This window comes from Pristiophorus japonicus, chromosome 1 (genome assembly GCF_044704955.1).
Source record: "Pristiophorus japonicus isolate sPriJap1 chromosome 1, sPriJap1.hap1, whole genome shotgun sequence".
Lineage (NCBI taxonomy): Eukaryota > Metazoa > Chordata > Chondrichthyes > Pristiophoridae > Pristiophorus > Pristiophorus japonicus.
Genome location: NC_091977.1, coordinates 490,279,091 through 490,351,179, shown reverse-complemented (window position 1 = coordinate 490,351,179; position 72,089 = coordinate 490,279,091).

The window sequence follows — 72,089 nt, the reverse complement described above, 5'->3', positions numbered from 1 at the left end:
TGGTACCACGAAATGAAGTTGACCAAAGTGGTTTTGGCCTTTTTTGGTGAATAGCGTGCTCCGATCATAGTGCTGAAGTGACATCAAGATATCTGCAGAGAACAATGAATTGCCATCACTGCAGATTTATCTGGGATATGAGTCTAAATCCAATGTGGATTGGAGTGTAAGAGTGAAATAAGTTTGGGTTTTATGTGAAAGGAAAGTGTTGGGTGAGTAATGCAGATTTGCATTCCCACACCGAGCTTCAAAAACTGGAACACAAATAGGGAATTTGTGCAAGGAGATCAGTGTGCCCTGCACAATTTAAAATGAATGGACAGCAATTCATGGGAACTGCCGGTTTGAATTCTTGATATGCACTTACAGCAGCCAAAATTTTAATTGTTCAATATTACCTCTGAACTTTTCTCTCTTTTTGCTCTTAGCCTCCAGCTACTCTGCCCTACATTACAGGAAAGATGTGATTGCACTAGAGAGTGTGCAGAGGAGATTTACGAAGATGTTGCCAGGACTGGAACATTTTTGCTATTAGGAAAGATTGGATCGGCTGGGGTTATTTTCTTTAGTACAGAGGAGGCTGAGGGGAGATTTAAATGAGGTGTATAAATTTATGAGGTGCCTAGATAGAGTGGACAGGAAGGATCTATTTCCCTGAGCTGAGGGGTCAATAACCAGGAGGCATAGATTTAAAGTAGTTGGTAGAAGGATTAGAGGGGGGATAAGGAAAGCAAATTTCACCCAGAGGGTGGTGGGGATCTGGAACTCATTGCCTGAAAGGGTGGTAGAGACAGAAACCATCACATTTAAAAAGTACTTGGTTGTGCACTTGAAGAGCCGTAACGTACAGGGCTACGGACCAAGAGCTGAAAAGTGGGATTAGCTGGATAGCTCTTTGTCAGCTGGCATGAACACTGTTATGTATGTTAATGTGTGTACTGTAACACTAGACCACTGAATGTACCTTCACATTGTGTACACCATACCTGTACCACCAGAGGGTGCTACTGGTGGAGAACTAAGGGTCATCTGCACACTGCAGGTAACCAAGTATAAAAGGGAGCTCACCTCTTGGTGTCCTCACTCAAGGAACTGCAATAAATTGACTAAGGTCACTACAGTTCAAGTACTATACCCTTACCTCGTGGAGTCATTATTAGAGTGCTTATATATACTACAGACACGATGGACCGAATGACCTCCTTCTGTGTCGTAATTTTTCTATGATTCTATGATTCTAATTTTCTTCCTTCCTGTATCCTCCAGAATTGAAATCAGGACTCATTGTGTTATGTCTGTAATGCACTTATGAATGACTCCATGAGACAATGTGTTGTACTCAAACTGTAGTGATCTTGGTCCTTTATTCATAACTCCAGAGTGAGGCACAAGCATGGTGAGCAGTCTTTTATACTGGGCCCTGCACACCTATGCAGGTGACCCTCAGGTCTCCCACCGCAGTGCCCTCTGGTGGACAGCTCTGCCACAGGGGCAGAAGACCCCGGTCTCCACCAGTTGCACCCTCTAGTGGTGCCAGCGTCATATATACATAGTGTAAACCTTATTCACAGTACATCAGGTAACAAGTCTCCATCTTATGCAACTATATAGTGACTACACAGAGAGTATATCTGTAGTCTGCATATATAACATCACTCTCCCCCAAGTCCTTTGTGCCAATTACATTTGCACTATGTGCTCTGGCTTAGCTCTCCCCAGGCTTAAGTGCCAATAGCCCTTGCACCTTGGCTGTGCTTTGGCTTGGCTCTCTCTCTGTTAACCCCCAAGTCCTTTTGTCACAACGTTGGGTAGTGGTTACTAGTTTTGATGGTTCGATGATGCAGTGGAGGTTCCAGTGGGTTCTGGGTATAATCCATGTGTGTGTCCATTGCTACAGACATCCATTTCCACCTGCCCCCCACCCCCCCTTCCACCCCACAGCGAGATCATGCAGCAGGCCTCTTACATTAACATACAGAATCAGACATAGTGCAATTACAAAGAAAGGAAGTTATAGTTTGTATCATGCCACCTTGGTTCAGTGACTTACATTTGTTACATTTTTCGGTTGTGCGCCAGGATTGGGTAGATTGCATTCATGGTTCAGTCATGGTCAGTACTGAGGTAGCAATACAGGCATGCGAGGACGCAGGTTCCAGAGCAACCAGACGGGGTCCTAGTCATCTGATAGTGGCGCTGCTCCCCCTGCTAGCGGGGTGGGCTTGGTTCACTCACCTAGCCAGGACTCAGGGCCTTTGCTATTGCCTAGTGGTGGGCAGAGCCACAGATGTGTGTGGCCTCCCTGTCCTCCTTTGAGGGCTGCAGAATCTTCTGCCTGCTCTCTAACGGTGTTGGGAACCTGGCTGTTCCTGGTCCCATTTGGAGAACTCGTTGGTTCTGACCTTTCGCTCCCGGACATGGCCGAGGTAGTGACTGGGTCTGGGGGCTGTGCCATCTCCACCTTGGTGGTGGGCAACGGCGGCCGACTGTGTGTATTGGCGCCGTTTTCATTTCCAGATCCGTGGCGAATAGTGCCATCGGGTGCCTGCAGTGTGGGATAAACCTGGGGTAGGGTATCAGAATCAGTGCCTTCACCCTCCTGAGGTCGCTGGCCTATAACTTGTGGGGACACCTAGGGCAGGGCATCAGGATCAGTGCCTTTACCCTCCCGAATTCACTCGCTTGCTACTTTTGGGTACACTCTATTACCGACATCTTGCAACAACATTTTGTTCTTTACATTAGGAATAGTACCGACATCTTGCAACAACATTTTGTTCTCAATCTTAATCGGTTCGTTACATTGATTGCCATGCATACAATGTCTCTTTAAGTTCAGTTGGTTGCAGGTCTCCTTTAAGAGGACCCTGCTGGCTTTACCCTAATCAAATCCTTTGTTAGACACCACGTGTTGGTCCCTCAGCGTTGCATCTCATGATATGACCGCGGCCATCTTTTTTTTCAGCCACGCTGCATCTCGCTGCAGCAGGGACACCATCTTGCCTCTGTCCTCGAGGTCGACTGCCTTGATCCTTCTCTCCCGTAATTCTGCCATAAAAGCTGGAAGAGTGTCTGTGAATTCGATCTTCCTCCCCAGGAGTCCTGCCACTGGAGCCAGGAAGGTACTTTTAGGTCATTCCGGTCGGATCATTGCCACGCAGTCGTGATGGATGGTCTGTGCCTCAGGTGCTGCGCTGGTCTGTTCTCTGGTGCCTGGCCCAAGCGAGGGTGGGATTTTGCTCTGCCTCTGAGCACGGGTTCATCGATTGCTGGAGTGAAGAGGTCTTCCCATTTCTACTGGATCTTCTCCATCCACCTTCTTCCAAGTAGCGTTGGACCATCACCTGCAACAATCCACAGCGGTAACTTGTGCACCACGCCATTATGGATTACGCTTACATCCGCACTACCAAGGACTGGGATCAGCTCCTTGGTGTAGGTGCGCAACTTTTCCTCGGGTCGCTTTTTGTTCCATAGCCTCTCAAAGGCATCCTGGCTCATCACTGACTGGCTCGCTCCCGTGTCCATTTCCATGAAGACTAGAACGCCATTTATCTCGAATTCCACCTTCACTGGAGGACAATCGGTGGTGGAGGTATACACTCCATACACTTCTTCTTGGGGCTAAGCTGCCTCTCTGGCCAAATCATCATACTCCCCGCTGGATTCAAAGTCATCTACCGACTCCTCTGCTAGGCAGTGAGTCGTATTTCTTTTACACATTCACTGGTGGTGGCCCTTCATGTTACATGCTTTGCAGATGTACTCAACAAACTGACACTGGTGAGCCCTATGGTTTCCTCCACAATGCCAGCATGGTGCTACTTGATTAGCACCCCAAGGCAGACTCTGTGTTCTGGAACCCTGAGGTCTGTGCTCTCTGCCCTGGGTAGAACCATTGCCTGTGAAAGACAGATTCTGTGTACAGTACTTGTCGGGTTTGCGTTCACAGGATGAATAATTTGCTTGGTGCTACAGGTTGAGGTCATGAACGCCTGACTGATGCTGATGGCTTTCTGCAGGTTGACTGTGGTGTCAGCAGATAATAGCTTGTGAAAGAGGCCCTCGTGGCCAATTGCCATAACGAAGATGTCTTGCAATGCTTCGTTGAGGTGCATTCCGAAATCACACAGTTCCGCATGTCTCCTGAGATCAGCAGCATATTTTGCAATCTCTTGGCCCTCAGGTCTGCGGTGAGTGTAGAATCTGTGCCTGGCCATGAGGATGCTCTGTTTTGGTTTTAGTTGGTCGCGAATTAGTTCAGTCAGCTCATCGTGTGTCTTATCCTTGGCCTTCGTGGGTGCCAGCAAGTCCCTGATGAGGCGGTAGACCTCGGGCCCACAATTGGTCAGCAGTATAGCCTTGTGCTTCTCTACCAATGTGTCTGTCTCCCCTGCCAGGTCGTTTGCCACAAAATATTGCTCGAGCCTTTCCGTGACGGCATACCAATCATCATCCTCTGTGAAGTCTTTTAGTGTGCCAAAGGTAGCCATAATCGCGTTGAAGTTTGTATTCTCATCGCCAGTTGTTATGTCTGTAATGCAGTTATGAATGACTCCACAAGGCAATGTGTTGTACTCAAACTGTAGTGATCTTGGTCCTTTATTCGTAATGCCAAAATGAGGCACAAGCATGGTGAGTAGCCTTTTATACTGGGCCCTGCACACCTATGCAGGTGACCCTCAGGTCTCCCACTGCAGTGCCCTCTGGTGGACAGCCGGTGCCACAGAGGCAGGAAACCCTAGTTTCCATCAGTTGCACCCTCCAGTGATGCCATCATAGTATATACGGAGTGTAAACCTTAGTAACACATCTCTATCTTATGCAACTATACAGTGACTACACAGAGTGTATATCTATAGTATGCATATATAAAACATTGCATTTCTCTGACTTGGAACTCCTTATCTTCCTCAGCCTTGCTTACCTCCTACAATGTTTTGGTTTTTAAAACCAAAGTTTAGAGTCCATAAGCCCACTGCTAACAAAAAAATCGCACATGTTCCACCCTCAAGCCATTTAGCTTTCCATTAATCTCTTATTACTCTGTTAATCAGCACAGTGGGCTGTATTAATGATTTTTCAACAGGGTGGGTTCAGTACATAGCTAGAAAAACAAGCATGGAAAATAAGCATGCATTTATGCAATTTTAAGCTGTCGCTCGCCCTTGTACACACACTGGGCTCTCATTCAGTCTCAAGCAAACACAGCATGCTTGCATTGAAGTCAACGGAAATAAAAATGGGGAGAGTTGTAAAATGGGCTGCTGACTCGCTAGCACCCATTTTATATTATTGCACAAAGTCAAGATCTACCCCATCATGTTCTCTCACACAGCTCTCTCGCATAGGCAGAATCTACTCTGCATGGTGCTCCCTCTTATACATGGCCCAAAACGGGAGATGGCGAATTGGCAGCCCTTTTTACACTTCCATTGACCTCAATGGAAAAGAAAATCAAGCAGTTTGCAAAGCGGGCTTCGACTCGCTGTCTGTCGGCTGTTCTGAGCTGGTGCCCAAGCCAAATGTTTCCAGAAGCAACATGCTGTACCATTCCAGCTATTGTACTTTATTTAGAATCTTACCTCAACCTACCACCAGTTGATACCATAACATACTTTTTTTCACTTTATCCAACAAACTAGTCCCATCTGCCGTGCTTTCCTTTGCCGGCCCTGTGCTCCTCTAACTGCCTGGTCTACTACTAAGACTAAGAGCTCCGAGTGGAAGGAGCAAATGTGGTGTCAGGCAGCTGGTGCTTCAATGCATGGAGGTGGCATGGTACGTCTGGGCCATGATATGGTCCTGCTGCAGCAGGAACCATGTCTGAGAAGGCAGTAATTGTCCTCACCTCTCCATCAACTGGCACTTCTTCAATCCTTTAAGGATCTAGGCTTTGGTTTCGATAAATGTGTCGTCACTTTGAGAGGACTCTGCCTCATCTGACCTGTAAGATGCACACAGCACACAGCTTATCAGCAAATCGCATGTCTATAGCCCATATTTTCCAACCCTGAATTTCAATGGATGGAAAGTCACGGGCAACGTATGTACTATTTTGCAGCAAGCCGTATGCTGGGTGCAAGGCGATGTCAGTGGCACAGGGTTTATGACATATACTCCACTGTTTCTGGGAAGGGAGCCCTCTGTCCTCATTCTTCTGCAGATGCCCATGAAGTTGTCATGTGCTCCATGGCACTCTGATATTATGTTAATCACGCACACATTGCTGCTGCCTCAGAGGTCAGAAGTGCACATTCTCCGTCAACTCTTGGAGACTGTTCAGCTCTGTCACAAAAGATATACCTAATTAAGATCTTTGACTCACCAACCACCTTCCTTCTGATGTGTTCCACTGGGGTACCAATCACTTGCCCATTCAGTAGAGGACTGCCTCAGGCTGTGGCACTGGGCAGCTGCTCTTCAGGTGTCACCTTCATTTGGTCCTTCTCACTTGTTTATTTGTGCTACGCTTGATGTTCCTTCCTCAAACTTGTTATCTAATGCCTCAGATCCTTGAAATTGTGACAGTACTTGTGCCAGGTGACAGGTGCAACAGGGCAAGCAGTGAAATGCTTGCATTCTGGCTCCAACCGGACAATGCGGGTTCATCTTGAGGAGATGCTAGAGAAAGAGGAAAAGGAGGCGCCTTTCGATGGCTTCAGGATTGATTGGCTTCTAATGTATTATAGACAGCACTGCAGCTCACACTGCAAACTCTGTGCCAAAAATGCCAAGGGCTATCTACTCAAATCTGGATAGCACCTTCAAACTAGGAGGACCCATGCCAGTGTGCATGCATCAGCAATCATTATCAGCAGCCATCTCCTGGGCATACACACACACACACACACAAACACACACACAAGACATCCAGATGTTAAAAATTGGCAGAGCGCCCAGATAGCCATTGTTTGGCCAGGCTAAATCCCAACAGTGCAGCATGCATGTAGATTCTAGTAGCACTGCTGGTCCAAACCCCACTCCCCTGCTCTTACCCCATAGCCTTGCAAATGATCCCTTTTCAAGTAAATATCCAATTCCCTTGGCTTAGTGGTAACACTCTGGCCTCTAAGTCAGAAGGTTGTGAGTTCAAGATCCAGTGATTTGAGCACACAATTACAATTCAGTGCAGTACCGAGGCAATGCTGCACTGTCAGAGGTGCCATTTTTCAGATGAGACGTTAAACCGAGGCCCTCTCAGGTGGACCTAGGATCCCGTGGAACTACTTGAAGGAAAGCAGGGAGGTTCTCACTGGTTTTGTAGCCAATATTTATCCCTCAACTAACATCACTAAAAAAGGAACATTGTCTGCTCATTTATCTCATTGCTGTTTATGAGACCTCGCTGTGCACAAATTGGCTGCCGTGTTTTCTACAATACCACAGTTATGTCTTAGATAAGGAGTCAGACTAGATACTGCAAGGTCAAAGTAAGTGTGACCATAGTCCTTTATTACAGATCTCAGAGTGCCTCTACAGCCTGTGAGGCCTCCTTATATACAGATGCTCCCAAGGGATTGTGGGATCCCTTGGGACTCCAGGGGATAAGCCCTCTGGTGGTTAGACATGGTCATTATAAGTTTACATACATAACAACACTCCCCCCCAAAGCCAATAGTGTAACTATTTACAATGTGAGTCGATCTGGGGCCTTCCTTTCCCTGGTTGATCGTCTTGGTGCAAATGCTGGTGTTGGTGTGTCGTTTGCTGGGCCTTCGCTAGGCTGCTGCACAGCTGGCCTTGCTGGACTGCTGGGGGTGGTGAGCCTTGTTGGGCTGCTGCGGGTGATGGGTTCTGCTTCATGGTCAACTGTTGGGTCGGTTGCCACTTGTTGGAGGATCGATAAAGGTAGAGTCGATTATGGGTTGTTTTGGATAGTCCGTAAATCTGAGTTTGGTTTGGTCCAAGTGTTTTCTGCAGGTGAGTCCATTTGGGAGTTTGACCACAAACACTCTACTCCCCTCTTGGCCAAAACAGTGCCAGCAATCCACTTGGGACCTTGTCCATAGTTCAACACAAATACAGAATCATTTACTTCAATTTCGCGTGACACATTTGCGCAATCATGATATGTATTCTGTTGAAGCTGCCTGCTCTCTACCAGTTCGTGTAGATCAGGGTGGACTAACGAGAGCCTTGTCTTAAACATAGAAACATAGAAACATAGAAACATAGAAACATAGAAAATAGGTGCAGGAGTAGGCCATTCGGCCCTTCTAGCCTGCACCGCCATTCAATGAGTTCATGGCTGAACATTCAACTTCAGTACCCCATTCCTGCTTTCTCGCCATACCCCTTGATCCCCCTAGTAGTAAGGACCTCATCTAACTCCTTTTTGAATATATTTAGTGAATTGGCCTCAACAACTTTCTGTGGTAGAGAATTCCACAGGTTCACCATTCTCTGGGTGAAGAAATTCCTCCTCATCTCGGTCCTAAATGGCTTCCCCCTTATCCTTAGACTGTGACCTCTGGTTCTGGACTTCCCCAACATTGGGAACATTCTTCCTGCATCTAACCTGTCTAACCCCGTCAGAATTTTAAATGTTTCTATGAGGTCCCCTCTCATTCTTCTGAACTCCAGTGAATACAAGCCCAGTTGATCCAGTCTTTCTTGATAGGTCAGTCCCGCCATCCCGGGAATCAGTCTGGTGAACCTTCGCTGCACTCCCTCAATAGCAAGAATGTCCTTCCTCAGGTTAGGAGACCAAAACTGTACACAATACTCCAGGTGTGGCCTCACCAATGCCCTGTACAACTGCAGCAACACCTCCCTGCCCCTGTACTCAAATCCCCTTGCTATGAAGGCCAACATGCCATTTGCTTTCTTAACCGCCTGCTGCACCTGCATGCCAACCTTCAATGACTGATGTACCATGACACCCAGGTCTCGTTGCACCTCCCCTTTTCCTAATCTGTCACCATTCAGATAATAGTCTGTCTCTCTGTTTTTACCACCAAAGTGGATAACCTCACATTTATCCACATTATACTTCATCTGCCATGCATTTGCCCACTCACCTAACCTATCCAAGTCGCTCTGCAGCCTCACAGCATCCTCCTCGCAGCTCACACTGCCACCCAACTTAGTGTCATCCGCAAATTTGGAGATACTACATTTAATCCCCTCATCTAAATCATTAATGTACAGTGTAAACAGCTGGGGCCCCAGCACAGAACCTTGCGGTATCCCACTAGTCACTGCCTGCCATTCTGAAAAGTACCCATTTACTCCTACTCTTTGCTTCCTGTCTGACAACCAGTTCTCAATCCATGTCAGTACACTACCCCCAATCCCATGTGCTTTAACTTTGCACATCAATCTCTTGTGTGGGACCTTGTCGAACGCCTTCTGAAAGTCCAAATATACCACATCAACTGGTTCTCCCTTGTCCACTCTACTGGAAACATCCTCAAAAAATTCCAGAAGATTTGTCAAGCATGATTTCCCTTTCACAAATCCATGCTGACTTGGACCTATCATGTCACCTCTTTCCAAATGCACTGCTATGACATCCTTAATAATTGATTCCATCATTTTACCCACTACCGATGTCAGGCTGACCGGTCTATAATTCCCTGTTTTCTCTCTCCCTCCTTTTTTAAAAAGTGGGGTTACATTGGCTACCCTCCACTCTATAGGAACTGATCCAGAGTCAATGGAATGTTGGAAAATGACTGTCAACGCATCCACTATTTCCAAGGCCACCTCCTTAAGTACTCTGGGATGCAGTCCATCAGGCCCTGGGGATTTATCGGCCTTCAATCCCATCAATTTCCCCAACACAATATCCCGGCTAATAAGGATTTCCCTCAGTTCCTCCTCCTTACTAGACCCCCCGACCCGTTTTATAACCGGAAGGTTGTTTGTGTCCTCCTTCGTGAATACCGAACCAAAGTACTTGTTCAATTGGTCCGCCATTTCTTTGTTCCCCGTTATGACTTCCCCTGATTCTGACTGCAGGGGACCTACGTTTGTCTTTACTAACCTTTTTCTCTTTACATATCTATAGAAACTTTTGCAATCCGTCTTAATGTTCCATGCAAGCTTCTTCTCATACTCCATTTTCCCTGCCCTAATCAAACCCTTTGTCCTCCTCTGCTGAGTTCTAAATTTCCCCCAGTCCCCAGGTTCGCTGCTATTTCTGGCCAATTTGTATGCCACTTCCTTGGCTTTAATACTATCCCTGATTTCTCTTGATAGCCACGGTTGAGCCACCTTCCCTTTTTTATTTTTATGCCAGACAGGAATGTACAATTGTTGTAGTTCATCCATGCGGTCTCTAAATGTCTGCCATTGCCCATCCACAGTCAACCCCTTAAGTATCATTCGCCAATCCATCCCAGCCAATTCACGCCTCATACCTTCAAAGTTAGCCTTCTTTAAGTTCTGGACCATGGTCTCTGAATTAACTGTTTCATTCTCCATCCCAATGCAGAATTCCACCATATTATGGTCACTCTTCCCCAAGGGGCCTCGCACAACGAGATTGCTAATTAATCCTCTCTCATTACATAACATCCAGTCTAAGATGGCCTCCCCCCTAGTTGGTTCCTCGACATATTGGTCGAGAAAACCATCCCTTATGCACTCCAGGAAATCCTCCTCCACCGTATTGCTTCCAGTTTGGTTAGCCCAATCTATGTGCATATTAAAGTCACCCATTATAACTGCTGCACCTTTATTGCACGCACCCCTAATTTCATGTTTGATGCCCTCCCCAACATCACTACTACTGTTTGGAGGTCTGTACACAACTCCCACTAACGTTTTTTGCCCTTTGGTGTTCTGCAGCTCTACCCATATAGATTCCACATCATCCAAGCTAATGTCCTTCCTAACTATTGCCTTAATCTCCTCCTTCACCAGCAATGCTACCCCACCTCCTTTTCCTTTTATTCTATCCTTCCTGAATGTTGAATACCCCTGAATGTTGAGTTGCCAGCCCTGATCATCCTGGAGCCACGTCTCCATAATCCCAATCACATCATATTTGTTAACATCTATTTGCACAGTTAATTCATCCACCTTATTGCGGATACTCCTTGCATTAAGACACAAAGCCTTTAGGCTTGTTTTTTTAACACCCTCTGTCCTTTTAGAATTTTGCTGTACAATGGCCCTTTTTGTTCTTTGCCTTGGGTTTCTCTGCCCTCCACTTTTCCTCATCTCTTTTCTGTCTTTTGCTTTTGCCTCCTTTTTGTTTCCTTCTATCTCCCTGCATTGGTTCCCATCCCCCTGCCATATTAGTTTAACTCCTCCCCAACAGCACTAGCAAACACTCCCCCGAGGACATTGGTTCCGATTCTGCCCAGGTGCAGACCGTCCGGATTGTACTGGTCCCACCTCCCCCAGAACCGGTTCCAATGCCCCAGGAATTTGAATCCCTCCCTGCTGCACCACTGCTCAAGCCACGTATTCATCTGAGCTATCCTGCGATTCCTACTCTGACTAGCAAGTGCCCTTTTCATGAGCAGTTCAGCGGGAGGGACCCCAGTGAACGAGTGGGATCTTGAGCGGTAACTAAGCAGGACTCAGGATAAGCGAATCTGCAGTGAACCTTCAGTTACCCACTTCAAGCTCTGCTTGATTGTTTGAACTGCTCGTTCTGCCTGACCGTTGGACGCTGGCTTAAACGGGGCAGACGTGACATGTTTGACCCCATTGCGGGTCATGAATTTCTTGAATTCGGCACTGGCAAAGCACGGCCCATTGTCACTTACAAGTACATCAGGCAGGCCGTGCGTGGCAAACATGGCCCGTAGGCTTTCAATGGTGGCAGCGGACATGTTTGCCGACATTATCGCACATTCAATCCACTTGGAGTATGCATCTACAACCACTAAACACATTTTTCCAAGGAATGGGCCTGCATAGTCGACATGAACCCTAGACCATGGTTTGGAGTGCCAAGACCATAAACAGTGGCGCCTCCCTGGATGTATTGCTTAACTGGGAACATGTATTACATTTGTGCACACAGGACTCTAAGTCTGCATCGATACCGGGTCACCACACGTGGGATCTGGCTATCGCTTTCATCATTACAATACCTGGGTGGGTACTGTGGAGATCACTACCCGATTACCCCATAGGAGGCAGTCTGCCTGTATAAACATTTCATCTTTGCGCTGCTGGTACGGCTTTATTTCTTCCTGCATCTCTAACGGGACACTAGATCAACTCCCGTGCAGCACACAGTTTTTTTACTAAGAACAGTAACGGATCCTGGCTCATCCAGGTTCTAATCTGTCGGGCGAAAGCAGGTGATTGCTCACTTTCGAATGCTTCCATTACCATGACGAAATCTGCAGGCTCTGCCATCTCCACTCTGGTAGTGGACAATGGTAGCCTACTGAGAGCATCGGCACAGTTTTCTGTGCCTGGCCTGTGGCGGATGGCGTAGTTGTATGCGGACAACGTGAGTGCGCATCTCTGGATGCGGGCCGATGCATTCGTATTTATCCCCTTATTTTCAGAAAAGAGGGATATAAGCGGATTATGGTCGGTTTCCAATTCAAATTTGAGCCCAAACAGATATTGATGCTTTTTCTTTACCCCGTAAACACACGCTAGCACTTCTTTTTCGATCATACTGTAGGCCCTCTCGGCCTTCGACAGACTTCTGGATGCATAAACAACTGGTTGCAATTTCCCAAATTCATTAGCTTATTGCAATACACACCCGATCCCATATGACGACGCATCACATGCTAGTACCAAACATTTACATGGATCGTACAACACAAGCAATTTGTTTGAACATAACAGCTTTCTAGCTTTCTCAAAGGCACTTTCTTGGCTTTTACCCCATACCCATTTCACTGATTTACGCAGTAAAGAGTGCAGGGATTCTAACAATGTGCAAAGACCCGGTAAGAAGTTACCAAAATAGTTCAGGAGTCCTAGAAACGACTGCACCTCCGTCACGTTCTGTGGTCTTGGTACGTTTTTATTGCCTCCGTCTCCGTCCTCCGTGTGTACAGGTGCACCAAGGGATTGTGGGATCCCTTGGGACTCCAGGGGATAAGTGGTTAGACATGGTAATTACAGGTTTACATACATAACAACAGTGACTACATCTGAACAGTACTTAATTGGCTCTAAAGCACTTTAACACACCCTAATGTCATGAAAAGCACTCTACAAGTGCAAATTATTTCTGAACAATGCTACCGCGCCAATTCCCCGACGCGCTGTCCTTTCAAGACCAGCTACCCTCTGGGAGCACAGGATTGGTGAATTTACCCTAGTACACACAAACAATTTGAAATGCCAAACAGGGTGCAAATGGAACCAAGTTAGCAGCAGTGTGCGAGTTGTGTCATTCCAGAAAGAAAAATGAGTGAGAGCCTGCTATCTCTTTAGTGAATACAAACATTTATTTGAGCAGTTCATCAGCACGGTAACAACATGTGCAAATGTTTCCTTTCTCCTCGACAGGCTGAAGAGGATGAAGTTTATTTTTCAAAACAAAACAAAGAAGGAAGGCCAACAGCTGTTGATGCTCAGTCACTAGTTCTTGCTGGGACTCTTTACCATTTAGGTTTCGAGCAGATGTTGTCTGAAACAAGCCAAATGCACCGTCGGGGCAGTCAGTAAGGGAACAAACACAGAGTTCTTTAAAAAAATTATTTTTTAAATACCGAAGGCCACAGATGCTTTGAGATATCAAGGTGAGGACACACTGCTCTGGAAAACTAGACTACATGCCCATACACATCCTCCATTCCTCGAACACTGGGCTGCACCTTGTCTCTTGGTTCTTCTGGTCTACCATTGGTAACCAATTGTTCTGCCAATATGCACCTCTGGAACGACCTGCCTGGCTCTGCCAGCCTTGCCATTTCATTCTCTGCTTTTCAAATAAATCTCCGCAAAAGCCTTCTTTTTCAAAACGTACATTTGTTCCCCCATCCATCCACTGTTTTTCCCTCCCCATTGTGAAGAGCTTTGAGGCAACTTCCTATGTGTAAGGAGTGCTGTTGAGATGCAAGTTGTTATCCTTTTTGCCATTCTGCTTTGTACTCCGTGATCAGACATGATACTAGCAATGCTGTTGTATCTCTGGAAATTCTTGCACTGTATGGAAAGAGGAGAGAAGCAATAAATCCATTCAATTCTGTGTGATTTCAAAATGGATGCCATTTACAATTTCAATTATTTCCAAATATTATGGGCTCAATCAAGGTTTGGTCAATAATTTAATGGTTTTAATTTCTTTAATACTTAACAGAATATGACTTCATTTTAATTGTTTTCCCATTTTCTTCACTGATAGGAGTAGAAATAAGCTTAGAAAGGCATCATTGGTGTTAAGTGGCTAAATGAACTAGATAGGCCGGAATCGTACCAGCCCTTTGAGTGCGGGTTTGGAGGCGGGCCCACTGTCAAAATGGCCCTAATTGACAGCGGGTCGGAAGTCCGTTCTGAACCCACCTCTTTGTCAGTTTCTCAAGTGTCGGGTCTGCCTGCAGATCGCAGACCCGACACCAAGAGGCAGGCCAGCCAATTAAGATTGTTGAGAAGCACTTTAAAGGTAATTTAAATTAATTTTACAAGGCACTTACCTTTTTCACCAAGTTTTTCACGCCAGGTAAGTTTGTCGAGTGCTCAGTGACTCTCCATTGCTTTGACTAGTTGACAGCTGTAGAAGTGGTATAAAAGCTACTATTTCACAGCTGTTCACTTTCCAATCTCAGAAGCTGAACCTTCAGGATTTGGAAGACACTTTTGAGCTGTATGCAGTTTGGAAGAGTTTGCAGTGAAATCACTATCCACTGTCACATCCTGGGAGCAACCTCTCTCACCATTGAGATATCACTTCTGTCATCTCAACTTCAGCTGCCATCTATTCAAGCAGCATCGGTGTCCTTGAAAAAATCTACCTCGGTCCTCACAATCTCATCACGATCAGCCCTAACACCAACATTACTAAACACACCAGCATCACCAATAACAACACCAACCGTAGCCACAATCACCTGACACAGGGCATCAGCACCCGACCACATTGCTGCCCGGGACGCCAGGGATGGCCTCACCATGGCCACATTTACTTCACTTGACGTTGTGCACCTGGCTGCCACATGGTGCACCAATTGGCACCAATCCACACCATCACCATAAAGCATCCCTGCAATGCCCAAACCATTCCTTTCACATTCATCACCATTGCGCAGGGTACCCTTATGTCTGACCATTCACTACAACTCACTAAGCCACTTACAAAGGTGCACACAAATCTGCCCAAGAACACAAAGGGGCGGAAATTGCCCCTTTTCTGTGTCCTGTTAGCGCTGCCGGTAGGCGTTAACTGGGTGCTCAAATTTTGGGGGAGATTGGCACTTAGTGCCATGCCCCACATCTTGCACTCCGAGGGGAAAATTGCCCCGCGGGATGCTAGGCTGGCACAGGCCGATGTCCGCGCCCACTTTGCGGGGTGCTGACATCTGCCTGGGGCGCCCCTTAAAGGGGAGTGCGTGTGCGCCCGGGGCTGCCATGTTTTATTGTTGGCCAACGTTCTTGTCAGCCTGACAATGCGGCTCTCCTTTCAGCCGGGCCTTCATCATGCAGTCCGTTACTCCCTTTTGTTGGCCCAGTTGAAAATGCCCCTGGTGGCTCAGTGGTGCCCACCAAAGGGATTGCAGAGTCTGCAACAGCCCTCCCCTTTAAATGACCTCAGCGCCATGCTACTGCTCCGAGTGCGCCCCCGAAATGTATCAGAGCGCTCGAAACAGCGTTTCTGGCGCTCCCACTCATTTCCAGGTCACAAAGGGGGAATTTCACGCCATGGGCGGGACTTCTGCTCTGGTCGTTAACTGACCTGGGCTGGAAATTATAGCGCCCCCAGAGGGGCCGCGGGGCAATTTTGCCACCAACGTGTTCAAAATAAAGATTTCAATGTTTGACAACACATTAGCAGAAACTCGACATGAACATTGGCGATAACACCCAAGTGGCTACCTAGAAATTGGACTCAGATGAGGGGGAGTGTGAGGGGTGGCTAGTGAGAGTGGGAAGTAATAATGTAGATAGAGAGAGGGGAATGGGTGAAGGTGCAAGTTAAGGATGTGCAGGAGTAGGTTAGGGAAGGCAGATTGATGGGGATCTGATGAGTGGCACAGAAGGATGAGGATTAGTGTGGCTTTGCAGTAACGTTTCGTGATCTACTGAGATCATTGAAAAGTTTGTACCACTGCAGCCAGATCCTTCTGACAATATCCCTGCTTGTGCCCTCCGGTGTAATGTACAACCAGGCTGCGGAGGTCTCCTAGGGAGGTCTCTTCCATCCATTGGAAGAGAAGAGAACCTTCCTGTGTTCTATGACTCCTGAGAGCCTGTGTGCAGCTGTGCACCTTTGTGCAGCGCTTGTCAGTGTTTGCAGCACCTCAATGCTGTAGAACACTGACAGCACAACTGTCAACATCTGCTGATGATGCAGCATCAAATGACGTCATCAAATCCACTCCCTTTTAATTGGCCGGCAAATGCGCTGGGTGGGCTTAACAAACCCAATCGACATAAAATCACTTCTACAGAGCGATATGGAGCCAGCAGCGGGTTCGGACCCCGCTACCGAACCCAGCCACAGCAAGCCCACCTCGGTAGGCAAAATCGTGGCCTCTGTGTGTACAACAGGTCCCCTGACCTCATGGCATGGCAATTCAGTATGGCCGTGGAGATTTGAAGTCGGTCTTAATGTATTTCCATCGCAGCTTCTCTGGTGCCTTCCTATATCATCTAATCACTCTTTTAAATGTTCCTCTCCTGTTCTTCTGAAGTGTGGAACATGTCATCCTTGATTATGTATCCTTAATGCTTTGAATTAAAGGCTGATTTTTAAAAATTCATTCTCGGGTTGATTAATGCTATTTTTAGTTGCCCTGAGAAGGTAGTTCTTTCACTAGGTCATTTCAGAGGGCACTAAGAGTCAACCACGCTGGTGTGGGACTGAGGTCACATATAGTCCACACTGAGTAAGGATGGCAGGTTTCCTTCTCTAAAGGACATTAGTGAACCTGCTGACTTTATGGTTACTTTTTACTGATACTATCTTTTTATTTCTAGATTTTCTTTTAAACTCAAATTCTCACTCTGCCATGGTGGGATTTGAATTAACGTTCTCTGGATTTATAGTCCAGGCATTTAGATTGCTAGTCCAGTAATGTAACCATGACCATACCCATGCACCTTTTATTCTAACTAGGGCCAAATGCATAAATATATCAACGAGCTGGACTTAAGAATTGAGACAGCAACATCAACATTTGATAAGGGCACCAAATTGGTGATTGTTGCAAATTAAAATGAGGATCGTGAAAGTCTCCAGCAGGATATAGATGAGCTAGCAGGATGGGAAAATAGGTGGCAGGTGCAGTTTAATGTCAAAAAATGTTAAGTGATGGAACTAACAATAGGGAAATAAATACAATATAAATGGAAAGATTTTATATGAAGTATGGAGCAGAGGAACCATCTACTTTGAACCTAATAAAGATAGAGCAGAGTACTTTCTAAATGGTAAGAAGCTATGAATTGTGGATGAGCAGAGAGATTTAGAGGTCCATGTACTGAAATCACTAAAAACTAGTGGACAGGTACAAAAAATAATTTAAAAGCCGAATGGAATGTTAGCCTTCATCTCCAGAAGCTGGAATACCAAAATGTGTGGAAGTTATGCTACAGTTGTATAAAGCCTTAGTTAGACAACATCAGGAGTACTGCATTCTGTTCTGGGCAGTGCACCTCAGGAAAGTTATATTGGCCTTCGATAGGGTACAGCGCAGATTCATAAGAATGATACCGGGGCTAAAAAGGTTAAATTATGATGATAAGATGCATAAACTCAGCTTGTACTCTCTTGACTATAAAAGAATAAGGGGTGATCTAATTGAAGTGTTTAAGATGGTTAAAGGATTTAATCGGGTAGATAAAGAGAAACTATTTCTTCTGGTGGGAGAGTCCAGAACAAGGGGCATAACCTCAAAATTAGAGCAGGGACGTTCAGGAGTGATGTCAAGAATCACTTCTTCACACAAAGGGCGATGGAAATTTGTAACTCCTGCTCCCAAAAAGCTGTTGAGGCTCGGTCAATTCAAAATTTAAAAACTGAGATTTTTGTTGGACAAGGATAAAGCAGTAGACATATATTTAGATTTCCAAAAGGCCTTCGATAAGATACCGGATAGTAGACTCATGACTAAGCAAGCTAGCTGCAAAACAGAAAACAGAGAGTAGGGGGTTAAAGGTAGTTACTCAGACTGGCAAAAGGTGATAAGTGGTCCAGGTTCACCATTTACAAAACCGATTGGGCTTGGGAATTTGAAGTACAACTTCAAAATTTGCTGACGACACCAAATTGGGATGGGGGTTGGGGGGTATAGTTAATACATGGGAAAACTGCAACAAAATACAGGAAGACATTAGTAAACTTGCAGAATGGACGTGGAATTGGCTAATGAACTTCACTATAGATAAGTGTGAGGTGGCACATTTTAGTAGGAAAAATAAGGAGGCCACATACAAATTGGAAAATAAGTATCTCTATATGGTGCAGAGGAGCAGAGGGATCGGGGCGGGACGAGGGGGGGTGGTGGGGGGACGAGGGGGAGGTTACAGATACACAAATCACTAAAAATAGGTTAATAAGGACCAAGCTCATGGTCTACAGAGCTGTGGTAATACCCGCCCTCCTGTATAGATCAGAGGAATGGACGATGTACAGAAGACACCTCAAGTCGCTGGAGATATATCATCAATGATGTTTCCGCAAGATCCTGCAAATCCCCTGGGAGGACAGGCGCACCAACATCAGTGTCCTCATCCAGGCCAACATCCCCAGTATTGAAGCACTGACCACACTCGATCAGCTTCGCTGGGCCGGCCACATAGTTCGCATGCCAGACACAAGACTCCCTAAGCAAACGCTCTATGCGGAACTCCTTCATGGCAAACGAGCCAAAGGTGGGCAGCGGAAACGTTACAAGGATAGCCTGAAAGCCTCCTTGATAAAGTGCGACATCCCCACAGACACATAGAAACATAGAAACATAGAAAATAGGTGCAGGAGTAGGCCATTCGGCCCTTCTAGCCTGCACCGCCATTCAATGAGTTCATGGCTGAACATTCAACTTCAGTACCCCATTCCTGCTTTCTCGCCATACCCCTTGATCCCCCTAGCAGTAAGGACCTCATCTAACTCCTTTTTGAATATATTTAGTGAATTGGCCTCAACAACTTTCTGTGGTAGAGAATTCCACAGGTTCACCACTCTCTGGGTGAAGAAGTTCCTCCGCATCTCGGTCCTAAATGGCTTACCCCTTATCCTTAGACTGTGACCCCTGGTTCTGGACTTCCCCAACATTGGGAACATTCTTACTGCATCTAACCTGTCTAACCCCGTCAGAATTTTATATGTTTCTATGAGGTCCCCTCTCATTCTTCTGAACTCCAGTGAATACAAGCCCAGTTGATCCAGTCTTTCTTGACAGGTCAGTCCCGCCATCCCGGGAATCAGTCTGGTGAACCTTCGCTGCACTCCCTCAATAGCAAGAATGTCCTTCCTCAGGTTAGGAGACCAAAACTGTACACAATACTCCAGGTGTGGCCTCACCAATGCCCTGTACAACTGTAGCAACACCTCCCTGCCCCTGTACTCAAATCCCCTTGCTATGAAGGCCAACATGCCATTTGCTTTCTTAACCGCCTGCTGCACCTGCATGCCAACCTTCAATGACTGATGTACCATGACACCCAGGTCTCTTTGCACCTCCCCTTTTCCTAATCTGTCACCATTCAGATAATAGTCTGTCTCTCTGTTTTTACCACCAAAGTGGATAACCTCACATTTATCCACATTATACTTCATCTGCCATGCATTTGCCCACTCACCTAACCTATCCAAGTCGCTCTGCAGCCTCACAGCATCCTCCTCGCAGCTCACACTGCCACCCAACTTAGTGTCATCCGCAAATTTGGAGATACTACATTTAATCCCCTCATCTAAATCATTAATGTACAGTGTAAACAGCTGGGGCCCCAGCACAGAACCTTGCGGTACCCCACTAGTCACTGCCTGCCATTCTGAAAAGTACCCATTTACTCCTACTCTTTGCTTCCTGTCTGACAACCAGTTCTCAATCCATGTCAGTACACTACCCCCAATCCCATGTGCTCTAACTTTGCACATCAATCTCTTGTGTGGGACCTTGTCGAACGCCTTCTGAAAGTCCAAATATACCACATCAACTGGTTCTCCCTTACACACCTGGGAGACCCTGGCCGAAGACCACTCTAGGTGGAGAAAGTGCATCCGGGAGGGTGTTGAGCTCTTCGAATCTCAACGTCGAGAGCGTGAAGAGGTCAAGCGCAGGCAGCGGAAGGAGCGTGCGGCAAACCAGTCCCACCCAACCCTTCCCTCGGCGAATGTCTATCCCACCTATGACAGAGTCTGTGGCTCTCGTACTGGACTGTTCAGCCACCAAAGAACTCACTTCAGGAGTGGAAGGAAGTCTTCCTCGATTCCAAGGGACTGCCTATGATGATAATGAAAATAAGCAAGCACTACACCAGGGTTAATTTCTAGAGGTATAGCATTGAAAAGCGGAGAAGTTATGTTAAACTTATATAGAACCTTGGTTAGACCAGGGGTTGTCAAACTTTTTGTTACCAGGCTACCCAACCCACCCCACCATCCGCACCCCCCTGCCCCACCCACTCCGATGTTATAAAAATTCTGTGATCCCCCTGTAACACAAGTATTTTTTCTGTACAAAAATTAATTTGTTATTAATAGCTCTATTACACCTTACGTAAAGAAGAATTTAAGTCCTAGATTTACATCAGCAAAATACTGCGGATACTGGAAATCTGAAATAAAAACTGAAAATGCTGGAAATACTCAGCATCTGTGGAGAGAGAAACAGAGTTAACGTTTCAGGTGCAATGAAAGGTCATTCAGCATTTTCAGTTTTTATCCTAAACTTACATTATGAGGGAGAAATTCCGTATCATCCTGTTTGGGGCTATAACTTTTGGAATTGTGACTTTTTAGCACCAGATGCTAATGATTGTGAACGTCTACTAAATTGGGTGTTAGCACCCCTGGAAGGAAAGGGAGCGCTAAATCAAGTGTTAATGACCTCAGTAGGATGCTACAGGGGCACTACCATCAGAGTGATAATGAATTTCAGGAGCAATGCATTCAGCAATGATCCTTCCATCCTTCACACAGGCCCATTCCAGCTCTTAAAGGGGAGGTTGTATCATTGCGCAGCTGCTCATTTTCAGCATTGCTGGATTTGAAGGCAACCTGTGAGGAAGTGAAATCTCCTGATGGCAATGGCTGATCCCAATCCCAGGGAGAGAGCTCGTCGATTCACAGACATGGCATTGGAGGCATTGGTGGCTAGAGTGGAGTGAAGCACTGTTCCCGACACTAGTAGGAGGCCATTGCCCCAGGTCTTCAGGGCAATGTGGAAGGAAGTAGTAAAGGAGGTTGCAACCAGTAGTGTAGTGCAAAGCAGCCAGATACAGTGCTGGAAAAAATTCAACGACCTCACTTGGATGGTCAAGGTGAGTACATAAGAACATAAGAAAGAGGAGCAGGAGTAGGCCATTTGGTCCCTCGTGCCTGCTCCACCATTTAATAAGATCATGGCTGATCTGATCACTAGCTCAGCTTCACTTCCCTGCCCGCTCCCTATAAACCTTCACCCACTTATTGGTCAAAAATCTGTCTTTCTCCATCTTAAATATATTCAATGACCCAGCCTCCACAGCTCTCTGGGGCAGAGAATTCGAAAGATTTATAACCTTCTGAGAGAAGAAATTCCTCCTCATCTTAGTTCTAAATGGGTGATCTCTTATTCTTAAACTATGCCCCCTAGTTCTAGATTCCCCCATGAGTGGAAACATCCTCTCTGCATCTACCTTGTCGAGCCCCTTCAATATCTTATATGTTTCAATAAGATCACCTCTCATTCTTCTAAACTCCAATGAGTATAGGCCCAAGCTGCTCAACCTTTCTTCATAAGTCAACCCGTTCATCTCAGGAATCAACCGAGTGAACCTTCTCTGAACTGCCTCCAATGCAAGTATATCCCTCCTTAACTAAGGAGACCAAAACTGTCACAGTACACCAGGAGTGATCTCACCAAGTACAGTTGTAGCAGGACTTCCCTGTTTTTATATTCTAGCCCCCTTGCAATAAATGTTAGGCTAACTGATATAGTTTCCTGCTTTCTGCCTGCCTCCTTTTTTAAATAGGAGTGTTTACATTTGCGGTTTTCCCATCCACTGACACCTCTCCAAGAATCCATGGAATTTTGGTAGATTGCAACCAGTGCATCCACTATCTCTGCAGCCACTTCTTTTAAGCCCTTCAGATGCAGGCCATCAGGTCCAGGGGACTTGTCCTACTTTAGTCACATTATTTTATCAAGTATTTTTTCTTTAGTGAAAGTGATTGTTTTAAGTTCCCCCCTCCCGATATCTCCTTATCTATTATTGGGATATTTTTAGTGTCTTCTACCATAAAGACCGATACAAAATATTTGTTCAAAATCTCTGCAATTTCCATGTTCCACGTTATTAATTCCCCAGTCTCATCCGCGAAGGGACCAATGTTTACATTAGCTAATCTCTTCCTTTTTATATACGTACAGAAGCTCTTACTATTTGTTTTTATATTTCTTGCTAGTTTACTCTCATAATCCATCTTCTCTTTCTTTATTTTTTTTTAAGTCATCCTTTGAAACAAAGAAACATAGAAAATAGGTGCAGGAGTAGGCCATTCGGCCCTTCGAACTGCACAACCATTCATAGAAACATAGAAACATAGAAAATAGGTGCGGGAGTAGGCCATTCGGCCCTTGGAGCCTGCACCACCATGCGATAAGATCATGGCTGATCATTCAGCTCAGTACCCATTTCCTGCTTTCTCTCCCTACCCCTTGATCCCTTAAGCCGTAAGGGCCATATCCAACTCCCTCTTGAATATATCTAATGAACTGGCATCAACAACTCTCTGCGGTAGGGAATTCCACACCTTAACAACTCTCTGAGTGAAGAAGTTTCCACTCATCTCGGTCCTAAATGGCTTACCCCTTATCCTTAGACTGTGACCCCTTGTTCTGGCCTCCCCCAACATCGGGAACATTCATCCTGCATCTAACCTGTCCAGTCCCGTCAGAATTTTATATGTTTCTATGAGATCCCCTCTCATTCTTCTAAACTCCAGTGAATGCAAGCCCAGTCGATCCTCATATGTCAGTCCTGCCATCCCGGGAATCAGCCTGGTGAACTTTCGCTGCACTCCCTCAATAGCAAGAATGTCCTTCCTCAGATTAGGAAACAAAAACTGAACACAATATTCAAGGTGAGGCCTCACTAAGGCCCTGTACAGCTGCAGCAAAACCTCCCTGCTCCTACACTCAAAACCCCTAGCGATGAAGGCCAACATGCCATTTGCCCTCTTCACCGCCTGCTGTACCTGCATGCCAAACTTCAATGACTGATGTACCATGACACCCAGGTCTCGTTGCACCTCCCCTTTTCCTAATTTGCCACCATTCACATAATATTCTGCCTTTGTGTTTTTGCCACCAAAATAAACAACCTCACATTTATCCACATTATACTGCATCTGCCATGCATTTGCCCACTCACCTAACCTGTCCAAGTCACCCTACAACCTCTTAGCATCCTCCTCACAGCTCACACCGCCACACAGCTCAGTATCATCTGAAAACTTAGATATATTACTCTCAATTCCTTCATCTAAATCATTGATGTAAATTGTAAATAGCTGGGTTCCCAGCACTGACCCTGCGGCATTACGTAAGTCACTGCCTGCCATTCTGAAAAGGACCCGTTTATCCCGACTCTCTGCCTCCTGTCTGCAAACCAGTTCTCTATCCATGTCAATACATTACCCCAATAGCATGTGCTTTAATTTTGCACACCAATCTCTGTGTAAGACCTTGTCAAAAGCCATTTGAAAGTCCAAATGCACCACATCCACTGGTTCTCCCTTATCCACTCTACTAGTTACATCCACAAAATATTCTCGAAGATTTGTCAAGCATGATTTCCATTTCATAAATCCATGCTGACTTGTACTGATCTTGTTACTGCTTTCCAAATGCGCTGCTATTTCATCTTTAATAATTGATTCCAGCATTTTCCCCACTATTGATGTCTGGCTAACAAGTTTATAATTCCGTGTTTTCTCTCTCCCTCATTTTTTAAAAAGTGGTGTTAGATTCGCTACCCTCCAGTCCATAGGAACTGATCCAGAGTCGACAGATTGTTGGAAAATGATCACCAACGCATCCACTATTTCTTGCGCCACTTCCTTAAGTATTCTGGGTTACAGACTAGCAGGCCCTGGGGATTTATCAGCCTTCAATCCCATCAATTTCCCTAACACAATTTCCTGACTAATAAGGATTTCCTTCCGTTCCTCCTTCTCGCTAGACCCTCGGTCCCCTAGTATTTCTGGAAGGTTATTTGTGTCTTCCATTTCTTTGCTCCCCATTATAAATTCACCTGCTTCTGACTGCAAGAGACCTATGTTTGGCTTCACTAATCTTTTTCTCTTCATATATCGATAGAAGCTTTTGCAGTCAGTTTTTATGTTCCCAGCAAGCTTCCTCTCATACTCTATTTTCCCCCTCCCAATTAAACCCTTTGTCCTCCACTGCTGAATTCTAAATTTCTCCCAGTCCTCATGTTTGCTGCTTTTTCTGGCCAATTTATATCCCTCTTCCTTGGATTTAACACTACCCCTAATTTCCCTTGTTAGCCACGGTTGAGCCACCTTCCTGTTTTATTTTTACTCCAGACAGGGATGTACAATTATTGAAGTTCATCCATGTGCTCTTTAAATGTTTGCCATTGCCTATTCACCATCAACACTTTAAGTATCATTCGCCAATCTATTCTAGCCAATTCACGTCTCATACCATGGAAGTTACCTTTCCTTAAGTTCAGAACCCTAGTCTCTGAATTAACTTTGTCACTCTCCATCTTAATAAAGAATTCTACCATATTATGGTCACTCTTCCTCAAGGGGCCTCGCACAACAAGATTGCAAATTAGTCCTTTCTCGTTACACATCACCCAGTCTAGGATGGCCAGCCCTCTAGTTGGTTCCTCAACATATTGGTCTAGAAAACCATCCCTAATACACTCCAGGAAATCCTCCTCCACCGTATTGCTGCCAGGTTGTTTAGCCCAATCTATATGCAGATTAAAGTCGCCCATGATAACTGCTGTACCTTTATTGCACGTATCCCTAATTTCTTGTTTGATGCTGTCCCCAACCTCACTACTACTGTTTGGTGGTCTGTACACAACTCCCACTAGCGTTTTCTGCCCTTTGGTATTCTGCAGTTCTACCCATACAGTTTCCATTTCATCCAAGCTAATGTCCTTCCTTACTACTGCGTTAATTTCTTCTCTAACCAGCGATGCTACCCCACCTCCTTTTCCTTTCTGTCTATCCTTCCTGAATGTTGAATACCCCTGGATGTTGAGTTCCCAGCCTTGGTCACCCTGGAGCCATGTCTCCGTAATCCCAATTATATCATATTCGTTAATAGCTGCCTGCGCAGTTAATTCGTCCACCTTATTATGAATATGCCTCGCATTGAGGCACAGAGCCTTCAGGCTTGTCTTGTTAACACACTTTGTCCCTTTAGACTTTAGCTGTAATGTGGCCCTTTTTGATTTTTGCCTTGCATTTCTCTGCCTTCCACTTTTACTTTTCTTCTTTCTATCCTTTGCTTCTGCCCCCATTTTACTTCCCTCTGTCTCCCTGCATAGGTTCCCATCACCCTGCCATATTAGTTTAACCCCTCCCCAACAGCACTAGCAAACACTACCCCAAGGACATCGGTTCCGGTCTTGCCCAGGTGTGGCCCATCTGGTTTGTACTGGTCCCACCTCCCCCACAACCGGTTCCAATGTCCCAGGAATTTGAATCCCTCCCTCCTGCTCGACTCCTCAAGCCATGTATTCATCTTAGCTATCCTACAATTCCTATTCTCACGAGCACGTGGCACTCGTAGCAATCCTGAGATTACTACCTTTGAGGTCCTACTTGTTAATTGAACTCCTAGCTCTCTAAATTCAGCTTGTAGGACCTCATCCCGTTTTTTACCTATATCGTTGGTATATGCACCACGACAACTGGCTGTTCACCCTCCCCCTCCAAAATATCCTTCAGTCACTCCGAGACATCCTTGACCCTTGCACCAGGGAGGCAACATTCCATCCTGGAGTCTCGATTGCGGCTGCAGAAACGCCTATCTATTCCCCTTACAATAGAATCCCCTGCCACTATAGCTCTCAATAAGATCATGGCTGATCATTCCCCTTTGTACCTTTTTCCTGCTTTCTCTCCATACCCCTTGATCCCTTTAGCCGTAAGGGCCATATCTAACTCACTCTTGAATATATCCAATGAACTGACATCAACAACTCTCTGCGGTAGGGAATTCCACAGGTTAACAATTCTCTGAGTGAAGAAGTTTCTCCTCATCCCAGTCCTAAATGGCCTACCCCTTATTCTTAGACTGTGTCCCCTGGTTCTGGACTTCCCCAACATCAGGAACATTCTTCCTGCATCTAACCTGTCCAGTCCCGTCAGAATGTTATATGTTCCTTTGAGATCCCCTCTAATTATTCTAAACTCCAGTGAATACAGGCCCAGTCGATCCAGTCTCTCCTCATATGTCCGTCCTGCCATCCCGGCAATCAGTCTGGTGAACCTTCGCTGCACTCCCTCAATAGCAAGAATGTCCTTCCTCAGATTAGGAGATCAAAACCAAACACAATATTCCAGGTGAGGCCTCACTAAGGCTCTGTACAACTGCAGTAAGACCTCCCTGCTCCTATACTCAAATCCCCTGGCTATGATGGCCAACATGCCATTTGCCTTCTTCACCACCTGCTGTACCTGCATGCCAAACTTCAATAACTGATGTACCATGACACCCAGGTCTCGTTGCACCTCCCCTTTTCCTAATCTGTCGCCATTCAGATAATATTCTGCCTTTCTGTTTTTTCCACCAAAGTGCATAACCTCACATTTATCCACATTATGCTGCACCTGCCATGCATTTTCTTACCTTACCTCACCTAACCTGTCCAAGTCACTCAGCAACCTCTTAGCATCCTCTGCACATCTCACACCACCACCCAGTTTAGTGTCATCTGAAAACTTGGAGATATTACACTCAATTCCTTCATCTAAATCATTGATGTATATTGTAAAGAGCTGGGGTCCCAGCACTGAGCCCTGCGGCACCCCACTAGTCACTGCCAGCCATTCTGAAAAAGATCCGTTTATCCTGACTCTCTGCTTCCTCTCTGTCAACTAGTTCTCTATCCACATCAATATATTACCCCCAATGCAATGTGCTTTAATTTTGCACACCAATCTCTTGTGTGGGACCTTGTCAAAAGCCTTTTGAAAGTCCAAATACACCACATCCACTGGTTCTCCCTTGTCCACTCTACCAAGTACATCCTCAAAAATTTTTAGAAGATTTGTCAAGCATGATTTCCCTTTCACAAATCCATGCTGACTTGGACCGATCCTGTCACTGCTTTCCAAATGTGCTGCTATTTCATCTTTAATAATTAATTCCAACATTTTCCCCACTACCGATGTCAGGCTAACTGGTCTATAATTCCCCATTTTCTCTCTCCCTCCTTTTTTAAAAAGTATTGTAAAATTAGCTATCCTCCAGTCCATAGGAACTGATCCAGTGTCGATAGACTGTTGGAAAATGATCACCAATGCATCCACTATTTCTAGGGCTACTTCCTTAAGTACTCTATTTTATTAAACATTTCCAAATCCTCTGGCCTCCCACTAATCTTGGCAACATTGTATGCCATTGTTTTCAATTTGTTACCACCCTTTACTTCCTTAGTTAGCCATGGATGGTTCTCGCTTCTCTTAAAGTCTTTCCTTCTCACTGGAATATATTTTTGTTGAGAGTTATGAAATATCTCCTTAAATATCTGCCACTGCTTATCAACTGTCTTACACTTTAACCTATTATCCCTGTCCACTTTAGCCAACTTTGCCTTCACACCTTTGTAATCGCCTTTACTTAAGATTAGGACACTGGTTTGAGACTCAACTTTCTCACCCTCCAACTGAATTTGAAATTGAACCATGCTATGATCACTCTTTCCTAGAAGATCCTTTACAATGTGATAATTTATAATGCCTCATTACACAGTACTAGATTACCCACCAAATATCTGCACCTACTCAAACTCACATCTCACGCCTTGCATTGGTTCCACAATGTACTGTTGAAGGAAACCATCCCGGATACACTCTATGAACTCTTCCTTAAGGCTACCTCACCCAATTTGATTTGTCCAATCAATATGAAGATTAAATTCGCCCATGATTATTGCCGTACCTTTCTTACAAGCCTCCATTATTTCCTGATTTATTCTCTGTCCAACAGTGTAGCTACTGTTCGGGGGCCTATAGACTACGTCAAGCAGTGACTTCTTCCCCTTATTATTTATCTCCACCCAAATTGATTCTACATCTTGATCTTCTGAGCCAATATCATTTCTCACTACTGCACTGATCTCATCCTTTATTAACAGAGCTACCCCACCTCCTTTTCCTTTCTATCTATCCTTCCGAATTGTCAAATACCCCTGAATATTCAGTTCCCAGCCTTGGTCACCTTGCAACCACGTCTATGTAATGGCTATCCGATCATACCCATTTATATCTGTTTGTGCCGCTAACTCATCTATCTTGTTATGAATGCTGCATGCATTCAGATAACGAGCTTTTAATTTTGTCTTTTCTGATACACTTTTATTTTTATACATTCTGTCCCTTCTTGTCACTCTCTGGTTATCACTTCTCCCATTGTTACTCTGCTCTATTGCCTTCTCCTTTCTCTTTGACTTTTTACATTTCTGCTCAACTGAACTCTCCCCCCACTATTTAGTTTAAAGCCCTCTCTACAGCCCAATTATTCGATTCACCAGGACACTAGTACCAGCACGGTTCAAGTGAAGCTTGTCCCAATTGAACAGCTCCCTCTTACCCCAGTACTAGTGCCAGTGCACCAGGAATCGAAACCTATTTCTTCCACACCAGTTTTCAAGCCACGCGTTCATCTCTCTGATCTTATTTACCCTATGCAAATTTGCTTGTGGCTCAAGTTGTAATCCAAAGATAATTACCTTTCTGGTTCTGCTTTTTAATTTAGCCCCTAGCTGCTCATACTCCCTCAGCAGAACCTCTTTCTTTGTTCTACCTGTATTTCATTGGTACCTGCGTGGATCACAACAACTGGTTCTTCCCACTCCAAGTTCCTCTCCAGCCCAGAGGAGATGTCCTTAACCCTGGCAAGCAACACAGCCTTTGGGACTCATGCTCTCGGCTGCAGAGAACAGTGTCTATCCCCCTAACTATACTGTCCCCTACCACTACAACATTTATTTTTACTTGCCCCCACTTGAATATCCCCCTGTACAATGGTGCCGTGGTCAGTTTGCTCATCCTCCCTGCAGTCCCCGCTCTCGTCCACACAGAGAGTAAGAGCCTTCTACATGTTGGACAAAAGTATGCGTTGAGGCTCCTCTGGCACTACCTCCTGGGTCCCCATTCCTACCTCACTTGTAGTCACACCCTCCTGCCCCTGGCCACGAAACAAATTAGAATTTTTTAACCTAAGGGGTCTGACTGTCTCCTGGTACACAGCGTCCAGGTAACTCTCCCCGTTCCTGATGTATCGCAGTGTCTGAAGCTCGGTCTCAAGCTCGTCAACTCTAAGCCTTAGTTCTTCAAGCAGCTAACACTTGGTGCAGGTGTGGTCACCACGGACATCTAATGGTGTCCACCAGCTCCCTCATGCTACAGTGATAGAGAATTCAAACAGGCTGCATTTAGACAGGTTGAGAAAACACAGACTCCCATGTCGATGTGCAATTCAGCATGTTGCATTAAGTCATCAATCAACTTGACATTTTAGGACCTTGGGTAGCGAGCCAATTAAAAGATTAAAAGACTATTAATTGAGCCAATAAGGTCAAAGAAGGCGAGTTCTTTTCTGTAAAATAATCCAGGTATAAGTACAGACATTTTGGCCATGTGATATCAGAAGGACAAAGATCTGGCTTAAAGCCAAGAGCTTGTTACTGCTGTCCAAAAATAAAGTGACATTAAAACTACAATCAGAGTTTGTATTTCAATGGGAATTAAGAGATCTAACAATTTTGGTGTCACTAACAGGATCGCTGAGGAAAGAAACTGAATTTTGGACATCGGACCTACATACTGAGGTAAGGACTCCTCTTTATAAAAGTCCTCAGTCAAAAGTCTAAATTCGCCTCTCCTTCTACGCGATTCCGAAAGCCTCCGGTTTGCGAACCCTCCGGTTGGTAGTCGGTCGAGGTCCCATAGACGTCTAAACTTCGGCGGTGTGTTAGTTAATTAATTACCGACCTTTTGATCGGCTAGAAAGCCTACGACTCGAGACCCCAGTAAAGAAATCAGTATTATGGCAGCAGGAGATAAGAGCAAAGAATTGCCTACAACTGTTAAAGGTGGGCAGGCACCACCTGAGGTTTCGCTAGATTAAATTCTCGAACAGTTGAAAGAATACATTGAGCAACAATTCAACTTATCTAAAACCTGTATTAAGATCGAACAAAAGTACGGAACCTCCAAAGGACAATGGTCCTTGGACGAGATTAAAAGGGTCTGGGGAAAAACGACCCATATGAAAAATAAAGAGCGAACTAGATGGTCCCTAGCAGTTATGGGACAGATTCGAAAACGGAATGAAATTATAATGCGTTCCCAACATGATCAAGAACTGATCAGTACAAAGGATCAATTGCAAGCTGTTTGTGCACAGCTGCAACAGAAAAAACTTGAACTTGAAAAGCTGGAAGCGGAAGTTAAAGATCTTAACGGTGAAATTAAAGAATGGAAAAAATCATGAGGTCAAGAGACAGTAATAGGAAAAGGAAAATGTATTGGTCAATTCCCAGCGCAAACCTAAAGACACGACTGAGGAATAGATACGGATTCTGAATCCTCCGACAATACAGGGTCGGAGGGTGAAGAATTAGGGGTGCGCTTTGCCCCGTTTAAAAAAAGACGAGTTGTAGTCAAATCAGAAGAGACTGCGGATGAGGGCGGAAGCAAAAAAACAAAGAAAAGGCTGCATAAAAAATACTTATTTCATGATCAGGCAGACTCAGAGAACATTGATAAATGGTCCAAGGAGTTGCCCAATCCAAAGAAAGGGGGAGTAAAAACATGGGACCAATTGGACCGCTTAAGAAATATATATCAACTTCATCCCTGGGATGGAGTGCAAATTTTGACCATAATGGTGCCAAAAACACAGGGAAGAAAACTGCACGACAAGGTAGAAGAAGCTTTGGGGCAGGATGAGCAAGAATTAGACACAGGATGGGAGGCGATTAAACACTGGCTGTAAGCCTTCAGTCCAGCTAAGACAGACTGGGGAAAAATTGCAGCCTGCCAACAGAAAGGAACAGAGGAGGTCCCGGAGTATGACGAGCGGTTTAGATGCACGTGGCTAGAACATTCGGGTATGAATAATACAGATGAGGAAATGGATGAACAAGTGTTTTGACCCCTGAAAGCAGCTTTCGTGGCAGGTCTAAAGCCAGAACTGTCCAAAATGCTTAAGGTAGTGTTACCGGACTGGGAAGATAGAGGAACTACCTTTGCAGCATTGGTGGATCGATGTAACCAATTAGATCGGGATATGGGAGCTAAAGTCCGAGCCTACAGGCTATGGGATGGAAATCCCAGGATTCCGATAAACCGTCATTAGGAAAATTACCCGGAAAATGTCATTATTGTGGGAAAGAAGGTCACTGGGCCAAGACATGCAGGGCAAAACAGCAAGGTCGTGGCTGGGGAAGAGGACGCAGCCAGGGATACAATTCAGCCAACAAACCAGGCTTGTCACAAGATAATGACGTCATAGAAGCATTTAAGCGACTGACAATACAACAACAGAAGGAGTTACTTGGGATAGCAAAAAACGATTAGAGCCCACGCTGCCCCCCCTCCTCGCACTAATACAACAGAGGGGAGATGGGCTATATATAACTGTGAGGGTGGGCGATAAGGATGTGGACTGTCTTTTAGACACAGGGGCGGAATTAACATGCTTACCCCTGCAATATGGAGACTTTTTGCCGTTGGATGGTAGAGCACATACAGCCTATGGAGTTGGGGGCCATAAAATGGAAATTAAAAGGACAACACCGGTACTTATAGGGCTGGGTCCACATGAACGAACCACGTCGGTCTGGATAGGCCCAGTAGATCAACCCCTTTTGGGAATGGACGTTCTAATCCAAATAGATTCATCGTTGCATTTCGAGGATGGTCGGGTGACATGGTCAATTAGAACTTTGAAGAAAGAAGAATTGAAGGAACACCCAATATGGGCTAAAGATAAGAACGATTGTGGCCTACTCCAGATGGAGCCTGCGTCATTTACCGGGACCAAGCCTCCATGCACTAAACAGTATCCCATCAGTCCAACTGCCATCACGGGAATTTTACCGGTTATTCAGCAATTGGAGAAACAAGGGGTGCTTATTAAAACGCATAGCTCCTCCAATAGCCCCATGTGGCCGGTACAGAAATCTAATGAGACTTGGCTTTTGACTGTCGATTATAGGAAAGCTAACCAGTGTATTGATCAAAAAGCTCCTTTGGTCGCAGATCCCTCCACCATTTTTAATGCCCTCAAACCGGAACATAAATATTTCTCGGTTATAGATATGGCCAACGGATTTTGGTCGGTGCCTCTGGCACCGGAGGTTCGACAGTTGTTTGCTTTCACGGTCCAAGGACAACAGTATACTTGGACCCAGTTACCGCAGGATTTCCACAACAGCCCTACGGTATTCCACATGGCTTTACAAAGCCATTTGTGAGAATTACCTCCCCTGTCATCCATAGTCATCCAATATGCAGACGATATCCTGCTAGCTTCAAACACGGAGGACCAGCATGAACAAGATTTACGAACTTTGCTGGACCACCTTCGGCTGAAAGGACATAAAGCCAGCATCGACAAAGCACAAATATCCCAAGAAGAGGTTGTATACCTGGGACAAAAGATTTCACAAGGAAAGAGAGAACTTACCCAGGATAGAACTGCAGCCATTTGGGCTGCTAAAAAACCACCACTATTCAGGAACTAAGGTCTTTTTTGGGATTGTGTAACTTTAACAGAAATTGGATTGACTCCTTCACACAGCTTGCTCAGCCACTGAATTATATTTTAAAGAGGAAACGTGCCTCAAAAGAAGCCATCACCCACACTAAGGGCCCAAGTTTCGAGCCGTGCCTAGAACGGCGCAGTCCCGACCTGGACGCCCGTTTTTCGCGCCACAAAGTGCACCTAAAAAAACCCTCTGTATTCTCCACCTCTCTGCAGGTCCTCTGGCCCTCGGCGCAGCGCAGCAGGAGCTGTAGGGGGCGGAGCCAGGTCCCTGCGCCGAAAACAGTGCCGGGACCTCTGCACATGCGCGCTACAGTGGACACGCAAGTGCAGTAGCTCCAGGCGCCCGAAACTGTGTGGGAGGGGCCCGAAGCACGCAGCCCCTAGCCCTGGCCGAATGGCCTCACTGGGGCTGCGTGGATAAGGCTCCTCCCACGGCCAGCTCCTGCTTCCTCCCGACCCGACTCTACTCCCGCTTCCCGCCCCCCGCCCCCGCTCCCGGACCGGACCCGACAACCGCCCCCCCCCGCCCCCGGACCGGACCCGACAACCGCCCCCCCCCGCCCCCGGACCGGACCCGACACCCGCTCCCCCCCGCCGCCTGCCCCCGGACCGAACCCGACACCCGCTCCCCTCCCCCCGCCTGCCCCCGGACCGGACCCGACACCCACTTCCCCCCCCCCGCCCCCGCCCCCACCCCCACCCCCGCCTCCGGACTGGATCCGACCTGATCTCCCTCTCCCTCCCTCCATCCCCCCGACCCAAACCGAACCGACCTCCCTCCCACCACCCCCTCGACCCGACCCAATGCCACCTACCTGTAAATCTGCTGCCCGAAGTCTCGGGCCCGGCCCGTTCAGCCTCCCTCCCCCTTCTCCTTCCCCCCCACCCCACCCAATCTCCTTCCCCCCCACCCAATTTCCTTCCCCCCCCTAATCTCCTTCCCCGCCCAAATCTCCTCATCCCAATCTCCTTCCCCCCCAATCTCCTCCACCCCCATCTCCTTTCCCCCATCTCCTTTCTCCCCCTTCTCCCCCCTCCCCCCTTCTCCCCCTCCCCCCTTCTCCCCCTCCCCTCTTCTCCCCCCCTCCCCCTTCTCCCCCCCCCTTCTCCCCCATCCCTCCCCCTTCTCCCCATCCCTCCCCCTTCTCCCCCTTCCCTCCCACTTCTCCCACTTCCCTCCCCCTGCTCCCCCCTCTCTCCCTCTACCCCCCTCCTCCCCCTCCCCTCGCTGTCAGAAACACAGACACTGACAGACAGAGAAGAGAGACACACAGACAGACAGAGAGATAGAGACACTGACAAAGACACACTGAGGGGAGCATCCCAGCACGCTGTTGGAGGGCTCCCGGTGCTGCAGTCGGTAAGTAGAAAATGTTTTATTTTTTGATTTTTTAAAATTATTTCTTATTAATTTTTTTTGATTGATTTCTTAGTTGATTTATTGATGTATTTATCATTTATTATTGATGATGGCTCTTTATTTGTAAAACTGAAGTGTTTAATGTTTGTAAACTTCCCTTTAAACACCCCCCCCCCACCATTCCCTATGCCTGATTTGTAACCCAAGGCTCATTTTCTAAAGTGTAGACAAGGTTTTTTCGAGCGTACAAAAATCTTCACCTACTCCATTTAAAGTTAGTTTGGAGTAAGTTTTCACTCACGAAACTTTGAAATCAGGCGTAAGTGGCCGGACACGCCCCCTTTTGTAAAAGAAATTCTGTTCCAAAGTGAAACTGTTCTCACTGACTAGAACTGGAGCAAACTAAATGATGAGAATTTCTAAGATACTCCATTCTACACCAGTTGTTCCTAAAAATCAGGGGCAAATCATGTGGAAACTTGGGGCCTAAGGAACAGCAAGAGGCCTTCCTGAGTTTGAAAAAGGCTTTGTGTTCGGCACCGGCTCTGGGAATCCCCGACAGTGGTAAGCCATTTACCCTGTTTGTCCATGAGAAAGAAGGATATATGACAGCTATACTGACACAAGAACATGGGGATCGGCAAAGACCTATTGGCTATTATTCGGCAAAACTGGATGCAGTAGCCCTCGGATGGGGAAGTTGCCTAAGGGCTATGGAAGCTACATGTCGAGCGGTAATGACCACTACGGGTCTAGTCCTCGACCAAAAGCTGATTGTCAAGTGTCCCCACACCGTATACGCTTTGCTGTCTATGACTAGAATGTCTCAGGTGACAGCAGCTAGATGGACCTGCTGGACAGCAGTTTTGGAAGCTCCTAATCTCCATATCATCCGGGCCAGCCCGGTTAATCCCGCAACTATGCTCCCGATGTCAGAATCGAGGGAGCAAGAGGGGGGAGAATGTGAAGAGCATGACTGCGTGGAGATTTTAAAAGAAACAGAAGAAGCAGCCTTAGCAGCAGAGGAGCCTCTGCACAACCCAGACCTCATCCTGTTTACAGATGGTTCCTCCTTTGTTGACAATGGTACCAGAAAAGCAGGATGGGCAGTTACAACCTTATATAAGGTAGTGGCAAAAGGATGTTTACCCTCAGGAACGTCAGCACAACAGGCCGAGTTACGGGCCCTGTCAGAAGCATGTCGAATAGCAGAAGGACAGACAGCTAATGTCTACACAGATTCGCGTTATGCTTTTGGAGTCGCTCACGACTTTGGTCTGTTATGGCGGAAAAGAGGATTCCTCACTGCTGCTGGTACACCTATCCGAAATGGAAAAGAAGTCCGAGACTTACTAGAGGCCATACAATTACCTCAGGAAGTGTCCATCCTGAAGTGTAAGGCCCATACCAAGGAAAATACCACAGAAGCTCAGGGAAATGCCCTAGCCGATCAGGCAGCTAAAGATGCTGCCTCACAGAAGAACCAACGCAGATGTGCAGATTGAAAGCACTCAGGACTCTGACACGAGACCTTCAAACAATGCAAGGCGAGTGCTCCCGAGAGGAAAAATGGACATGGATTGAGGCAGGAATTAAGCTATGTGAAGATGGTGTCTGGAGACAAAGAGTTACCGACAAGCCAGTCGCGCCACAAGCGCTTATGCCTTTTTTAGCCCAACCGATCCACTCGTGGGGACACTTGACCTCACAACAGATGACGGCATGGTTCTAGAAAAGCTGGTGGGGTCAGGGATTTAAAAAACATGCCCAGCTGGTAACAGACCGCTGTGTGGTCTGCCAGAAAAATAATTCTGGACCCATCACGGTAATGCCCCAACTGAGGCCCCCTGCTCCTGTCGGACCATTCCAGCATCTGCAGGTTGATTATATATCTCTGCCTTCATGCCAAGGATACACTAACATTCTTGTCATGGTCGACAGATTCCCTAGATGGGTAGAAGCTGTCCCAACTAAAAGAGCCACAGCCAATCACACTGCAAAGGTCTTGTGTAAGGATTACATTCCCCGATGGGGAGTCCCGAGTAGCATTGACACAGATCAGGGAAAACACTTCACAGATGCTGCCTGCCAAGAAGTCTGTAGGTTACTGAACATTACATGGGATTTATACTGTCCTTATCATCCACAATCATCAGGACAAGTAGAACGAATGAATCGAACTCTGAAGCAATGGCTTGCCAAATATCACCAAGAAGGAACACCATGGCCCCAGGCACTACCAATAGTGCAATGTAGCATTAGGGCAACCCCGAACAGAACTACAGGTCTAAGCCCATTTGAAATTATAACAGGAAGACCCATGTCACTGCCAGGAACTATCGATTTACGGAAAGCTGATGTTCACTTAATGAGTGACACTTTGTTATCATACTGTCAGAACTTAACCAATGCTATTAGTTCTGTTTCCCGACAGGTATCGGCAGCTTGGGGTAATCCACCCGAAGGAGGACACGACATCATCCCGGGAGTCTGGGTGTATGTGAAAAAGTTGCATAAAGAACCTTTGGGTGCCAAGTGGGAGGGACCTTATCAAGTGTTATTGACCACCCAGGCAGCTGTTAAAGTCCAAGGAAAGAAAGCCTGGATCCATGCTTCACACGTTAAACGAGCACCCGTAACTGAAGCTGAAATCTATTAAGGACAATTACATTTTGCGAAAATGTATAAATTTACTGTATTATTGATTGTAGGTATTCTAGGCATAGGCCTACTTCTTACTAGCCGACCCTCTGCACCAAAGGGAAATAGTAGGGTAGCAAGGGAATTACATGTAAATACCTTTTTATATATGTCATACATTTATGCCAAACAAGGTAACATTTCTAGTTGTTGGGTGTGTGCGCATATTCCTATTCACTCAAAGGGAGGGATTCCCTTGAGGCCAGTTCCCTTGAATATCTCGGAAATGGCTGAGTGGATAATTAATCAAAACAAAACAGGCAATGCGTTTCAGGATACGGAAAACTGGGCACGTAAATGGAAGTCAGCAGGTTACAATCTGACTACCTTTGAAGTGGGATACCAACCGTGCTACAATAATTCCAAACGGCCCCCATTTTTTGTTATCACTAATACAACGGGAATAGGAAGACCGGGGGAATCGGTCTGTCTGATTAGAAACATCAAAGGAGGCCAAAATATGGGATATAGTAACTGCTCCCGGAATTATAATATAATCAAGCCACGGAACCGTCCAAACTGGGCCGATGTGGGAATTCTTAACATAACGGGGATTCTGAATAAAACAGATGGAAAAGCCTGGACAGGCTCCGGAGTGTTGCTGACAAAGAAACAGCTAACATTCATTGCATATAATGGCACCTATTGGGTGTGTGGCCACAAGGCCTACCCTTGGCTGCCCCAGGATTGGACGGAATCCTGCTATTTAGCCTACATTGTGCCTTATATGTATCATATAAAGTCACTTTCGGGACATTTACACCATCCTAAGGGAGCTATCACAGAAACAGAGAGGTTCTTTGCCATTCTGATCCCCAGGTATGGGACCGCCAGACTGGCAAGGGAATCCATTAACATGGCATCCGTTGTGGAACGGGTAGCCAATGATACCTCAGAGGCCCTAGTTAAAATCAATGCAGAATTGGTAGCAATCCGCACAGCAGCCCTACAGAATAGACTGGCCCTTGATTACATCCTGGCTGAAAAGGGAGGTACTTGCACCCTACTCGGAACTGAGTGTTGCACATATATCCCAGATAGCTCCGAAGAAATTACCCACTTGGCGGATCATATCCAAAAGGAGATAGAAAAACTTAAGCAACCCCCATCATTCACTTTGTGGAGTGGATCCACTGAATGGCTAGGTTCAATAGGAACTTCATTGGTGGAAGGTTTAATTCTATTTGTTGTAATTGTTTTACTTTTATATTGTTTGTTTATGTTGATTAAATGTTGTTGCGACCAGGTGGCTGTAGCTGCTGTCCCGCAGGTGAGACACCTTGCAGGTCCCAGCAGACCGTCTGTACGTGGCACAGGAGTATGTCATGCTTAAGGAAAGGTTGTTTACTGGTTGAATTAAGATATTGATTTGGATTAAATTGGAATAAGGTTAATTAACCTACTAAAACCAGACTTCCATTGTGGCCACGATGGAACTCGGGTTGGCTTAAATTTGTGTGGAAGCTACTAGTCCGGACATGTGGCGAAACACATCAACAAATTTTAGAAGGAAACTCTATCAACATGTATGAAATTATTTTGTAGAATGTTTAACCAGTGATAGCTGATGTTTTATGATTCAGTTTGTGAAAGAATCAAAGGGGGGATTGATAGAGAATTCAAACAGGCTGCATTTAGACAGGTTGAGAAAACACAGACTCCCATGTCTATGTGCAGTTCAGCATGTTGCATTAAGTCATCAATCAACTTGACATTTTAGGACCTTGGGTAGCGAGCCAATTAAAAGGTTAAAAGACTATTAATTGAGCCAATAAGGTGAAAGAAGGCGAGTTCTTTTCTATAAATTGATCCAGATATAAGTACAGCCATTTTGGCCATGTGATATCAGAAGGACAAAGACCTGGCTTAAAGCCAAGAGCTTGTTACTGCTGTCCAAAAATAAAGTGACATTAAAACTACAATCGGAGTTCGTATTTCATTTGGAATTAAGAGATCTAACATACAGCTGCAAAGCATCGCCTGCTCTCCCATCTCTATTATATTTTATTTAATTAATTAGATGTCAACTGCTTGTGCATAATAGCATATCAACCTCTGTCTGTGCACACTGCGCAATCCAGCTCATTCCCACCACTCACTCACCAAATATCTACACCTAATCAAACTCACATCCACATCTCACACCTTGCCTACAATCACAGCTACTCAACAACGGCAGGCATATCTCCCAAACACATAGCTGAACTCTGGTTCACACATAGTTGATTCTTTTTCAGGCCAAGTTGGCCCACAATAGGAAGGAGCAGAGAGAGCAGACAGGCGTGAACTTCAGCTCCAGCACTCGAAGGCCTGGAGGAGCAAGTGCTGCGAGTCATTGGGCACCAGGTGTTGGGTGCCGTGGCCATTGGTGACATAGAAACATAGAAACATAGAGCCTGCACCGCCATTCAATAAGATCATGGCTGATCATTCTACCTCAGTACCCCATTCCTGCTTTCTCTCCATACCCCTTGATCCCTTTGGCCATAAGGGCCATATCTAACACACTTTTGAATATATCGAATGAACTGGCCTCATCAGCTTTCTGCGGTCGAGAATTCCAGGTTAACCATTCTCTGAGTGAAGAAGTTTCTCCTCATCTTGGTCCTAAATGGCTTACCCCTTATTCTTTGACTGTGATCCCTGGTTCTAGAACTCCCCAGCAACGGGAACATTCTTCCCGCCTCTAACCTGTCCAATCCCGTCAGAATTTTATATCTTTCTATGAGATCCCCTCTCATTCTTCTAAACTCCAGTGGATACAAGCCCAGTTGATCCAGTCTCTCCTCATTTATCAGTCCTGCCATCCCAGGAATCAATCTGGTGAACCTTCGCTGTACTCACTTAATAGCAAGAATGTACTTCCTCAGATTAGGAGACCAAAACTGAACACAATATTCCAGGTGTGGCCTCACCAAGGCTCTGTACAACTGCAGTAAGACCTCCCTGCTCCTATACTCAAATCCCCTCGCTATGAAGGCCAACATGCCATTTGCCTTCTTCACCGCCTGCTGTACTTGCATGCCAAACTTCAATGACTGATGTACCATGACACCCAGATCCTGTTGCACCTCCCCTTTTCCTAATCTGTCTCCATTCAGATAATATTCTGTCTTTCTGTTTTTGCCACCAAAGTGAATAACCTCACATTTATCCACATTATACTGCATCTGCCATGCATTTGTCCACTCACCTAACCTGTCCAAGTCATCCTGCAGCCTCTTAGCATCCTCCTCACAGCTCATACCACCACCAAGCTTAGTGTCGTCTGCAAACTTGGAGATATTTCATTCAATTCCTTCATCTAAATCATTGATGTATATTGTAAAGAGCTGGGTTCCCAGCACTGAACCCTGTGGCACCCCACTGGTCACTGCCTTCCATTCTGAAAATAACCCATTTCTTCCAACTCTCTGCTTCCTCTCTGCCAACCAGTTCTCTATCCACTCCAATACATTACCCCCAATACCATGTGCTTTAATTTTGCACACTAATCTCTTGTGTGGGACCTTGTCAAAAGCCTTTTGAAAGTCCAAATACACCATATCCACTGGTTCTCCCTTGTCCACTCTACTAGTTACACCCTCAAAAAATTCTAGAAGATTTGTCAAGCATGATTTCCCTTTCATAAATCCATGCTGACTTGGACCGATCTTGTCACTGCTTTCCAAATGCGCTGCTATTTCATCTTTAATAATTGATTCCAACATTTTCCCCACCACTGATGTCAGGCTAACCGGTCTATAATTCCCTGTTTTCTCTCTCCCTCCTTTTTTAAAAAGTGGTGTTACATTAGCTACGCTCCAGTCCATAAGAACTGATCCAGAGTCAATAGAATGTTGGAAAATGATCACCAATGCATCCACTATTTCTAGGGCCACTTCCTTAAGTTCTCTGGGATGCAGACTATCAGGCCCTGGGGATTTATCGGTCTTCAATTACATCAATTTCCCTAACACAATTTCCTGACTAATATGGATTTCCTTCAGTTCCTCTTTTTCGCTAGACCCTTGAACCCCTAGTGTTTCCGGAAGGTTATTTGTGCCTTCCTTAATGAAGACAGATCCAAAGCATTTGTTCAATTGCCATTTCTTTGTTCCCCATTATAAATTCACTTGATTCTGACTGCAAAGGACCTACGTTGGTCTTCACTAATCTTTTTCTCTTCACATATCTATCGAAGCTTTTGCAGTCAGCTTTTATGTCCCCTGCAAGCTTCCTCTCATACTCCCTTTTCCTACTCCTAACTAAACCTTTAGTCCTCCTCTGCTGAATTCTAAATTTCTCCCAGTCCTCAGGTTTGCTGCTTTTTCTGGCCAATTTATATGCCTCTTCCTTGGATTTAACACTATTTTCCTAATTTCCCTTGTTAGGCACGGTTGAGCTACCTTCCCTGTTTTATTTTTACTCCAGACAGAGATGTACAATTGTTGAAGTTCATCCATGTAATCTATAAATGTCTGCCATTGCCTGTCCACTGTCAGCCCTTTAAGTATCATTTGCCAGTCTATCCTAGCCAATTCACGTCTCATACCATCGAAGTTACCTTTCCTTAAGTTCAGGACCCTAGTCTCTGAATGAACACTATCACTCTCCATCTTTATAAAAAATTCTACAATATTATGGTCACTCTTCCCCAGGGGGCCTCGCACAACAAGATTGCAAATTAGTCCTCTCTCATTACACAACACCCAGTCTAGGATGGCCAGCTTTCCAGTTGGTTCCTCGACATATTTGTCTAGAAAGCCATCCCTAATACACTCCAGGAAATCCTCCTCCACCGCATTGCGACCAGCTTGGTTAGTCCAATCTATATGTAGATTAAAATCGCCCATGATAAATGCTGTACCTTTATTGCACGCATCCCTAATTTCTTGTTTGATGCCATCCCCAACCTCACTGCTACTGTTTGGTGGTCTGTACACAACTCCCACTAGCGTTTTCTGCCCTTTGGTATTCCGCAGCTCTACCCAGACAGATTCCACATCATCCAAGCTAATATCCTTTCTTACTATTGCGTTAATTTCCTCTTTAACCAGCAACGCTACCCCACCTCCTTTTCCTTTCTGTCTATACTTCCTGAATGTTGAATACCCCTGGATGTTGAGTTCCCAGCCTTGGTCACCCTCCCAGCCTTGGTCACCCTGGGACATGGACTCATTGGAGACAGCAATGGTATCTTCATCCCTTCTCCTTTTCTCATCTCACTTCCCCCTCACACCAGAAGCCTTTATTACGTTCCAGCTACTGATACTGTCTGCATTTCTTGCTCCATTCCTGCCCCCCTTCCCTCACCTTAACGCGAGCCTTGTGCCTTTATGCTTTCAGATAATCAGCCAGCAGATGAGCAGCCTGTCCCTGGTCCCCTCACTTAGAGTGAGGAAGGAGAAGAGGAGGAGGAGCAAAGCACCGCATCACTGATTCTCTCACCCACAGGCACCACATCAGATACTGGCACTACGTGATCTTTAGAGGTTTGTTTATTTTAGAGGGATCTGCACTGGGTGATGCACCGGGTGCGAGCAGGCTGCAGCAAGATCAAGGGGAAAATGTACCTCAGGAGCCAGCTTCCAGAGGACGGGTTCACGTACAAGTTCTGCAGCACAGGACTCAGGTGAGGACCTCGATGGGAAGGCAATCACAAGAATACCTCAGACTGAAGGCATTGAAGCAGAGTCAGACCGGATCCTGATTATTATGGTCTTGCCACAGGCCCAGACTGGAACGTCTCTTTCTTTACTTTCTCCACACCCTCTTCAGGTCACATGGCATGTGAACTCAATCCAATGATGGCACTCTTTACAAATGTGCAAGCATTTTCCAACCGACAGAGGGCGGCTCCGCACGAGGCGAAAGAAAAGGGTTGAAAGGAAGGCTCGCATTACCTCGGTCCACACAATGATGGACTAACTCGGGGATTTCCCCAACCCTTACTCAGGTTTTAATCCCCTGGAATATATCTTCCACTATTTTGTTTAATAGTTAGAAGCAGTGAGTGTTTCATGAAGGTGGAAGTGAATTGGGCCGGATAAAAATAAAACTAATCGAGATAAATACTGCTGTAAAAGTCAGTGACACACAAAGGGAATTGTCTTAGTGTTCAAATGGTGTCCAAGAGTATGTACCTGAATTGGCTGCACATGCACAGTCTTTATAGCTGAGACTATTCCACTCATTTCAATGTACAGGGGACTCTGATGGGACAAACCAACTGGTGGATCCCCTGAAATCTTCTTGGGGATCTCTAATGGGTTGCAGAATCCTTGGGTTAGACAACACTGTGAGTATTGTGAATAGGTCTGGTCTCTATATTATTAAAAGGATATAGAAGCAGCAAAGAAGGTGCAAAATGATTTACTAGAATTGAGAGGTTATTTATATCAGGAAAGATTGAAAAGGCTAGGACTCTTTTCTCTACAAAAGAGAAGACTGCAGGGTGACCCGATAGAGGTTGTTAAGATTATGGAAGGGTTTGATCGCGTAGACATAGGTAAGATGTTTCCACTTGCTGGGGAGACCAAAACTAGGAGCCATAAATATAAGATAGTCATATAAATCTAATAGGGAATTCAGGAGAAACTTCTTTACTCAGAGAATGGTTGGAATATGGAACCTGGAGGGAGTGGGGGCGGAGAGTGGGGGGCGGGGGGGAGCCAAGGAGAGATTACTGTGGCCTGGGAGTAGGCTACGACCCTGAACAGGGACAATTAAAAAAAATAAAGCGGCCGGAACTGCTGGTATATGTCTGCTGCAGATCTGCTTCCCTTTTGTGTCACGGAGCCAGCCTAACAACTGTGCGATTCTCTCCCACTCCATCTCGCCGGACCCGAAATTTTCATTTTATTCAGATTTGCGCCCCAAACGGGCCGCTGGGAAATTTCGCTCACTTTGTGTATTTAAGATAGTTTCTGACTATTAGCTGAATTTATGTTTATGCAATGTTTATGTTTATGCTGTTAAGTATGGAAGAACTCCACAAGACTGAGTACTGTGAGCTAAAACTGATGTGACCTTAGTCTCTTTCATACAACTCCAGAGTGCCTCAGCAGCATGCAGAAAACTGTAATGTCTGTAAGCTTGTAATGTTTGTAGCGCCACACTGTGGATGTGGACGTATTGTGTACTGCAAGTGCAGGGTTAATAATAAACAGAACCAGGCAGTTTCCAGAGACTTCTGAGAGAGCTGCCTGCCATGTTAGAAAGCTGTGTGTGCTGTGTTCTGTGAATATATCACATTTGGTGACTGAGATAGGATTTTTCAGATGATTTAAAGCTGAAATTTTGTTGGTGAAGGATTCAGCCAGCCGACAGAAGAATTTGGAAGTTTCCGTCTTTGATAAAAACTACAAAAATCCAACGTAAAATACAGCACACGGTGAGAACAGCTAGAGATTAAAATGGCAGGTTTATTGCGATATTTGGGTGAATATAGATATGACCGGGAATGTTTTAAAGTGTATGTGGATCAGCTAGAAATGTATTTCACTGCAAATAACATAATCGAAGTTCCAGACAATGCAGTCCAGAACCGGGCTGTGTTGGAACATAAGAAAGCGATCTTCTTATCGGAGGCAGGTCCGACATTATACAAAACTCTTATAAATCTGCTTGTGCCTGACGAGCCAAAGGACACAGCGCTTAAAGAGATTTTAACGAAGCTGGAGCAGCACTATAACCCCAAACTGTTAGAAATTGCTGAAAGCTATCGTTCCAAGATTTGGAATCAAAAGGCTGATCAAAGTATCAGTGATTACATCTTGGCATTAAATAAGCTATCGATGCACTGTAATTTTGGAAACTTTCAAAACCGAGCATTATGGGATCGTTTTGTTTGTGGGGTGAAAAATGATGTGATCAGAAGGAAGTTATTGACGACGGATGACTTAACTTTTGAGATTGCTCGTCAGACAGCGAGGTAGATGGGCATTGCTGAACAATATTCCCGAGAATTAAATAATGATTACGGTCGTCAGTCAACCGAGGTAAATCACCTGCAGGTTCAAAGTAAAAGACGGGCATGGCCGAAAGTCTCAGAAACTGGAAATTCTAACAGAGCATCGAAGTCGTGCTATAGGTGCATGGGACAACACATTGCTCCAAGTTGTCCATACGTGAAGGCAGAGTGTTTCTTCTGCAGGAAGACTGGGCTTCTTATGAAGGCATGCCGACTGAAGGGTAAACCGGTTTTCAAAGCTATGAGTAGAAATCCAAAGAGACTAAATAGCATGGAAGAACAACAACAGGACGAGGAGATGTTAGAGTTACACGTCATCAGGAGCACGAGGTTAACGGACAGCGATTTTGAAAGCATCAAAATCCACATAGATGTTGCGGGATTCAAGATACCAATGGAAATCGACACGGGTGCATCCGTGAGTGTAGTACTGGAGTCGCTTACCTCGACAAATTGCATGATTTTCAACTGGAGAAATCCAAGATAGAGCTGCGAGGCTACTCGGGAGAGAAAATTCCTGGGTAGGTCGTATCAGTGAAATATAAAGATCAATTTCAGAACTTGCCTCTAATAGTAGTGAAAGGAGACAAGCCTGCCTTACTAGGAAAAAATTGGTTGAGCTCACTGAAGCTGGATTGGAGCAAGATTTTCTGTGTGGAAGTGAGATTTTCATCAACGGATGAGGTTATCAAGAAGTATCCGAAGGTATTCTGCGAAACGGGCAGTCCGATCCAAGGCTTCAAGGCGAGTGTCAGGGTACAGAAGTACGCTAGATCGGTTTACTACAAGCCATGTTCCGTACCATATGCACTCAAGGAGAAAGTTGAGCAAGAACTCAAAAGACTGGAAACTGAGAACATTATTTGTAAGATAGATCGATGTAATTGGGCTACACCCATTGTTGTTGTACCTAAGTCTGATGGTAAGGTAAGATTGTGTGGTGATTATAAAGTAACCGTAAACCAGGTTCTAGAGGGTAATGTCCCCAATACATTGCTGAATATAGAGGATTTGTTCACAATACTGACAGGTGGTCAGATCTTCTCAAAACTGGATCTTACGAATGCCTACTTACAGCTTGAACTAAATGAGGAGTCCAAGTCATGTTTGACTATAAATACTCATCTAGACCTATAGCAATTTAATAGGCTACCATTTGGAGTGCCTTCCGCCCCTGCCATATTCCAAGGGTTAATGAACCAGATTTTGCAAGGTATTGAAGGGGTAATATGTTATTTGGATGACATACTAATTTCAGCACCAAATAGGCAAATTCATAATAACATATTGAATGAAGTTCTCAAACGGCTAGAGAAGCACAGAGTATGAGTGTCTGCTCTTTAAGTGTGAGTTATTTAAAAACTCAGTGGAGTACTTAGGGTACAGAGTAGACAAAGATGGTGTGGTGCATGCAAGCACCTTTAGTAATGACTCAACGAGGCAGGGTATGGTATTTAAATTGTGCAGACCTGCAGTCCTTTATTAGCAGCTCCTGAGTGATGACAACAAGCTGTGTGTTCCTTTTTATACTGGGTTACCTGCCGTGTGCAGGCAACCCCTGGGTCTCCAGCAACGGCACTCTCGAGTGTACCGGTAAGGTGTGTACAGTACAAGGGTACATTCAATGTTGCATACAATGTTACAGACATCACACATTGAACAGGCATACATACACAACAATATTCCCCCCTGAGCATTTTTCATATCCTAGTTGTCATGACCAGGGGAGGTGATCAGTGGTGGGCTATGGGAGGTTGTGGTGAGGGTTGTGTGGTTGCCAGGTGTGACCCCTGTGCTTGAGGCTGGCCTCGTACATTTCCCCTCCCTCACACGCAAACCAAGTGTCACTGTTGTGGGATCCCTTGGGGAGGTAGCCACGGCAACACTGGGTAGTGTGTATACCCTGTGATGTGGGTAGTTGTGGGGTGGTGCTCAGGACCATAAGACTGGGTGGGCTTCTTGTCCACCAATGGGGATGAGGGTCAGGTCATCCCAAGGTTTGCCAGGGAAGCTGGAGGGTATTAGCCTCATGCTTCTGGTGTTGGCCCTGGTGGCCAGGGGATATAGGGCTGGTCTGGTGCCAGTTGCCATTGGTGGTGGCAGGGCTGCCCCTTGACCACTGTCCCTGTAGTGGGTCTGCTCCCACTGCCTGTGTGTGTGTCCTGTAAGGGGCATCACATTCATTCCAAAGGTCCAGGCTACATGGTCAGGTAGCCTGCTGACCTGGGAGTCTCCCACAGGGGGATACCATTGGCATCAGCATGGTCCCTGTAGGATCCAATGTCCTTTGGCAGTGTCCTATCGGTATACATGACACCTTGGCTCTGATCACACATAGTCGAGCCTGCATTATACATTCTAGCACTTGCATCACTTTTGGGTGTCCTGGTTTCAAAAGACATGGTTACATTAGACATTTCACAATCTCTATCATTATTGTTCAGCATAATAAACTTATTGACACCTGCATTCATCTCATTAGTCACATTAGTTAAACCAGCATCACAATTCATGGTTACATTGCATACATTTTCATATTTGCACCCTTTAATTGCATCTTTAGCTTTAAAGTCCGTGTACTCAGATAGTTGGAACTTCCCCTTTAAATTTTTTTGGTTACCGGTCTCCTTTAAGGGAGCCTTCAAATCCGATTGGCCGCTCGATGTCACATGATGCTCCTCCATGTTGACTCGTGGCATGGAGGAGGCCATTTTAAATGCAGGTCTGCTGCTTGTGGTGCTGCAGCCATTTTGTGGTGCTCTTTTCTTCCACAGCACCACTTTGCCTGATGTGGACCCGGTTCATCCAATTCCTGCCCAGCAGCGTAGGACCATCGCCGGCTACAATCCACAGGGGGAGCTAGTTTAACACGCTGCCCTGGGAGACCTGGACGTCTACACTGCCAACGATTTGGATTTTACCTTTGGTATAGGTGAGCAGCTTTGCCTGGACAGGAGACAGTTTTGGTCGAGTGGCAGAATTCCTCCAAATATTTTCAAAGGTCTTTTGGCTCATCCCTGTGTTAATCTCCATGGAGACTGGGACCCCGTCGATATCCACTTCCTCATCCACGGAGAACTTCCGGTGGAGCAGGTAAAGATTCCATACTCTTCTTCCAGGGTTTGAGCAGCTTCATCTTCATCTGTGTCGGATCCCCGGTGATTAGCCAACTCATCAGAGACACAGTGAGTGCAGCCTTTTCTGCACATTCTCTGAAGGTGCCCTTTTTCTTTGCAGTCTTTGCATGCATAATCTTTGTAGTGGCACTGTGGGCCTTGAGGTTTCCTCCACAGCGCCAGCACGGGGCCATCCGGTTTGCCCCATATGGAGGACTCAGGGGAGGACTCAGGGTTGCAGGACTCGAGGCAGCATTTCTGTCTTTAGAAGTGTCCATGCAGTGCACTGTGCTCGCCGGTTTAGAGTCCTGGGTCAGTATTCGCCTGGAGTCGCTGGCCGAAACCACGTAGGCTTGGCTCACTTGAATTGCTTTCTGCAGGGTGACCGTGATGTCAGCCGAGAGCAATTTGTGTAGGAGGCCTTATTGGCTGATTCCGATGACAAATATGTCCCTTAGTGCTTCATTAAGGTGGTTGCCAAACTCACACGGTGCAGCTAGTCTTCTTAAGTGTGCAGCATAGTTGGCAATTTCTTGGCCCTCAGGTCACCGGGAAGTGTAGAACCGGTGCCTGGCTGTGAAGATGCTTTCTTTCGGTTTTAGTTGTTCCTGTATGATTGTTACAAGTTCCTCATAGCTCTTGGTGGTTGTCTTCTCCAGGGCTAGTAAGTCCCTGACGAGACCGTAGATAGTGGGCCCACAACTGCTAAGCAGGATGGCCCTGCGTTTGTTCAGTAGTGCGGCCGGTGTGTCCCCGTCCAGGTCGTTGGCTATAAAGAAGTATTCCAATCTTTCCACAAAAGCATCCCAATCTTCCCCCTCTGTAAATTGCTGAAAGTTGCTGAGGTTAGACATGTTGAGCGTGTAGTTCGTGATCCCGTATTCCCGTCACCAGTTGTAGTGTATGTAGGCACCTTTAATAATGACTCCACGAGGCAGGGTATGGTACTTAAACTGTGCAGACCTGCAGTCATTTATTAGCAGCTCCTGAGTGACGACAACAAGCTGTGTGTTCCTTCTTATACTGGGTTACCTGCCGTGTGCAGGCAACCCCTGGGTCTCCAGCAACAGCCCCCTCAAGTGCACCGGTAAGGTGTGTACAGTACAAGGGTACATTCAAATGTTGCATACAGTGTTACAGACATCACACAGTGAACAGGCATGCCTACACAACAGATGGTTTACATCCAACCATGGAAAAATTGGATGCAATTAGAAATGCACCCACTCCCAGGAATGTCACTGAACTTCGTTCATTCTTGGGTCTTTTGAACTATTATGGGAAGTTCGTACCAAATTTGGCTACAGTATTACATCCACTGAATGAACTTTTGAAAAAACAGGTCCATTGGAAGTGTTCAAAAGAATGCGATACAGCATTCAAGAAGTGTAAAAGCAAATTGGTAGAGAGCACCATGTTAGTTCACGATGACATATCTAAGGAGATTAAGCTAGCATGTGATGCCTCTCCATAAGGAGTTGGGATAGTGATCTCTCATGTACCATGTAGTGGGGAGGAGAGACCAATTGCTTTTGCTTCACGCACTCTCAGTGTCAGTGAGAGTAATTATGCGCAAATAGAAAGGGAAGCTTTGGCATTAATTTTTGGAGTCAAGAAGTTTCACAAATACTAGTATGGTCATAAGTTTACCATTGTTACGAATCATAAGCCCCTAACAGCAATCCTCCATCCAAAGTCCCCAGTTCTAACATTAGCTGCAGTCCGAATGCAGAGATGGACTTTGATTTTGTCAGCATATGATATTGAATACAGACGATCAGCTGATCACAGTAATGCTGATGCAATGTCTAGTTTGCCTTCCCCATCACAAGTTACACCCGATAGCGAAGAAGTGTTTTATTTTTCATATATTGATGAACTGCAAGTCACAGCTGAAGAGATTGGTAGAGCAACCAAACGTGACCCAGTGATGTCAAAGGTATATGAGTATATTGCAAATGGATGGCCAAACCAGGTAACAGATAAAGATACACATCCATTCTTCATTCGTAGGAATGAATTATCAGTCGATAAAGATTGTATCATGTGGGGTGCAAGAGTGGTTATACCAAATAAATTCAGGTCCAAGTTATTAGGAGACCTCCATGACCAACACCTGGGAATGTGCTTGATCAAGAGTTTTGCATGCAGTTATTTATGGTGGCCAGGTCTTGATAAAGATATAGAGTACATCGTGAGTCAGCGTACGACATGTCAATCGGTAAGCAAGCAACCACCATCAGTAACTTTACAGCCATGGAAATGGCCTCCCAGGGTGTGGCAAAGGCTACATATTAATTTTGCTGAATTAGAAGGACAACAATTGTTCAGTGTGATTGATAGCCATTCGAAATGGGTTGAGGTGTTTCCAATGTGGAAAATAACAACAAGTAAAACATTGGATATTTTACAAAAATTATTTTCTTCATTTGGCCTCCCTGAAGAAATTGTTTTGGATAATGGACCACAATTTCATTCAGAAGAATTTGCACAATTCATGAGTAAAAATGGTGTGAAACATATCAAGGTTCCACCATACCACCCTGCTTCAAATGGTGCAGCAGAGCGCATTGTACAAATTGTAAAACGTGCCCTCATAAAACAAATGTTAGATCCAAATCCAAAGAAATGACAGTTGTCATTGGATCACAAATTGGCTAATTTTTTTTATTACATATCGAAATACTCCTCATACAACTACTGGTAGAACACCAGCAGAGTTAGAAACATAGAAACATAGAAAATAGGTGCAGGAGCAGACCATTCAGCCCTTCTAGCCTGCACCGCCATTCAATGAGTTCATGGCTGAACATGAAACTTCAGTACCCCCTTCCTGCTTTCTCGCCATAACCCTTGATCCCCCGAGTAGTAAGGACTTCATCTAACTCCCTTTTGAATATATTTAGTGAATTGGCCTCAACTACTTTCTGTGGTAGAGAATTCCACAGGTTCACCACTCTCTGGGTGAAGAAGTTTCTCCTCATCTCGGTCCTAAATGGCTTACCCCTTATCCTCAGACTGTGACCCCTGGTTCTGGACTTCCCCAACATTGGGAACATTCTTTCTGCATCTAACCTGTCTAAACCCGTCAGAATTTTAAACGTTTCTATGAGGTCCCCTCTCATTCTTCTGAACTCCAGTGAATACAAGCCCAGTTGATCCAATCTTTCTTGATAGGTCAGTCCCGCCATCCCGGGAATCAGTCTGGTGAACCTTCGCTGCACTCCCTCAATAGCAAGAATGTCCTTCCTCAAGTTAGGAGACCAAAACTGTACACAATACTCCAGGTGTGGCCTCACCAAGGCCCTGTACAACTGTAGCAACACCTCCCTGCCCCTGTATTCAAATCCCCTCGCTATGAAGGCCAACATGCCATTTGCTTTCTTAACCGCCTGCTGTACCTGCATGCTAACCTTCAATGACTGATGTACCATGACACCCAGGTCTCGTTGCACCTTCCCTTTTCCTAATCTGTCACCATTCAGATAATAGTCTGTCTCTCTGTTTTTACCACCAAAGTGGATAACCTCACATTTATCCACATTATACTTCATCTGCCATGCATTTGCCCACTCACCTAACCTATCCAAGTCACTCTGCAGCCTAATAGCATCCTCCTCGCAGCTCACACTGCCACCCAACTTAGTATCATCCGCAAATTTGGAGATACTGCATTTAATCCCCTCGTCTAAATCATTAATGTACAATGTAAACAGCTGGGGCCCCAGCACAGAACCTTGCGGCACTCCACTAGTCACTGCCTGCCATTCTGAAAAGTACCCATTTACTCCTACTCTTTGCTTCCTGTCTGACAACCAGTTCTCAATCCACGTCAGCACACTACCCCCAATCCCATGTACTTTAACTTTGCACATTAATCTCTTGTGTGGGACCTTGTCGAAAGCCTTCTGAAAGTCCAAATATACCACATCAACTGGTTCTCCTTTGTCCACTTTACTGGAAACATCCTCAAAAAATTCCAGAAGATTTGTCAAGCATGATTTCCCTTTCACAAATCCATGCTGACTTGGACCTATCATGTCACCATTTTCCAGATGCACTGCTATGACATCCTTAATAATTGATTCCATCATTTTACCCACGACTGAGGTCAGGCTGACCGGTCTATAATTCCCTGTTTTCTCTCTCCCTCCTTTTTTAAAAAGTGGGGTTACATTGGCTACCCTCCACTCCATAGGAACTGATCCAGAGTCAATGGAATGTTGGAAAATGACTGTCAATGCATCCGCTATTTCCAAGGCCACCTCCTTAAGTACTCTAGGATGCAGTCCATCAGGCCCTGGGGATTTATCGGCCTTCAATCCCATCAATTTCCCCAACACAATTTCCCGACTAATAAAGATTTCCCTCAGTTCCCCCTCCTTACTAGACCCTCTGACCCCTTTTATATCCGGAAGGTTGTTTGTATCCTCCTTAGTGAATACCGAACCAAAGTACTTGTTCAATTGGTCTGCCATTTCTTTGTTCCCCGTTATGACTTCCCCTGATTCTGACTGCAGGGGACCTACGTTTGTCTTCACCAACCTTTTTCTCTTTACATACCTATAGAAACTTTTGCAATCCGTCTTAATGTTCCCTGCAAGCTTCTTCTCGTACTCCATTTTCCCTGCCCTAATCAAACCCTTTGTCCTCCTCTGCTGAGTTCTAAATTTCTCCCAGTCCCCAGGTTCGCTGCTATTTCTGGCCAATTTGTATGCCACTTCCTTGGCTTTAATACTATCCCTGATTTCCCTAGATAGCCACGGTTGAGCCACCTTCCCTTTTTTATTTTTACGCCAGACAGGAATGTACAATTGTTGTAATTCATCCATGCGGTCTCTAAATGTCTGCCATTGCCCATCCACAGTCAACCCCCTAAGTATCATTCGCCAATCTATCCTAGCCAATTCACGCCTCATACCTTCAAAGTTACCCTTCTTTAAGTTCTGGACCATGGTCTCTGAAATTACTGTTTCATTCTCCATCCTAATGCAGAATTCCACCATATTATGGTCACTCTTCCCCAAGGGGCCTCGCACAATGAGATTGCTAATTAATCCTCTCTCATTACACAACACCCAGTCTAAGATGGCCTCCCCCCTAGTTGGTTCCTCAACATATTGGTCTAGAAAACCATCCCTTATGCACTCCAGGAAATCCTCCTCCACCGTATTGCTTCCAGTTTGGCTAGCCCAATCTATGTGCATATTAAAGTCACCCATTATAACTGCTACACCTTTATTGCATGCACCCCTAATTTCCTGTTTGATGCCCTCCCCAACATCCCTATTAGTTGTTTCTCAAACGACAGCCTCGAACCAGATTCTCGTTGTTAAAGCCAAATTTGGCACAGTCCGTAAAAGAGACACAATTAAGACAGAAAGAGAATCATGATAGAGGTAGAGTAAAAGAGAGAAGTGTGAAATTAAACCAGAAGGTGAGAGTGAAGAACCATCACCATAAATGATTAAAGTGGTTACCAGGAAGAGTGGTGAAGATATGTGGTCCTCGCACATATTTGGTAAAGATGTTTGACAATTGCCAGGTTAGGTTTGTTCATATTGATCATATTTTCCCTACAGACACGGAAGGAGTTGAAGATGGGAATGATTCAATTATTTCTGACTCATCAGATAGTTTTGATATACCAGTAGCAAATCCTAAATACAATGTACTGGAAATAAATCCAGGAGAGAATCAGAATGAAAGTCTGAGTCTGAGTCAGGAAAACAAAGAGACTGAAGTTAGAGTGAGTTCAAATCAAAATCAAGGAAATTCCATGGAGGAAAACGTTCCTCAGGATGAGCCTCGAATGAGTGTGAAATCGACACCATCTTTGGAAGGTTCTGTTCGAAAGCGAAGGTATCCTCTTCGAAACAGAAAACAAGTGCTAAAGTTAAATTTATAAATATGGAAAAAAATAAGATAATCTCCTGTGTTATGTATAAACAGGAAACTTATGTATGATGTTTGTTATGATGGTTTCTTCATTAAGGAGGAAGAAGTGTAATGTCTGTAAGCTTGTAATGTTTGAAGCTCCACACTGTGGATGTGGACGTATTGTGTACTGCAAGTGCAGGGTTAATAATAAACAGAACCAGAGACTTTCCGGAGACTTCCGAGAGAGCTGCCTGCCATGTTAGGAAGTTGTGTGTGCTGTGCTCTGTAAATATATCACAAAAACCTTTTATACTCCCTTGCACGATGTGTGCAGGTGATCCTTGGGCCTCGAACAGTTGCACCCTCTGGTGGAAAGTCTTACATGGTTCCAATGTTTACATACATAACATCACTCCCCTCCCAAAGTCTTTGATACAAATTATTTACAAATTGAGACTATCCAAGGTCCTATGGTCCCTGGTTGATCGTCTGAGTTCAAACTCTGGCATGAGTGAGTTGGTTGGACCATTCCTGCACTGCAGCGCAGTTGGTCTGACAGGACTATTGGGAGTGGTGGGTTCATCCTTTTGATTGACAGCGAGTTCGATTGCTGGTTGGGTGTGTGTTGGTGGATCAATGATGGTGAGGTCTTCTTCAGGTTGTTCCTGGTTGTCGATGAACCACAGTTTGGTCTGAGCCAAATGTTTTCTGCATGTTTGTCCATTCAATAGTTTGACTATAAACTCTCGATTCCCCTGCTTGGCCAAGACAGTGCCAGCGACCCATTTAGGACCATGACCATAATTAAGGACAAATACGAGGTAGTTAACATCAATGTCCGCAATACAGCCGTGCTATTGTGGTACATGTTTTGCCGGTGACGCTGGGTTTCCACATTATGATTTAGATCCGGGTGGACTAGGGAGAGCCTGGTTTTGAGTGCTTACTTCATTAACAATTCTGCAGGGGGAATCCCAATGAGTGAGTGGGGCTGTGTCCGGTAGCTGTGCAGAACCCGAGATAAGCGGGATTGCAAGGAGCCTTCCGTCATGTGTTTCAAGCTCTGCTTGATAGGTTGGATTGCCCGTTCTGCTTGATAGGTTGGATTGCCCGTTCTGCTTGACCGTTGAATGCGGGCTTAAATGGGGCAGACCTGACAAGCTTGATGCCATTGCGGGTCATAAACTCGTTGAATTCTGAGCTGGTGAAACATGGTTCATTGTCACTGACAAGGACGTTGGACAAGATATGGGTGGCGAACATAGCCGGGAGGCTTTCAATGGTGTCATGTATTCCACATGGCTACTGTTGGTACTATCTCAAGGTGTGCCACCAGAGGGCATAGCAGTGGAAGACTCGTGGGTTACCTATACAGGTGCGCCTGGCCTGGTATAAAAGGCAGGCCACCAGGTGTGATCCTCACTCCGGAGTTATCTAATAAAGGACTAAGGTCACTACAGTTCAAATACAAAACACTGCCTCGTGGAGTCATTGTTGGAGCAGCTAAGGACACAACAACTGGCGACGAGATTCCGAACTTGCACGCAGAAATGGCTACCCTTGGTATGTTGCAGCAATTCACCGATGGTAATGATTGGGATGCCTTTGTGGAGAGGCTAGAACACTTTTTTACAGCAAACAACCTGGCAGAAAACGACCCGTCCGCGCTGGCTGATAAGCGCCGCGCTATCCTGCTAACCAGTTGTGGGCCCAACGTCTATGGCCTCGTCAGGGACTTGCTGGCACCAGGGCCTGATGGTCTGCATCCCAGAGCACTTAAGGAGGTAGCCTTGGAAATAGCGGATGCATTGACAGTCATTTTCCAACATTCCATAGACTCTGGATCAGTTCCTATGGAGTGGAGGGTAGCCAATGTAACCCTACTTTTTAAAAAAGGAGGGAAAGAGAAAATAGGGAATTATATACCGGTCAGCCTGACATCGGTAGTGGGTAAAATGATGGAATCAATTATTAAGGATGTCATAGCAGCGCATTTGGAAAGAGGTAACATGATAGGTTCAAGTCAGCATGGATTGAAAGAGAAATCATGCTTGACAAACCTTCTGGAATTTTTTGAGGATGTTTCCAATACGGTGGACAAGGGAGAACCAGTTGATGTGGTGTATTTGGACTTTCAGAAGGCTTTCGACAAGGTCCCACACAAGAGATTAATGTGCAAAGTTAAAGCACATGGGATTGGGGGTAGTGTGCTGACGTGGATTGAGAACTGATTGGCAGACAGGAAGCAAAGAGTAGGAGTAAATGGGTACTTTTCAGAATGACAGGCAGTGACTAGTGGGGTACCGCAAGGTTCTGTGCTGGGGTCCCAGCTGTTTACATTGTACATTAATGATTTAGACGAGGGGATTAAATGTAGTATCTCCAAATTTGCGGATGGCACTAAGTTGGGTGGCAGAGTGAGCTGCGAGGAGGATGCTATGAGGCTGCAGAGTGACTTGGATAGGTTAGGTGAGTGGGCAAATGCATGGCAGATGAAGTATACTGTGGATAAATGTGAGGATATCCACTTTGGTGGTAAAAACAGAGAGACAGACTATTATCTGAATGGTGACAGATTAGGAAAAGGGGAGGTGCAACGAGACCTGGGTGTCATGGTACATCAGTCATTGAAGGTTGGCATGCAGGTACAGCAGGCGGTTATGAAAGCAAATGGCATGTTGGCCTTCATAGCGAGGGGATTTGAGTACAGGGGCAGGGAGGTGTTACTACAGTTGTACAGGGCCTTGGTGAGGTCACACCTGGAATATTGTATACAGTTTTGGTCTCCTAAATTGAGGAAGGACATTCTTGCTATTGATGGAGTGCAGCGAAGATTCACCAGACTGATTTCCGGGATGGCGGGACTGACATATCAAGAAAAACTGGATCAACTGGGCTTGTATTCACTGGAGTTCAGAAGAATGAGAGAGGATCTCATAGAAACATTTAAAATTCTGACGGGTTTAGACAGGTTAGATGCAGGAAGAATGTTCCCAATGTTGGGGAAGTCCAGAACCAGGGGTCACAGTCTAAGAATAAGGGGTAAGCCATTTAGAACCGAGATGAGGAGAAACTTCTTCACCTCGAGAGTGGTGAACCTGTGGAATTCTCTACCGCAGAAAGTTGTTGAGGCCAATTCACTAAATATATTCAAAAAGGAGTTAGATGTAGTCCTTACTACTAGGGAGAAGGCAGGAATGGGGTACTGGAGTTGCATGTTCAGCCATGAACTCATTGAATGGCGGTGCAGGCTCGAAGGGCCGAATGGCCTACTCCTGCATCTATTTTCTATGTTTCTACGTTTCTATGAAGGCAATGACCAAGTCATACAAGGAGCTTGTAACCCTGATCCAGGAGCAACTCAAGCCCAAGGAGAGCATCCTCACAGCCAGACACCGGTTCTATACCCACCGACGGCCTGAAGGCCAGGAAGTCGCAAAGTACGCCGCAGACCTCAAGAGGGTGGGAGCACCGTGTGAGTTCAGCACACTCCTCAACGAAGCGCTGTGGGACATTTTTGTCATTGGAATTGGCCATGAGGGTCTTCTTCACAAGCGACTGTCGGCGGATACCACAGTCACCCTGCAGAAGGCCATCTCTGTGAGCCAGTCATTCATGACCTCAGCCTGCTCTAGACAGATGAGTCACCCTCAGGACTCAAACCCGGCAGGTAATGTGCACAGAGTGGCGCCGTTTAGGGCTGGACTGTCGAGCGCGAATACTCTCAGAAAAGAGAGAACAGGTCCCCGAGTCCCTTAACTCAGAGTCCGCCGAGGGGCGCTAATCGAGTAGCACCATGCTGGCGTTGCGGAGGGAATCACAGGACTCACCAGTGCCGCTTTAAAGACTATGTTTGCAAAGGCTGCAGCACAAAGGGCCACCTCCAGTGAATGTGTAAGAGAAAAAGGACTCACTGTGTCGATGAGGAGTCCATAGATGGCCATGAATCCAGCATGGATTATGAATTGTTAAACAGAGAGGCAGCCCAGTTCCACGGGGAGGTACATAGCATGTTTACCTGCACCACCGAGTGCTCCCCGCTGAAGATGGAAGTCCAGTCTTCATGGAAGTGGACACGGGGGCAAGCCAGTCAGTGATGAATCAAGGAGCCTTTGAGAGGCTATGGGACAATTCGGCTGAACGACCCAAGTTGGTCCCGGTTCAGGCAAAGCTGCGCACCTACACCGATGAAATTATCCCAGTCATTGGTAGTGTGAATGTAAAAGTACTCCATGATGGCATGGTGCACAAATTACCTCTGTGGATTGTTGCAGGTGATGGACCAACACTGCTCAGCAGAAGGTGGATGGAGAAGATCCATTGGGAGTGGGAAGACTTCACCCCTCCAGCGATCGAAGGCCTCTGCGCTCAGAGGCAAAGCAAGCCCTCACCTGAGAGTGGAGCCGACACCGGAGAGCAGACCAGCATGGCACCCGAGACACAGACCACTCAGCACGACTGCATGGAGATGATACAGCTGAGACAACCCGAACGCATCTTCCAGGCTCCAGTGGCAGGACTCCGGAGGAAGAAAATCGGATCCTGAGGCGACTTCCCAACTGCAGAGGTAGAACCCAGGGAGAAGAGGATCACCGCAGTCGACATCGTGGACGAAGGAAAGATGGCGCCCAAACCACGAGGTGATGCGCTGAAGACAAAGGTGGCCGCGGCCAAATCACGAGGTGCAGCGCTAATGGAGCAACACGTGACACCAAATTGAGAAGCGGATTGGGGTAAAGCAAGCAAGGCTCTCTTAAAGGAGGCTTGCAACCCACTACAATTAAAGGGACAGTTCCACACATTTAAGCAATGTAACAGTAATTGTAATCTAGAGACAAAAGGCGCAACAAATTATGTAAAGTGTGTAACCGATCATGTAAAATATATAACTGATAATTGGAATTGTATACATGCAACCAGCGAGGAAAAGTCGCGCGATCGTGATCGGACCCCCAGAGTGTCCATCATAAGTAAGGAAAAACTGTGCAATGCAAGATTCCCACTGCACGCAGCCAATGCAGCAGGCAGGCACCCATTGGGTGCACACAGGTCCAGTGAGCTACCCAATGCCTGCATCCCGGTGACCAGAGTCAAGCAACACGAAGTGTGGCCACAAGCAGCTAACACACACGAGCTGTGGAACAAGCGACCTCAGCCGGGCAATGGCAACAGTATTGATACCATGCCCTGGGTCGGTTCCATCTCTCAGGCAACCAATGGCACCAATTGCCACGAGCCTGAACGAGCAGACTGCATCAAGGCCACACACCTAGACGTAGGATCACCCACCACTGTTCCCCCAGAGGGAACAAGCACCAGCCAAGGTTCCAAAACAAACGATGTCAGGCCAGTGAGTCAGCAGTTCCCTGAGCAGCTGTGACTGTAAAGAAAGGACAGGGATGTCACAGACATCTGTGAACCTGCCCGACGCTAGGGACCACGGCCCCGAGAGCAGGCTACGCGAGCCAACTGGGTTCCCACTGCCAGCACCGGGCACTGAGCTGCCACCAGAATGCAGGGACAAAACCCAACAGTTCCGGAACTAGCTTATCCTCATGCCCCAGTCACCGTATCGACAAGGCATCTAACGTACTTGTCGCACCTCAGAACCACTAAGAACAAAAAAAAACGCAAAACCCACTTACCTGAACTTGAATATACAATAATGTCAGGAGCCTCCGTCACATCAGTGTGGGGTGAGGTGGGGGGAGGGGGGGGGGAGAATGGAGTAGTTAGGAACACACACACACAAATAGCAACCACCAGCACACTACTGCACCAACTACCCATCCAAAGTTGAGCTGGCCCGCCAGTGGTCAACCAGACAAAACCCACTTGGAGCTAAGCCCAGAGCACAGTCAATGCAGAGGCGATTTGCACTGAGGATTCAGGGGGGAATGATGTCATGTATCCTACATGGCTACTGTGGGTGCTATCTAAAGATGTGCCACCAGAGGGCACAGCAGTGGGAGACTCGTAGGTTACCTGTACAGGTGTGCCTGGCCTAGTATAAAAGGCAGGCCACCAGGTGTGATCCTCACTCTGGAGATATCTAATAAAGGACTAAGGTCACTACAGTTCAAGTACAACACACTGCCTCGTGGAGTCATTGTTAGAGCATCTAAGGACACAACAAATGGTGGCAGTGGATGTGCTGGATGATATAATTATGCATTCAATCCATTTAGAGTAAGCGTCCACTACAACTAAAAACATTGTTCCGAGAAAGGGGCCAGCAAAATCTACGTGGATCCTGGACCATGGTTTGGAGGGCCATGAGCACAGACTCAATGGAACCTCCCTTGGTGCATTGCTCAATTGTGAGCACGTGTTGCACTGGTGTACGCATGACTCTCAGTCCGAGTCAAAGCTGGGCCACCATACATGCAATCTGGCTATAGCCTTCATCATGACTATGCCTGGGTGGGTATTGTGTAGGTCGCGTATAAACGTTTCCCTGCCTTTTCTTGGCAAAACCCCACGATTACCCCATAAGAGACAATCCGACTGGATGGACATTTCATCTTTGCGTCGGTGAAACGGCTTAATTTCTTCTTGCATTTCCCCGGCAATGGCCAACCAGCTTCCATTGAGGACACAACTTTTTACAAGTGATAGCACAGGATCCTGGCTGGTCCACGTCCTGATCTGGCGAGCCGTGACAGGTGACCCCTCGCTCTCAAAAGCATCCATGACCAGAAGCAAGTCTGCGGGCTGCGCCATTTCCACCTGGTAGTGGGCAATGGTAGCCGACTGAGGGCATCAGCATAGTTCTCTGTGCCTGGTCTGAGGCAGATAACATAGTCATAGGTGGACAATGTTAGTGCCCATCTTTGGATGCGGGATGAAGCATTGGTGTTTATTCCTTTGCTTTCTGAAAACAGCGCAATGAGTGATTTCAAGCTCAAACCGTAGTCCAAATAGGTATTGGTGCATTTTCTTAACCCCATATACACATACTACCGTCTCTTTCTCGACCATACTGTAGGCACTTTCAGCCTTAGACAGACTTCTAGATGCATATGCAACTGGTTGACGTTTGCCCGATACATTGGTTTGCTGTAACCCACAGCCGACCCCGTATGAAGATGCATCACAAGCTAGCACTAATCGTTTACATGGGTCATACAGTACAAATAACTTATTAGAACAAAGTAGATTTCTGGCCTTCTCAAAGACTGTCTCTTGAGATTTACCCCAAACCCAGTCATCACCCTTACATAGTAACATGTGTAATGGTTCCAGCAAAGTGCTTAATCCGGGTAGAAAGTTAACAAATAGTTGAGGAGTCCCAGGAATGAATGCAGCTCCATCACATTCTGTGGTCTGGGTGCATTCTTGACTCTGTCTTTGAGTCCGTGGGTCTGATGCCGTCTGCCGCAATCTTTCTCCCCAAGAATTCGACCTCTGGCACTAGGAAAACACACTTGGAACATTTCAGCCTGAGTCCCACTCTGTCTAGTCGACTTAGAACCTCTTCCAGGTTGTGCAGGTGTTCGGTGGTGTCACAACCGGTGGTCAGGATGTTGTCTTGAAACACAATGGTGCGCGGAACCGATTACAACAGATTCTCCACGTTCCTCTGGAAGGTGGCAGCAGCCGAGCGAATCCCAAAAGGGCACCTGTGGTATACAAACAGTCCTTTGTGCGTCTTGATACACGATAATCTTTTCGAAGATTCAGCCAGCTCCTGTGTCATGTAGGCGGAAGTTAGTCCAACTTGGCGAACAACTTCCCCCCCCCCTCCACTAACAGTTCGAACAGGTCATCCACCTTGGGTAGTGGGTACTGGTCTTGTAACGAGGCTTGGTTGATCGTTATCTTGTCGTCTCCACAGATTCTAACCGTGCCATCGCTTTTCAATACCTAAACAATCGGACTGGCCCACTCGTTGAACTTGACTGGCGATATGACTCCCCCTTGTTGAAGTCTGTCCAGTTCGATCTCGACTTTCTCCCTCATCATATATGGAACTGCGTTCTGATGAACAGGCCTTGCATCGGGGACTAGATGGATCTGCATCTTGGTGCCTGTGAAGTTGCCGATGCCTGGTTCAAATAGCGACGGAAACTTGCTCAGCACTTGGGCGCACGAGGCATCATCCACTGAAGAGCGTGTTTTGATGTCGTCCCAGTTCCATCGAATCTTTCCCAGCTAGCTTCTGCTGAATAGCATTGGGTCATTGCCTGGTACAATCCACAGTGATAAATCATGCACAGCTCCATCGTACGATATCTTAACTGCTGCACTGCCAATGACTGGTATGAGCTCTTTGTTGTAGGTGCACAGCTTTGTCTGAATCAGGCTCAGTTTGGGCCTTTGTGCCTTGTTACTCCACAGTTTCTCAAAAGCCTTCTGGCTCATAATTGACTGTCTCGCCCCCGTGTCCAATCCCATTGACACCGGAATACCGTTCAATTTGACTTTCAGCATGATAGGAGGGCTCTTGGTGGTGAAGGTGTGTACCCCATACACTTCTTCCTCGGGTTGAGTTGCCTCTCTTGTTTGTTCTGTGTGATCCGTGCCGGATCGATCATCCTCTGCCGACCCTGCCACGTGGTGAGTCGCAGCACTCTTGCACATGGTGCCCCATTGTTTCGCAGCCTTTGCACACATAGTGCTTGAATCGACATTGATGGACTCGATGATTACCCCGCAGCGCCAACATGGTGCTAATGGATTTGCATTCACGCCCGATGGCGGACTCTGAGTCATCCTAGGTCTTGCAGCTACAGACGTGTAGGCCCTGCCATATGCCGTTCTGTCTGCTAGCGACGTTATTTTATGTACAGTACTTGCCGGTGAGCTTCAATGCTGGGAAGATATCTGTCTGGTATTATTACTAGTGGATATGAATGCCTGGGCTATCGTGATGGCCTTGCTCAGGTCTAGGGATTCGGCGGACAGCAGCTTGCGAAGAATGACCTCGTGGCCGATGCCAAGCACAAAAAAGTCCTGCAGCATTTCCCCCCAAAATGCAGCAAATTCGCAAGTTTCCGCAAGGCGTCTCAGGTCGGCATCATAACTCGCCACATTCTGGCCCTCGGAGCGGTGGTGCGTGTAGAAGCGATACCTGGCCATTAAGACACTCTTCTTCGGCTTGAGGTGGTTCCGAAACAGCGTACCCAACTCTGTATATGTCTTCTCCACTGGTTTCTCTGGTGCTAACAGACTCTTGATAAGGCCGTATATTGTGGATCCACACACAGTGAGGAGAATCACCCTGCGCTTGACCGCTTTATCGTCCCCATGCAGCTCGTTGGCCATGAAGTACTGGTCGAGACGCTCAACGAAGGCTTCCCAATCATCACCCTCTACAAATCTCTCTAAAATACCAACGGCAGCCATGACTGCATGAAAGTTCGGAATCTGTTACTCGTCGCCAATTGTTAAGTATGGAAGAACTCCACAAGACTGAGTACTGTGAGCTAAAACTGATGTGACCTTAGTCTCTTTAATACAACTCCAGAGTGCCTAAGCAGCATGGCAGACAACCTTTTATACTCCCTTGCACGAGGTGTGCAGGTGACCCTTGGGCCTCCAACAGTTGTGCCCTCTGGTGGCAAGTGTTACGCAGTTACAATGTTTACATACATAACATATGCAATGTTCCCTCTAATTTTTTTTCTGTACCCTCCTCCAGCGCAGGAGCTAGTGAGCAACCCGTACAGGACCTTGCGATTGTTGCTCAACCACGCAGCCGCACACCTTAGGGGGAAACATTGGTGTGTGGCCCTCGACAGCTCATCAAAGCTTGTTAAGTGGCCTTCCAACCCAAACAATTGCCCATCTCTGGGTGGAAGGAGGCTCAAGTGGAGCATTAACACCGGCATAATCATGTTGGGACCAATGGCCTGTTTTTGTGCTAAAAATACTATGTAAGATAAGGGTATTAAGGGATTTGGAACCAAGGCTGGCAAATGGAGTTAAGATAAAGATCAGCCATCATCTAATTGAATGGCGGAACAGGCTCAAGTGGCTTAATAGCCTACTCATGTTCTTATGCAACATTGATATGCAGATACAAAGGTCATCAAAAGTGGCAGAACAAGTAGATAGGCCATACAAAAGACATACAGAATCCGGAGTTTGTAGTTAGAGGCATAGGGGGGAATTTTAACATCAAAGAGTGAGTGAGCTTGGGAGCAGATGGATAGTAAAATGCAATGTGTCAGGAAGCCGACTCCAACCTGACAACCTTTGCACTTCCACGCTCAGCAGCATGCAAGAAACCTCCTCGGGAGAGGTAGGCTACCAATTGAAAGCAATTAAGAGATAGTTAATCGTTTTTTTACAGGGGTTTTTAGCTTTCACCATGGATTCACTGGTTTCCCAGGCTTCCTGGACCTTGCCAATGAAAGCAAGGAGAGAGCACAGCGGCAATTGAAAGGGCTAAATAAATGGCAGGCAAAGGCACTGAGACCTCAGACCTGTTCCCTTGCCTAAGTGAAAGGCTAAAGCTCACTTGCTGTGAGAGTTCGCTCTCAGTATTTTGCAGATGGATCTATTACTTTGGAGGTCTCTCCCACTACTTTGGAGGTTTGTGAACCTGATCTCCACTTTAAATCTGTGTTATTATGTTGTTTCACCATGGACCTCAGATGAGGAACAGGTTGAGCAATAGCGTCAACAACACCAGAAGCCCGGTATCCTGGGGATGGACTGATCATGGCAAAATTTAGTTAGGTTGCACCACTGTACCCATCTGCCAACCACATGATGAACTCACTTGAAGCAAAGGATAATGGTTGATGGGTGTTTTTGTGATTGGAAGGCTGATCTACTGGGGTTCCACATGGCTCAGTGCTGGGTCCCTTGCTTTTTGTAGTACATATCAATGACTTGGACTTGAATGTTGAGGGTATAATTAAGAAGTTTGCAGATGACACTAAAATAGGCTATGTGGTTGATAAAGAAGAAAGCTGCGGACTGGTCAGGTGGGCAGAGCAGTGGCAAATGGAATTCAATCTGGATAAGTGTGAGGTAATACATTTGGGGAGGTCTAACAAGGCAAGGGAATACACATTAAATAATACAACACTGAAAAGTGTAGAGGAACAAAGGGACCTTGGAGTGCAGGTCCACAGATCCCTGAAGGCAGCAGGATAGGTAGATAAGGTGGTTAAGAAGGCATAATGAAAACTTGCCTTTATTAGTCGAGGCATGCAATAGAAGAGCAAGGAGGTTATGCTTGAACTGTATAAAACACTTGTTCGGCCACAGCTAGAGTACTGCGTGCAGTTCTGGTCACCACATTACAGGAAAGATGTGATTGCACTCGAGAGGGTACAGAGGAGATTTGCAAGAATGTTGCCTGGACTGGAGAATTTTGGCTATGAGGAAAGATTGGAGATGCTGTGTCTGTTTTATTTGGAATAGAGGAGGCTGAGGGGAGACCTGATTGAGGTGTATAACATTATGAGGGTCTGGATAGAGTGGATAGGAAGGACCTGTTTCCCTTGGCAGATGAGTTAAGATCCAGGGGGCATAGATTTAAAGTAATTGGGAGATGATATAGAGGAGATACGAGGGGAAATTTATTTCCCCAGAGGGTGGTGGGATTCTGGAACTCACTGCCTGAAAGGGTGGTAAAGGCAGAAAGCCTCACCACATTTAAAAAATACTTGGATGTGCACTTAAAGTACCGTAATCTACAGGGCTATGGATCAAGAGCTGAAAAGTGGAATTAGGCTGGATAGCTCTGAGTCGGCTGGCACGGACACGATGCGCCGAAATAACCTCCTTCTGTGCTGTAAATTTCTATGATTCTATGATGTTATGACTACCCCCCCTTCCCCAGCACAAAGCAGTCCTGCACTCAACAAAGCATCCCTTTCACAGACACCCATTGCTGAGATTTAAGTCTTATCTTCCCATTCATCAGAACTGAGAAGGCCAGTTACCAGACTGCAGGCAAAAATGGACAAGACAGGAAAGTGGTGCAAAGAAATAATTTTATAGGTGGATCAAAATGTATATATTAACTTATCATTGTGACATGCTTAACACACCCATGTGCATACCCTTGTGCACTGTTAGGGCCCAAGTTTCCACACGATAAAAAACGGGTGCCCCTCCGAGCTGGGCGCCCGTTTTTCGTGCTAAAACGGCGCCGGAAAAAAAACTCGCGATTCTGGAGCGCCCTGCAGCTCCTTGTCTGTTTGGCGCGGCGCCCAGGGGGGCGGAGACTACACTCGCGCCGATTTTGTAAGTGGGAGGGGGCGGGTACTATTTAAATTAGTTTTTTTCCTGCCGGCAACGCTGCGCGTGCGTGTTGGAGCGTTCGCGCACGCGCAGTGTGAAGGAAACATTGGCACTCGGCCATTTTTGTAGTTCTTTGTAGCTGTTTAATTTTTGAACATTTTTTAATAAAACCACATTGCCATCAGCACTGAGGCTTCCTGCTTACTGCCCCTCTCTCCCTCCCGTTCGCGGGAACGACGGTGAGCTGACTGTAAGGCTTCCACCTCAAGTGGAAGGCTGCTTGCTGCCTGGTTACTGCCTGCCTGCCCGCCCCTCCCTCCCGTTCGCGGGAACGATGCCACATCGCTGAGCTGACTGAAGCACTTTCACACAGGTAGGAAGATGGTTTATTTAATCTTTTCTTTGCTGATAAATGTTTATTCAGGTTGGATTTATTTGTATAATATTTGTAGAAGTATAAATAAGGATTTATTGTGGAATTTAATGACTTCCCTTCTCCCCCCCCCTCCCCCCCCACCTCGTTCTGGACGCCTAATTTGTAACCTGCGCCTGATTTTTTAATGTGTAGAACAGGTTTTTTCAATTCTACAAAAATCTTCACTTGCTCCATTCTAAGTTAGTTTGGAGTACGTTTTCACTGTGGAAACTTTGAAATCAGGCGTCAGTGGCCGGACACGCCACCTTTTGAAGAAAAAATTCTGTTCCAAAGTAGAACTGTTCTACCTGACTAGAACTGCAGAAAAAAAAATGTGGAGAATTGCGATTTCTAAGATAGTCCGTTCTCCAGCAGTTGCTCCTAAAAATCAGGCGCAAATCATGTGGAAACTTGGGCCCTTAATCTTCCTTTTCCTATAGGACCGAAATTCCTATGATGTGTAACCCTCTGTGGCTTCAGCAGAGGTAGAGGCCGGCTTCTCACATCCCTATTCTGACTGCTCAGATGCTCTTGGCCGATGTCCTCTGGGTTTCGGAGCCCGTGAGGGAACTGCCAAAGACTGCTCCACCTGCTCCTGCACCGGCCATCAGAACATGAGGCAGCATGTGGGGTTCTGACTGAGGGAGGGGGGCAACGGGTGAAAAGTGGAAGCGCTTTGAGCTGAGTCCTCACTTCTATGCTCACTTTTGCCATCATCCCTCTCATGGTCCACCCGCAATTCCCTGCCAGCAATGAGCTGGAGAGCACTTCACAGCACATCAGTGGGGTGCTGAACAGCAAAGGCTAGGTTTTGATCTATCCTAGTTAAGGCAGCATTCAGAGTGTGCAAGCTATTGGTGAGGGCAAGCAAGCACATGCTTGACTGCCGTTTTGCTCTATGCAGGTGGCCACACATTCCATGGACAAACACATCATAGCTAATGCCTGCGACATCATGCCACTCATGTTTAAGATGGACTCCTCTGTTCCCTTTGGAAACGCTGGTGTCTCATGCACTTTTTGCTGCTCCTCCAGAATCATCCTCGTTGTCGACAGCCCCCAAAGTTCAGCATCTGCGTCCAGCTGAGCAGAGCTTAGAGTGTCCTGCGTCCTCCAATGAGAACTCTCCACTGCTGTCCCTGTCTCCACCATCTGCTCCTGCTCACATGTGATCTGTGAGCCACCAGGTGACAACACAACTATCATCCTGTGATGGTGCACCCTCAGAGTTAGTGACCTCTTCTGAGGAATTGTCTTCCTGTTCTGACTCCACTGTCTGTGGGACACTTGATGGGCCTGTGGAAGATTAAAGACATGAATTAGAACAGTTATGGACAGAATGTTTTAAGTTAACATTATGCACATGATTATATTTCACTGGCTACTGACATCAAGTCCAGGGAGGCATCCCTAAAGCGAGAGGCAGCTTTGGAACGTTGTGACTTCGTTGCTTGCAGCTAACTATCTTTCTCCCACCTCCACAACCCTTCACTGTCATCATTGCAGTGTTCCTTTAAATACTTCAGTTGAAATAGACCCATGCGTATCGTCATCACGCCCGCTCGCCCTAATTGATTGGGAAACCCGGAAGTCAGATGCAAATGCAGTGGCTAAGTTAAAAAGCCACTGACAGATGTGCTGCAAGTACTTTCAGGTTTCCCACGCACAACCAGAGCTCTCTCCATCCACCCCACTCCCGGTGTGTTGCCAGGTAAATATTCCAGGCATAGGATACAAAAGCAGGAAGGTAATCTTGAATAAAAACAGAATTCTGGCAATACTCAGCAGGTCAGGCAGCATCTGTGGAGAGAGAAATAGAGTTTACATTTCAGGTTGATGTCCTTTCATCAGAACTGGAAAACGTTAGAGATGTAACAGGTTTTAAGCAAGTACAGAGGCAGGGAAAGGGGAGGGGAGGAAAGAACAAAAGGGAAGGTCTGTGATAGGTTGGAAGGCAGGAGTGATTAAATGACAAATCCCATCTGAAAAAATGGGAGCAGAGGTTATAATCTGAAATTGTTGAACTCAATGTTGAGTCCAGAAGGCTGCAAAGTGCCTAATCGAATGCTGAGCTTAGGTCGAGCTTCATTGGAACAGTGTAAAATGCTGAGGACAGAGGTGTCAGAGCGGGAGTGGAACGGAGAATTAAAGTTACAGACGACCGGAATCTCGGGCTCAAGCTTGTGGACTGAATGAAGATTCAGTCACAAAGCAGTCACCAAATCTGTGTTTGGTCTACCCAAGGTAATCTTGAACTTGTACAACACCTTAGTTAGGCCACAGTTGAAGCATTGTGCACAGTTCTGGGCATCATATTATAAGGTAACAGCGATGGAAAAGTGCTGCATAGATTCACTTGGATGTTACCCAGGTTGAGGGATTACACTAGAGCTGAGGATGTTATGGAGTGACTTGATAAAGGTCTTAAAGATTATGAAGGGTTATGAGAATGTAAATAGTGATAGTTTGATTCCACTGGTCAGGTAACAAGAGGGTACAAATTTAAGAAAATTAAAAAAACAATTAAGGCCAGAAATTGCCATGGCAGCATCCTGGAATTGGATCTAGGGCAGAGAGGAACTTCCATTCACCCAGGAATGAACCCTTGACCCTGTTCCAAATTATGGGGTTAGGAGCATTAACATATGTTGGGCAGGCACTGTTGGTAAGCAAGATTGAGAGATAGTAAAGGATTCCATTTTGCACAAAAAGAATTCATTTATATTAGGTTCCATTTTATATTAACTCTATCGATAAAAACATAAAATTCGAAGACTACAAATATACAGTGTCTATACAGAGGTCAGAGGAGCCTATTTTCTAGACCAGGTTACACATTGTTTACATTTAGTAATAAGTTATCTGTAAGTAACCAAGTTACAGCATTATAAATGACAATTATTCGCACTGTAATCCTTTGCCATAGAAAATCGGCCTTTGAAATAACACTCGTGATCCTTCTTTGTACAGGTTTTCATAACACTGGGAAAAAGGGAGGTGGGGCTGACAGAAATTATGGTGCATGATATCATCCCACCAGTCACAACTCTATTTGTGACGTTTGCACAGAAGGTAGTGGACACAAGAAGTGCCTGACGCCACTTCCTGCAGAAACCTTTTATGATTTTATGAGAAGGAGGTTATTCAGCCCATCGCCACTGTGCGAGTGCTAGCTCGTATAAGGAGGGAGTTGACATTAAGTAAAAACAGAAAATTTTGGAAACACCCAGCAAGTCAGGCAGCATCTGGAGAGAAAGGAAGGTAGGGTTAACATTTCAGGTCGATGCCCGTTCATCAAAACTGGGAGAAGTTACAGATGAATAGTTTATATGGAGGAACAGAGCCAGGGAAAAGGGGTCCAGGAGAGAAAAAGAGAATGGTATGTGACTAGGTGGAGGACAGGAGATGATTAAATGTCAGAGACCATTCTTTAAAATGGTGTCCTGGTAACAGGATTCACTGTATGTTTAATCCATGAGGCCACTGCTGCTATTGGATACAGGTTAGCATTTAGCAATAAAGATTGATTTTTAAAAAAGCAAATCAGCAGATTTGACACACAAATGGTTTTAAATCAATGCACATTGGAGCCACGTGAATGCCTGTGTTTAACTTCCAATGGGCATGTGGCAGTGTCTCTCCAAACTGTAAGGAATGTGCAGTGTGCACTACTTAATGGACATGCATAAGATCAAATTACCAATATGTATTGCTGAATATCATTGACCTTGAATTTAAACCTGTTTTTTTTAAACTAGATTGAATCAGTGCTGATTCTGCTTTTAACTACTGCTGTAATTATTCAGACCTTCTAAATCACCCTCACTTCAAGGGTGACGCTCTCAATTTGAAACACAAGGGGTAGAAATTGGACTCTGTTGCGTCCGTTTTATTGGTGCCAAATAGGCAGAACGAGGGCCAATTCCGAAGACCAACATCCCACATTTAAAGAACACATGAAAGACACCCGCCCCGATATTGGGTTGGAACATTTTTCAGGCGTTCCTGTAAGCCACCTAAAAGAGGCATTAGTTCCCTTTGCATATGTAAATGAGGGGTCTAATGGCTGCTTTAGGCTGCCTTGCATAAATCTGATATCGGAGCAGGAGACAGGCATGTGCCACTCGGATCTCTTAAGCGACCACTGGCTAACTGCCAGCAAAAGGTTTTGTAAAAAAATCTTGTTGCTGTGGAGCCTGGAGGAGAAAGACTCGAAAGGAAATAAAAATAGGGAGAGATGTAACACGGGGCACCGATTTGCAATCACCCGTTTTACACCATCGCACAAAGTCGAAATTACCCTCCGAGTGTGAGAATAGCCAAAGATTGGTTGGTAGAAAGGGAAGCAAGAAAAATCAGCAAGGCAGATCAGGTTGCTTTGGCCCGGAGACCTACATGGGGCGACTTACAAAACCTTTTGCTGGCAGTTAGCCAGTGATCGCTTAAGAGATCCGAGTGGCACATGTCCGTCTCCTGCTCCAATATCAGATTTATGCAAGGGAGCCTAAAGCAGCCATTAGACCCCTCATTTACATATGCAAAGGGACTAATGCCTCTTTTAGGTGGCTTACAGGAACGCCTGTTCACTTGATGCAAAATGAGCTCCGAGCCAGAATAGATTAGGCTTTCAGCAATTTGGAACGACCTAAATACTGACCAGCAAAGAGCCTCCAAACAGAAGGCAGATAGTCGAACCCCGCTGCATACTGACATTTTTTGATTTCCCCCGACCACCCGATCTCTCCACCCCCCCATCCCCCCCACCCCAGAGGCCTCCGAACTCCCTTCTATGGACTCCAACCTCCACCTTCCACACCCCCCCCCTGATCTTTTCTCCAGCCCCCAACCACCCCACTGATGCTCCTCCGCCTACCCCCTCCAGCCCCGATCATCTTCCGGCTCCCTTACCCCCCCCCACCCCCGATGCTCCCCTGGCCCCGATCCTCCTCCGGCCTCCTTGATTATCTATCGGCTCTCGACCATACCCGCCCCCGATGTGCAGCTCCGGCCCCGATCATCCTCCGGCTCCTGACCACCCTGGCCCCCCCCCGATGCTCCTCCGGCCCCAATTGTCCTCTAGCCCCAAACAAACCCCCCACCCCTCATGTTCCTCCAGGCCCAATCTTCCTCCAGAGAAGACAATGGTGACTTTGACTGAGACAGTGTGAGC